The sequence below is a fragment of the Maylandia zebra genome, linkage group LG20 (genome assembly GCF_041146795.1).
Source record: "Maylandia zebra isolate NMK-2024a linkage group LG20, Mzebra_GT3a, whole genome shotgun sequence".
Lineage (NCBI taxonomy): Eukaryota > Metazoa > Chordata > Actinopteri > Cichliformes > Cichlidae > Maylandia > Maylandia zebra.
The window spans coordinates 31,126,680-31,198,768 of record NC_135186.1 but is presented as its reverse complement, the minus strand read 5'-3'; the positions used below and the strand labels follow the sequence as shown (position 1 = coordinate 31,198,768).

At 39.9% G+C, this 72,089-nt stretch overlaps 3 protein-coding genes across 3 annotated transcripts in view; 1 reads left to right on the top strand and 2 right to left on the bottom strand.

Annotated features, from left to right (window-relative positions):
- syt6a (synaptotagmin VIa) overlaps positions 1 to 1,551 on the top strand; it is an 88,499-nt gene extending 86,948 nt beyond the window's left edge. Inside the window, exon 7 of the mRNA XM_004560454.5 lies at positions 1 to 1,551. This exon is cut by the window's left edge and continues 4,988 nt beyond it. The gene's annotated coding sequence lies outside the window, so the exon portion shown is untranslated.
- A 2,404-nt stretch (positions 1,552 to 3,955) lies between these two features.
- On the bottom strand, positions 3,956 to 13,524 carry olfml3a (olfactomedin-like 3a). Its single transcript, XM_004560346.3, has 3 exons — positions 13,179 to 13,524; positions 7,440 to 7,752; positions 3,956 to 5,029 (listed from the first exon to the last, which is right to left on the bottom strand). The coding sequence occupies exons 1-3, from the start codon at positions 13,407 to 13,409 to the stop codon at positions 4,245 to 4,247; spliced, it is 1,329 nt and encodes a 442-aa protein (XP_004560403.2). The 5' UTR covers positions 13,410 to 13,524; the 3' UTR covers positions 3,956 to 4,244.
- A 36,380-nt stretch (positions 13,525 to 49,904) lies between these two features.
- Positions 49,905 to 71,445, bottom strand: c1qtnf12 (C1q and TNF related 12). Its single transcript, XM_004560347.3, has 8 exons — positions 70,412 to 71,445; positions 59,349 to 59,453; positions 59,109 to 59,220; positions 58,752 to 58,936; positions 56,636 to 56,744; positions 55,201 to 55,294; positions 53,130 to 53,208; positions 49,905 to 53,043 (listed from the first exon to the last, which is right to left on the bottom strand). Exons 1-8 carry the CDS (start codon positions 70,589 to 70,591, stop codon positions 52,945 to 52,947), a joined length of 963 nt encoding a protein of 320 aa, XP_004560404.3. The 5' UTR covers positions 70,592 to 71,445; the 3' UTR covers positions 49,905 to 52,944.
- Between the last annotated feature and the right edge of the window lie 644 nt (positions 71,446 to 72,089).

The window sequence follows — 72,089 nt, the reverse complement described above, 5'->3', positions numbered from 1 at the left end:
ACACAACTCTTTGTAAACAAAACAAAATTTAACTAAAGCTATGCTAATATTGTATAATTAGGGATTTTTTGTTTTCGCTTTGTAACCAGAATAAACATTTATTTCATAATTTTCTGGAGTTAAAATCAGGACATTTAGCCCAGACATGATAATATGCAGAGTAAATGTTAAGCAGCGAGGCTGACAGACAACATTTAAAGATTATATTTGGTAGGGCTTGTACAGATAAAAAAATTTTCTGACATGAGGACCATTTATTAAATAGTAATTTTGTGTTATAACATCAGCCTACAGCAAATTTAATCTAATATTTAACAATGTTCTTGGCAATGGCACTCAACCGTCTAGACATCTCTGGCAAAGGAATACTTAAACTGCAGGCTGCTGTACAATGAACATGCTGTTTATCACAGAGTCTGTGAAAATGTCATTGAAAAGTTGGGTCCAGATATCAAGACATGAGCAGATGGATTCAGCAGACCGAGTAGGGCCTGTTTTAGTAATTTCCTTCATGGGAAGTTTACCCAGAGAGAGCAGTTTAATACTGCTGTATTTCCGTAAGAGGCTGGGATGACAAAGCGGGGGCAGCTGATGGGTGGACAGGTCAGTATCTATAGAGCAGTGGCATTTCTCTAATTGGCACTTGTTACCATGAGAGTGAGTCAGTGCATTATTGTTTGTGCTTGGTGTAATCCATCATAGCATCAACACCCCTTTCACAGATGTTTGAAATTTGCTCTCATCCACGCAGTTTTCAATGGTGAAATTCCTCTGTAGACTAACACCAATATTCATCGATTTCTAATATCTTATTTAAATGTAAAATCTGAAACATGTGTTGAAATATTATAATGTAGTTTCTGTTCTTTTATAAAACGTACTTTATGATGGTCTAACAATGTGGTGTGTTTTCATAGTAGATAAAATCTGTTAAATCAATTGCCTCAGTTTATGGACTGTTTAAAGACCTTCCTTCTTTGCCTAATATTGTAATGTTTCTTGATATGATCTCATATCCCTTCCAACTGTTATGATAGCACTGAATTTCCAATTTTTTATCGGGCATTTTGTATATGTAATAATAGAAATGTTTGAGAAAATGTTAGTTCAGACAAATGTCTATTATGGGTTCCTTTTAGAATTTAGATCATTATGGAGATTCAAACGCTGAGTGAACCATTGTGTAAAAAACTGAAATGGCATAGAGTATTTCCACCGCCTTCTTTGTGTCTTAACAAGTCTGAAAATCCACATCAGAAAATTGCTTGTTGTTTTTTTCTCCCATGGGGCATGATGTGTTATCAGTTCTGTGACATGATTTTCTTTTCTTTGATTAAAAGACTTCTGCAAAATAGGCTCTGTGCTGAGAATTTTCTGGCAAACACACCATATAATGACAACACAGCCAGCGGCTTAACAAGCAGGACTGAGCACGGAGGAAATGGGATTCCGACTGAATCTAATGGTCGAATTAAATGAGGGGTGGACACACACACACAGCACACAGCAGTTAGGACTTGACAGGCTCTAATAAACTGAATGGCATTTTCATAGTTTTGTTTGTTTTGTGTCATTTTTTATTTAAGATACTAGCTAAGCTCTGTATATATTGTATTTCCTTTATGTGGATTTGGAAGACTGTTATCCATGTTGCATTGCAGGAATAATGAGCCTTCAGTTATTGATTCTACTGGATTCGTGTTCGTGAGAGTGTAAAAACTGAGTTATAAGGGGTCAATATGATCAGCTTTTCACCAAGTAGTGGGAAGGTGACCTCAAGAAAAGGCCTCCAATAATGCTCACTAGCATGTTTGGCTACTTCATTGATTTTTCTTTTGTTATAAAGGAAGTGTTCTGCTTATTAACACTCCACATTGCAACAGTTGAGCACGTATTATTCAAGAATCCACAATAGCATTTTTCTAAGAGCAGAAACAGAGCAGAGAAATAATAACCTCTTCACGCTACACTAACTGAATTTGTTATTGCGAGTTTGTTACGGGCCACTTCTTCAGATCACCCTCAGAGGTGTTCTCTAGCATTTTCGTGAGAACTGTTACTGATAGTTCTACTTAGCTGATGCCAGAAGTCTAAAAACATAAGCATATTAGTTTATCATTGTTACTTAAAGTGTGTTTCAGTAGTGGCTGCATGGTGCAGTGGTTTACACATTTACTTCAAAAGCAAAAGATCTTTGGTTTGATCCCAGGAGACCTTTGGGGAATGTGTCGTGTGTAATTTGACATCTGCCAAAACAAATAACCAGAATGACCTGCTTAAAAAATGGGACATACTAAAGGTAGCTTGATTTAAAACGCACTGATCTGGAGGACTGAAGATTCATGCATACATGTTGTTTCAGCACGTGACATCTGGGGTGCATCTTTGCTCACATGATCATCGTAGCAACAACTACCAAACACTCACAGCTCACCTAACTGAGCTTCCACTATCAGTTAGCATGAGCAAACCCTTTTTGAGTAAAATAGGGTGATTGCAAGATGCAATAATCAACTTCCCCTTTATTGAGATGTTAAACTGTATAAGCAATTATCCCACTCTCTGGATAATTACATAATGGGTTTTGATTGGCTGCTGGCAGCACTGGGGCGTTTAAAGAAAAACGATGTTTGATTAGCTGGCGCTTGAATTCGTCTTAACTAAGCACATAAAATGGTTCAGTTCGACATCAGCATTAGATTGTATTTCTGAACATCAGACAGATTATAACACTACTGCCTGTCTTAAACTTTTTATTTCTATTTTGGGTGTAAGTCAAAATTACCACCAGATATTAATTCACATATTAGCTGCTTTCCAGCCACCAGCAAACATCACAAACAGAAGAATGGGCTACCTAAGAACTTCTAATTTTATTAAAAAACTGGTGACAGAAAGGCGCACAGACAAAAAAAAAACAAATTTAAAAAATCCCTCAATGTTCTACTGTTTAATGCAAAATGACAAGATTAGAGTCTCACTGGTCTATTATTCTTTTATGTATGTTGACAGTCTCCTGCATCTTGCTGGACATCTTCATTTTTCTGGTGAGGACGAGTAATAAATTAATACAGTGATCATCATATTTACCACGAATTGGCAATGACCAGTGACAGAGGAATTTCTTTACAATCAAATAACAGTATTACCTCACTGCACATAAAACTATGTGTTAATGGCAAATTTGATTAAAATATTAAAATATAAAAATCAAAAGTAAAGCATTGAGCTCAGAAAAAAACAGGCATGCCAATAGAAGAATTTAAAGAAATCCAAGTTGAATTAAAAGTCTTCAGCACTGTATGACATCAATTGGGGATTAAATATATCGATGAAGATTAAGGTGTTTATTAGCAAAACAACTGATGAACTAGTTTCTCATTACCCTGACAAAGATTGTGAAGCCTGCGCTTGCTGAATCTGTATGTTTTATTAAACTGGAAATGGCAGCGGTAGATGATATTCTTCATGATATGAATCATCTCTGTGAAGCTGAGGCGGTTTTGGTATCTGACTGGGTGGGATGCCTCCTGGGCAACTCCTAAATAAGCTGTTCCAGGTATGAGCCCCCAGAATACAACCAGGACACACTGAAGGTATTACATGTCTCAGCTTAGATTTTATGCACACAGAAATATGATGAAAACTATTAAAAATGTCATTTGTGTGGATTCCTTAAAAATGTGTCAGCTTTGCCTGGTAGAGGTTACACTGGACCTCCTTTTATTTTGTTTTTGCAGAAGTTCACACAGTCATTTCCAACGCATCTTGAAGACAGTTAGAAATTCTAAGTTGTTGACTTGATAGTAAGACCAGACACCACACTTATAAGAGGAATAGGTTCTCTTGGTGGGGACAGAAGTTTTTGTTCCGTTTACTTCAAAGGTGCACTCTTTAATTGTTCAGATAACCTTCCTTTCAGTTAAAATGTGAAACCACAGCCAAAGGCCAGTAATTAGCATGTCATCTTATCATTTATTTTCTGTGAAAACATTCATATTTATTTAAAAACACACTTTAGAAATGAGACAAAAATCAAAATTTATGCAAATCTTAGCTTTCTAGTCAAAGTGTAAAAAGGCTATAATTTAAAAAGAACCCTTCTGAGAAGAAAGGGATGTTATGTGGTTTAACTATTGCAGAAACAAAGTATCACATGAATAGGGAAAAGGTGGATAGGCTATATAAATTCCCTGTTACTATTTTTTATATGTCTTTGAAAATATGACACCACTTCTCTGCTGTCAAGCCAGGAGTTTCCTCTTCATGGTCAGTCTATAAATAATTTGGTAGCCGTCATCCCAGCCGTAAAGCTGCTTCTCCTCAGGGTTGTATTTCAGACTAGCGTGGGCCCCGTACCTCCTGGGGAAGTAGATGAGTGGAGCCTCTTCACTGAGCACCATGTCGTTGACGTCAAAGACACACTGAACCCGCGAGCGACTGGCCAGACGGGTGTTGTAAACGACATAGACAGTCCCGCACACTACAAAAGCCGCCTCTGCATTTTCCTGCGGGCATCGAGTGTCCCAGATTTGCTCTATATCAAGAGTGGCAGCGTCCATCTTTGCAAGGCTGATGGTTGGTTCACTGTCACTGGGGGCATACAAGAGCCAGAGACCCCCATCATCTGCTGCAAGGTCTGCAACAGTCTCTGGATTGAGGTTGTACACAGTGGCACGGCCCTCCACAGGGAACATGGCAGTTTCTGTCACTGAGCCACTCAGAAGGTCATATTTAACCACCTGCATATCTGCTTCAGCCTCCTGCTTTATGTAATACAAATAGCCATTGTAAACAGCGCTACCAGGGCCGCTCCATTCAGAGGGAAGCCTGATGCTTCTGCTGCCTGTGACTCCCAGGGAGCGTGAAAAGTCAAGTACAGATTTGAATTGGTAGATGGTGTTTCCTGATGTGCCATTAAAAATGTAAACCTTGGAGGATCTCGGGTCTCTGGTCCACATGCCCTTGGGACTGCCCACTCGTTTCATGATTTTCACTGATCGGATGCCAGAAATTATTTCCACACAGTCTGCAGCGAGAGAAAAAACACACAGAAGAGGATATTGGTGAAGTGGAAAGAGCCACTGGTTATGTTCACTTATTTTAAATTAATGGACTATTCATATACTGCATATACTTTAAATTATGTACATATATTTTTAACTGACCAGTACATCCATCTAGTCAGCTGCTCCAGTTGCAGATCATATTTGCCAGTCAGTTAATAATACCAGACATTATTTTTGTTAGTGCTGCAGGTCATTTCCATTTCCAGTAAATATCCCAGACCTGCCCAACAAACCCCCAAAATTTCCTCTAGAAGGAAGGAAAAAGCAACAACAAACCTCCTGTTTGAAAATGCCAGAAACCTGAAATGTTTATATGATAAGCTGTAACTATCTCAGGTTATCTGAAATATCATTTCAGATAAAAAGTACCTAATACAAAATATAACATTTAATAACCTTTACTGCAGTGCCCATCATACTGTTCCTCTACAATTTTACTACCACAGAAAAAAATACCCTCTGATAGTTTCATTTAAAAAAACTAATAATAATAATAATAATAATAATAATAATAATAATAATAATAATAATAATAGCAAAAGCAATAACAAAATAACAAAAGCTGTAAACTAAAAATGTAGTGATAACACCTCCATAAATTACACCTGTGACAACAACATTATTGTCACTGTCACTCTGTTAACAGCATAGACTGATTATAAGATTACTTAGCCTTATACATGAATCTATGCAGAGCCTACAACATAGACTGTTTATACTTTTACATGGCATGTCTGCGTTGTCTGCCACCAGAACAACGCTTTTATTCAGTTGCTCCAAGAAACACTGAGACTGTAACATGAAAATCACAAGTTCGCTTAGTCCATTTGTTTCACAAGAGAGCTGCTGGATGTAAGTTTGAGCTATTTTTTTAATCGACCCTCATTAATGTGCCATTGTCGGTGTAGTGTAATTGCTTTTCTTACTGTAATCCATGTGACTGATTACCTGGTTAAAGGGAAATAAAACAGACCAAACTGGAAAACAGCTGGAAAGAGTTGCATCTATATTCTAAACCTCATGTCAAAACAGACATTATAGAATTGTATAAATATATAGAAATGTAAAAAAAAACAAAAAAAAACAGTGGAATTAATAAAAACATAATTTAAACATATTTTTCCTATTTAGTTTCATTAGCATGTTTCAGTAAAGTGCAACTCTTCAACTAAAATGTGTATTTGCAGCCTTTCACCCAGCAGCCTGTGGTCATTTCTATCTGGCTCTCTAAATTAAAGGCAAATTCAAACCAGTCGGGGAATTGGGCTCAGACTCATATGAGTGCAGCACAAGGGCAGAATGAAGAGAAAGAAGACTAATATCGTTCTTTTGCCAAAATATACACAAAACGGAAGCCCCAATGGCATGTATGCCAGCATTGTGCTTGCAGAAGCTGAACTGGGTCTCTACAATGCAGTAAAGTTCATTCTGGGTCACTTCACAGACGTTCACAATGGAGAACTGTGTGCAGAGATCATTCCGGCGAACATGAGAATAATGTCACTGACCTCAGGTCACTTTCTGTCCTTCCCTCCATGAATAGATTGCACACAAAAGCTAATATAGAAGGCTGTTGTTCAATCATAGACTTTATTTTGATTTTGAGAATACTGTGTATGACCATCATTATGAGCCTAAGCAATGGGTTTATGATATTACAGCCTAATCCTTGAATTAATGTGTTATTGATTGGCTTGTAAAGTCAGCCAGTAAAATAAAGAAATCAATACTTTTTTCATTTGCCTTGCAAGGAGAGTAAATGGCACCAAAGCAATTTAATGATCTATCATTGGGGGATTTTAGTTTTTGGAACCATTTAAGTTAAAAAATTATACATCTTCGGCTTAATGTGCCACATTCACTTAAATCTGCCAACGTGGAGTAGGAATTAAAAACTGATTTCACAACTTTTTACATCATATTTCAACCAAGCTAGTATTACCTGAGTTAATGACTCAGTGCAGCAGTTGTATTGCAGCACCGTTTGCAGCAGTTCGCCTTGGGACGTGATGATTATAATGACAAACGCTGCGCTCAAACAGTGCAAACAGGGGAGTAGCTCTGCGGAAATAAATGAGTTGCATAAAGCCAGAATTCTACTGGAAAACATGACTGCACAGTGACTCAAAGCACTCTGCTAAATGACTTGTAACAGTGCCGTGTTTGTTTCCCATTTTCCAGAGGCATGGCTCTTCCGAGACTCTCTCTGCATAAGGAATGGTGTGGAACCCGGTCCTGTAGATGTGTAGCTCTAAATATATACATCCCAAAGGATCTGACTGTGTCATTCCTTCACTGTGAATTAAAATAAAAGATCAAAGACCTGAAGAAGACATTTTTGCTGAGATGTATGTGTACCCCGCAGCTCACCAGAGACTCTAGACTGCAGCTCCTCCCACTCTTCTTCTTCCTCTTCCTCACCTCTGCTTTCCTCCATCTCCCAGGCCTCCTGCTCCACTACCTTATCTGCCCTGTTCGTGCAGGCCCGAGGGGACATCTGGGTTTCCACGTAATCCATCTCTTGTTCCACTCGGTCCACTCGAGCAGCTGCTCCTTCCAAGTCTTTGAAGAGCATGCTGTGGTGATTCTTTAGTCCATCCATGGCTTCGGCAGTCAGCTTTTTGAAATCCTTCATCTCTGTGTGGTACCGATGGGATTGCTCATGCCACAGCTGCATGCGGTCCTGTCAGACGTGCAGAAAGCAACACAAGTGTAAAAATGTACTGGAATATGTGTTTTTGTCTCTTTTTTATTCAAACCAGATGACAAGGAAAAAAACTGTGTTTACACTGTAGCAAACGCTGAGGTCATCAGTTTGATACAAAATAAAATTCCTGCCATGAAAACAGTATAAACAATGTATCCTGTCCATTTTCTGCTGCTGATGTAAAATTTTGAGTCTGTTTGATGACCAATCTCACTCTGTGTGGTTTCAGAGTAAATTTCTTTGATGCTTTGGTTTTAATTCCAGGAAGCTTTGATGTTGTCCATCTTTATAGTATCTTTGCAAACATTCATTTCATCTAGAAAATTAATCCCAGTTATTTTGAGTGCTACTGTTACTTATTTTACACCAACACAGTATCTGTGCCCAGGACTGTATTGTTAGAGCCAATTCTTCCTTGGTGCCCTTTGAAAACCAGTCTACATTTGGACAGGTTTGATAACAAACTCTCTGTGCTGTTATGGAGTGGAAGTTTAAGAAAATACCTTCAGAATAAAAGCATGGTGGAAGAGATCTGTGAGTTTCATTTGCAAATCACTCTATGCAGTTTTCTTCCAGTGTTTTGTAGGGCTGTGCAGTTAATTAAATTTAAATCGAATAATAAAATTCAATTAGAACTTAATCAGTGAAACATTTTTTTCTGGCCTATTGTTCTCTGAAGTACAGTGGGGCAAAAAAGTATTTAGTCAGCCACCGATTGTGCAAGTTCCCCCACCTAAAATGATGACAGAGGTCAGTAATTTGCACCAGAGGTACACTTCAACTGTGAGAGACAGAATGTGAAAAAAAAATCCATGAATCCACATGGTAGGATTTGTAAAGAATTTATTCGTAAATTAGGGTGGAAAATAAGTATTTGGTCACCTCAAACAAGGAAAATCTCTGGCTCTCACAGACCTGTAACGTCTTCTGTAAGAAGCTTTTCTGTCCCCCACTCGTTACCTGTATGAATGGCACCTGTTTGAACTCATCATCTGTATAAAAGACACCTGTCCACAGCCTCAAACAGTCAGACTCCAAACTCCGCCATGGCCAAGACCAAAGAGCTTTCGAAGGACACCAGGAAAAGTATTGTAGACCTGCACCAGACTGGGAAGAGTGAATCTACAATAGGCAAGCAGCTTGGTGTGAAAAAATCAACTGTGGGAGCAATCATCAGAAAATGGAAGACATACAAGACCACTGATAATCTCCCTCCATCTGGGGCTCCACGCAAGATCTCATCCCGTGGGGTCAAAATGATCATGAGAACGGTGAGCAAAGATCCCAGAACCACACGGGGGGACCTGGTGAATGACCTGCAGAGAGCTGGGACCAAAGTAACAAAGGTCACCATCAGTAACACACTACAACGGCAGGGAATCAAATCCCGCAGTGCCAGACGTGTTCCGCTGCTGAAGCCAGTGCATGTCCAGGCCCGTCTGAAGTTTGCCAGAGAGCACATGGATGATACAGCAGAGGATTGGGAGAATGTCATGTGGTCAGATGAAACCAAAGTAGAACTTTTTGGTATAAACTCGTCGTGTTTGGAGGAAGAAGAATACTGAGTTGCATCCCAAGAACACCATACCTACTGTGAAGCATGGGGGTGGAAACATCATGCTATGGGGCTGTTTTTCTGCCAAGGGGACAGGACGACTGATCCGTGTTAAGGACAGAATGAATGGGGCCATGTATCGTGAGATTTTGAGCCAAAACCTCCTTCCATCAGTGAGAACTTTGAAGATGGAACGAGGCTGGGTCTTCCAACATGACAATGATCCAAAACACACCGCCCGGGCAACAAAGGAGTGGCTCCGTAAGAAGCATTTGAAAGTCCTGGAGTGGCCTAGCCAGTCTCCAGACCTCAACCCCATAGAAAATCTGTGGCGGGAGTTGAAAGTCCGTGTTGCTCGGCGACAGCCCCAAAATATCACTGCTCTCGAGAAGATCTGCATGGAGGAATGGGCCAAAATACCAGCTACTGTGTGTGCAAACCTGGTAAAGACCTATAGTGAACGTTTGACCTCTGTTATTGCCAACAAAGGTTATGTTACAAAGTATTGAGTTGTATTTTTGTTATTGACCAAATACTTATTTTCCACCCTGATTTACGAATAAATTCTTTACAAATCCTACCATGTGGATTCATGGATTTTTCTTTCACATTCTGTCTCTCACAGTTGAAGTGTACCTCTGGTGCAAATTACTGACCTCTGTCATCATTTTAGGTGGGGGAACTTGCACAATCGGTGGCTGACTAAATACTTTTTTGCCCCACTGTATATAGCATTGTCATTTTGTGATTTATTTTGGTGGAGTTTTTTTATTGCATGTGGATGCAACCTGCTGCAGATTGAATGCAAATTGGACACACAACTGCATCTATAGAAGAGATGTAGGAGGAAGAGATTTTGGCTTTGAAAGTAAAATTTCTTGCGATTTGATTTGAAGTTGTGGAAGTGTTCCACAAGATAAATGATCTTTGAAGAGTAACTTGCAGGAAATAAATGCCAGGAAAAATAAGATTTCATTTTCGGAAAGAATACATTTATATGTCATGACATGAACAAGAAGGAAAAGTTAGCAGAAGTAATTTTTGCTCCCGATGTGGGTTTGACTGGCAAGATCTCTAAAATAATTTAGTCACTCACCTTAAACTCTTAAGGGTTTTTATTATTTTTCCCATTGAAGAAGTGGTAGGACTTTTTAAGGAAACGCAAGTAACCATGTTTTTGCTTTTTGGTGTATGGTTTTAAAATGCCATATTGTTTTGTAATTTTGGTTACATATTGAACACAAAGGGTTAAATCGGTGAAAGAATGCAAATAAAATGACCATTCAAACCACATTCAGCCTGCAGGCTCATGTCCTCTGTGCCACCTTTATCTTGATCTTCTAGCTGCTGCAGATCTGGCTCTATTTTTCTCCATTTGCCACGTTGCTTTGTAATGGCTAGTTACTTGAATAGAGTCTGTGTATATGTAATTTCAATTTTCAATCCCCCTAATCCCCCAATCCCCCAATATGTATCCTACCAGCATGACATTTCTCATTGTGGTTCACCAGTCAGAGACCAAAACTGGAAACACTCCACTGAGTTCAGGCAAGTCTCAGGTTTATAACCCAAATGTCCATCTTTGGACAGTTAGCATGTTGACTATTTTAAGCTTAAAATGGAACTAAATGGCACTGCCTCAATAAAAGGCACAATTAAACAGATAGTATTAAATTGCTACGCAGAATACTTATGAAAAGTTACAATCATAAACCTAAGGCTTGCTTACAGTGAGCTATCGAATTCATCACACTTGAGACTGTAAATATTGGAAGATACCAGTAAATGAATGGTTCCTTTATCGCAACATCTGTGCATTTCTACAGTTATAACTGACAGCAAGCTGACAGATGAATAATGAGTTGAGGTATATACCTGGTTCTAATGTTCATCTACAACAAACCCCAAGCAAGAAAGAAGTACGAGGACAGTCAGCTGCAACTGACACCAAAAATTGAATGGCAGCTTGAAAAAGTTTTGCCTTGTCAGATGAGTCTCAAGTTCTGCTGCAAATGTGGCATGAATAATGTGAAAGCATAGATAATGGTCTGGAGGATATCTTCTTGGCACACTTACACCCCTTAATACAAGTTCTTTAAATGCCACAGCCTACCTGAGTATTGTTGCTGACCACCCTATGCCTTTATGATCAGTGTATCCATCCTCTGATGACTCATTCCAGCAGGATAACACACCATGTCTCAAACTCGAATAATCTCAAACTGGTTTCTTGAACATGACAATAAGTACACTGTACTCAAATGGCCTCCATAGTCACCAGATCTCAATCCAACAGTACGCCTCAGGGATGTGCTGGACAGATGTCAGTAGCATGTCAATATGGACTAAATTCTCAGAGGAATGTTTCCAGCACTTTGTGTTCGTGCCACATTAAGAAGAAATGTGTTATTAATCACTTTGAGAATAAAGTGGAGAATGAGTGTAGATGAGTTAGTGAAATCGATCTTTAGAATTGGTTTCAGTAACAAGGAAATTGTTTCTTTCAGCTCATAAACACAGTGTGGTGTGTTTATGAGCTGGACGATGAAACGATGGTGCAGAAAGCTGCATCTGGTCAGAAGGAAAAGAAACAAAGAAACTTGAGTGGGAAATGGCTGGTAATGGACAGATGCAAGGATAGCGATGGTTACGCCCTTGTATAGAGGATGTATGAGGATAGATAAGAGGATAGATGGCTGATCAGTCTGCTTCACTGACTAATCTACACAAGGCATTTTGTAGAGGGTATAGCGGCCGTGGAGGACTAAAAAAGTGGCTGGTGAATGTAAGCAAGTAAACTTTAGAAACTAGTATATTAGTATTTTTCACATTGGTAAGGATAATGCATTTACAGCCGAAGACTCAGTCGTGTTTCTAACTATAAACACTGTGGGAGGGTAAGATTTCCCTGTTTCAATCAATCAATTATCGCCTAAACTAAATAGAAAGGAGCACTGTATTTCTCAGCACATGACTGACACAGTGAGAGTGACAGGTGAATTATTTAGACTGAGATGTAATAACTGATAGCTCCCCTGCCTCCTTCCTCCTTTACATTGCTGTGAGCCTGTGGACAAATGGAAAGGAAAGTTCAATGAAAGCTTGCTGATGAATTGCCGTGTTCATATCAATGCAAAGGTTGAGCCAGTATATTGGAATTGAGACCACAGGGGGGAAGTGAGTGGGATTTAATTTTAAATGTATTTATTTCACGCTTATAACAGTTTTAAGGATGACATCGTTGCAACGGAGCCACACAGTTTGACTCTGTAAATGTAAACCGAAAGAATAAAGGAATTATTTAAATTACTCCCTTAGGTGAGCAGATATTTAATCCTCAAGTCAACATAAGTGTTTGACTTGCACAAACTTTCATGACATTGATATAACATGTAGCCTCATGAGAGCCACTTTAAAGAAAAACAATACTGAACACTCGGTAATTCGATTCTTTCCTCGAGGCTCTTTGTTTACTGCAGCTTCATTCTACCTCTGAAGAACACATTTCTCGGTTAGGCTGTTGGGATGTTTGATGCCACAGCCACAAAGGTTGGGCTTGTACTCATTACTGGTGTGTCACTATCTTAAACCCTGAAGAAAATGTAATATTGTTGGACAGAGAAGGAGAGGGCTGCATGCATCAAATGATGTTCCCCCCGAAGGCTGCTGTAGAGCTGATGAGCTGGGCAGACATCGCATTAATTGCTTTGCATTAGGAAAGGCATTAAATTCAAATCAAAAAAAGAGGAGGAGGCAGTCAACTGTTGTTTATGATGTTTTTATGACTACACAGAGATCTGAGCTGCCATTTAAAGCATAAGTCACTTAAAGGACAGTCGATTCTTACCTCAATAGCCAACAATCTGTTCTCCAGATAATCCATCAGCCCCTGGTAGTAATACTGGGCACCAGTGAAAGTCCAGGCAGTGGAAATGAGGAGGGCAAACAGCAGCTTCATTGTAAGCCGATCAATGGAACAGCTGAGTTTCTTTCTTTCTCCAAGTTTTAGAGGATTCTTTGGGTTGATGTTTGCCTCTGCAGAGTTGTCCTTAGTGTCAAACAACCCATCAACGCTCATATGTGGCGTGCAGTAGAAGAATAAGTTTCAGCTGCACATGCAAAAAGGTGAGAGGCATAGAAAGAGTAAGAGGCCACTCGGAGAGTTTCCGATTATTTGACCGCTCTCACTTTGCTGGAATGTTTTCACAAACTCTCAGGGAGGAGCCTTGTGCCTCTTACCCCTCTCTATCCCAAAAAAAGTGAATGTGCTGCACTCACTTTGTACTTGTTGTACACACTCCCAGAGACATGTAAGGAATACAGAACAAACAGAACTCGATACAAGTGCCGCTCTACTCCGATTACTTTTTTACTCAAAGAAACTTTATCATACTTTGTAAGTTTAGCACTCAGTAAACAGCTTTTAGCTTCTTTTTCAGTTTCTGACACCTTTAAGGTTTCTGTCTCCTGCAACTACTTGACATGCAGCTGAATAATGGAATCAGCCAATCCAATCCCCTGTTGGGTGATATTAACTTTCTGTTGCTGCTAAGATGATCTTCTTAGCATTTTGAAGAAGCAACTGTGAGCTGTGTTGAGAGAGACAAAGATGCCAATGCTACAGCTCAGAAATGGCACAAAGCTAGATTTAAGCTCAAGCTGTGACTCTAACACACATTACTGGAGATGACTGTACCTGGAGAGACTCGGTATCAGGAAACTGTGTGGCAACAAAAGGTAAATAAACTCAGGAAGTAAATAGGACTAATGAAATATAACCAACAAATTTGTCACATACACAATCATACAGGGTACATGTAGTGAAATGCTCTATGTCCGAGCTGCGGACAGGCTGCAGACGTAGCCATGCCATTCCTGGGCTTGGTTTTAGCACTGGATACCGGGTGGGAATCACTTGCAACTTGCAACTCCCGCTCCAAAGGTGTGTAGTCTTACCACTACACTATCCAGCTGCTCCAGCTGCATATCCAACCAACATGTGCAAGAAGGTAAAAGCAGAGTGTTTGTTTCTTTGCAAACAAACTCTACCACATTATTTTTGTCCACTGGTAAAACTGTAATGCAATGGATTACTTTAGTGGTAGTAATCATCAGTCATCATCACTTATACGACATGATACTCATGCACAGCATTCCTCCCACCAATCATAAACTTGCCCATAAAATGAAAACTTTGACAGACATTCAAACATTCAATTCATACATTTTGTTGAAAAGGGGAAAGTTTAAAAAAAGAATCTTTCACATTACAGTGATTAAAATGTCAATATTCTAAAATAATAACAGTAATTTTGGTAACAATGGCTGCATTTGTCTTGGATGTCTAGATCACCTGTAGCTACACTGACTGCAAGTGAAATTTTGCCTTGAGAATAATAAAGCCTCCTTCAGAGTGAAGAGCACAGAGACTTGGAAACTAAAACAGGTTTTAAAAAGAGGAAAAAGACAGAAAAATTAATCATATTTTTTATGCTGATGAAAAAAACAAAAACTAATTCCAGCTACCCACAAGGAGCACAGACATGGCACACTAGTGACCAAGAATAAGGGGAAGACAGGACTATTTATACACAAAGGGTAGATTAGGCAAGACAGCTGGGGAGGAAATGAGAACAATCAAGACAGTCGCAGGGATGGGAACTGATTAACCCAAGTAAAACAGAAAATAAGACCAGCAGACGAAATACAAAGAGAAGAAAACTCAAACTGAACACAATACAAATTGACACTGGGGAGACTGGAATGATAAACTCAAGACAGAAATGAAAATGAAATAATATTACCAAACTGAAAGGAAGTACAAGAAGGATTAGTGCCAATATATGAAGTCAGAACTAGAAAACATGAGTATCAGTAATAACTAGTCAGAAATCAGTACTATTAGCAGGCCACAACACACCCAACTGATCTGATAATGGCTGTGTACCATTTAGGCATGTTTTGCACTAAACAGCAGAAATCATAAATTGGTATTTATCCATTTTCTGTTGCTTATCTAAGTCCAGGTATCAGAGGCAGCAGTCACTTCCTCCTCCTGCTGGGATACTGAGGTGTTCCCAAGCCTAGACATGTAATATCTGCAGCACATCCTTCCATCTATAACATATCCAAAACCTGACATTTTGGAGGCGTCAAATGCCCAAAGCGCCTCATTTGGTTTCTATTGTTGTACACTTAGCCCCTCCTGCATGATTAAGCTCTCCAACATTCAGCCTCTTCAAATGTTTGAGAGAAAATTAAAAAAGATATTTTATACCAGTCTGAAAACAAAAGACTTTTCTCACTCAGCCAGATTTAGCCCAGAAACATTGCCCATGGACATCTGTTGATTGTGATGCTGCATATGTGCTGTTACATTATGAAATACGCTGCACGTATATTTCTCCATCATTAATCATAATTACAGCATGTGCGAAAACATGACCACATCACCATATTTTAATTGAAGCCTTTTCAGTACATAGCAGACTTTTGGACTGTCATAGCAGGAACAGATTTGGTAGCGATGGCTCATTTCCAACAAACATCCCAGTAAGCCATGACAGTGAACCAGCATGAACAATACCACGACCCTGTAATTACCTCAACTACACAGCACAGTTGTTTTTCGGTGCAATCGGTTACACCTGTGCTTCCCCTGCTATGAAACATCTGCTGTGAAAAAAGCCAAAAAAATACAGCTTGGCTAACACCTGCACACCTGGATAATCATGTGATTATCCAGTCAGATTAGAATGCGGCGGTACTACAATGGATAAAATCTCGCACACACAGGTCAGGTGCTCCGGTTAATGCTCACATCAAACATCAGAACGGGAAAAAATGTGAGCTCGGTGACTGTGGCGTAATTGGCGGTGCCAGACAGGCTGGTTTAAACACTGCTGATCTGCTGGGATTTTCACAACAGTCTCTAGAGTTAAATGAGTGTTTGGAGCCAACAGAGAGACTATGGTAACTCGGTAACCACTCTGTGCAGCCCTGGTGAGCAGAAAAGCAACTCAGAGTGAAACAACACATTGAGGCAGATGGACTACAACAGCAGAAGGCTGTGTCAGCCAAGAACAGAAATCCAAGCCTGCAGTGGGCACAGGATCAGTAAAACTGGAGATTTGAAGACAGGAAAAAACGTCGGATGAATCTCAATTTATTTCACTGAGGCTGCAGATGATCAGAATTTGGCATGAGCAGCATGAGTCCACTGACCAGCCTGGCTTTGTTTCAACAGTCCAGGCTGAATATTGTTGGGAATGTTGTTTTGGCACATTTTGGTCCTCTTATTACTGACGGTCACAGTGTGAATGCCAGTGTTTTTTTTAGTATTGTTGCTGACTGTGTGGCCGGCTTACCATCTTCAAGCAAGGATAATGCACCAAGCCATAAAGCAAAAGTCAAACTGGTTTCATGAACATGGCTCACAACTCACCAGATCTGAAGTCAGTGGGACATCTTGGGGATGCGGTTGGAGTGGAGAGTCACAGCATGAGTTTGCAGCTGACAAATCTGCAGACATTATGTGATGCAATCATGTCAACATGGAGCAGAGTCTGACTCAGAAATGGAATGCTGTTTCTAAAAGAAGTGCGATATAAGTAGTTTATCTAAGAAACACAAAATGCTGCTCTGGTATGACCTATAGCGACAGGCTTAGTAACAAAATAAGTGGAATATGCAAAAGAACAGAACCACACAAAAGCATAAAAAGAGGAAAAAGCAGAGGACATTAAAACAGACTGTGCCGGCAGATGGAAAGTTAAGTTACAAAGAAAAAAAAGAAAGGGAAAAAGAAAAAAGTTTGTATTGGTGCATTTGCTCCATTAAGCAAGATTTAGACATTTATGGCTTCACTGGTCCCCTGGGATGATCTAACTTATTGGTTTGAGAGTGGAGCTCTGTTCCCAGCCTGACAGCTGTGATTAGTCAATAACGCTGCATTGCACCTTTGAACGAGATTGCATTTCTCTGATGTGGGCAAACAGATTATTTTCACTGCAGGAGCATCCACGCATGACTCTAACATACAACCTTTGACCCCAAAGCTGAGTTTAGAAATGTACGAATGCAGAGGTGGGGTCACATAAGGGGTTATGAGATCCCACAGTATATGAAAAAGACACATTTAAAACATCTTTTTGCAGTCCATTTATGTCTCGTTTTAGCTGTGTTGCATCTCTCTGCTCTTTGTAGTGTTAGGTGTTAGCTATGCTATCTAAATGGTTGCTTTACGATGTTCCCAGGTTGTCAGAGATGTGGGGAATCTGAATTTTCTTACTATGCATGGAATAACTCACAGAAAGACCCAAACATGCCTATATTTATTGTTAAATTTAAAAACTGTCATAGTTAACTGTCTGGAAGAATCTGGCAGATGGTTGGAGCAAGCCAGGGAATACAAAAATCAGAGGACACAGTGGAAATAGTGAGATAACACAGATCTTAGGCAGGCAACACCACAGTATATGAAACTAAGACATCCAGAAATCCAATCCAAAGAGAACCTAAAATGTAGGTCTCAAACAGACTTCTGGAAGATATAATAAAATACACCAAGCAAAATATAAATAAACAAGAAACAAAAACGCTGGGTTCATGACCAGGGAACCACAGTGACCTGTCAGTGTTTCATCTTAGAAGTCATTAATGTTTTATGTTAAGGCTATTTTTATATTATATATTATGATGTAGAGTCTGTATTTTATACTGTTTATGCCTTTATTAGATGCTTTGAGTTATATGGCTTCAAAGAGATTTGGTTTCAATGTTACTTCCTGATTAAATAAAGTTAGCAAATAAATGTTCTGCTTTATCTTAAGCCTGTCTCATTCCCCTCTCCAAGTTTAAATCAATTGTTATAATTGTATAAGCCTTAAAATAGATATATAATCCTGGCTAAAGGTACCTAAGCCTTGCTACTTGTTGACCTTATATAAAATTTGCAAGTCAGCCTACTTAATGGTTTGAATGACATTTTTATTTATTCTTTATATGCCCTCAGTCCAGCAGGGTTACATCTGACCTTAAACACCATATCTTCATCACAATGACACATCCATTTATAATTTAAGTCTAAATTATAAATGAAAATGGAGCTGCAGTCAGATCTTCTTGTGGTTAATGACACACTGTATCCTTTTTGTTTTTCGTACCAGCTTTTCTCTCTGGTTTTAAACTGATTTTATTTACAGAGCGCTGTTCCAGTCTTCCAGGCTACTCTGCCTGTCTCACATCGCTGCATTGGCTGCAGCAAATGTGCTGTTTTAAACCTGTTTTATGTGTTTTAACCTTTTCATATTGTTAGTATTACAGTCTTCTCTTCATTTGAAAGAGATTTTTTTTCTGCTGTCAGCAGACGTGTCCATGTTTGTGACTGGCAACAAACTGCAAAAATCTTATCTTTTTGAGTTTATAACCCCTTTCATGTGAGTGCTTAGCCTGATTACTGATGTTATGGTAAATTAAGCCAGATAAGCAAAAGATATACTGGGTATGCTGAACTTACTTTGTAATGCTGCCCAATGGTGACTAATGAGGACCATAATGTACAAAATAAACATGTCGTATTCAGTAAGACTTGAAAATCACGGCTGAGTCCATAAACCCATCAGGAAGGAGGATACTGAGTGCATGGATCAAGGGAGCACAAGGACATGTTCCCATAGTCTTCTACAACAGCCCTACTTTTGGTAAAAGATGGATGCATCTGAAAGGTAAAGAGGCTTAAAACTGCAGGAGGGCAAGAGACTGGAAATCTAAGAGAAAACAGCCCCCGGCTCCCTCGTTCTGTGACCTCAATAAACCCTATTCTGATTTTTTAATCACTAATCTATCATCCAATCACTAGTTTCAAGTCTCATTGAGTAGAATATGAAGTTCATTATGTAAACATGGTCATTATTAGAGTCAAAGGGAAGGATTATTTAGCATATGATCATCAGCTAACGACTTGTCAATCACAAGTAATTAGCCAATGAGTGTGCAGTGTCCTTGGTTTGTCAGTCAGACCCACTCTTAGACATCACGTCTGCTTTCAAAACATCAAGATGATGATAGCGATAACGCTCACACTAGGGTTTCATAATGGAACTACTCTGAACAGTGGGTACATCCATTGTTTTATAATGACTATGTTTGCAACCACAGCAGTCACCGCTTCCACACTGGCTTCATTTTTGAGATCCATCTTTTATATCCAGTTGAAGATGATCCTTTAGAGTTGGCCAGTACCACCGCTGCCCCCACCCCTCTGACTTTGCCCCTGGTTAACTCCTGCCACAGCAGATCAAGCTATGATTCATGAGTCTTGCGCACACTTCATAAAATAAACCACGAAGTTGCTGCAGCTTGTTGCCGCATCATCATCATCATCATCAAACTTTGATTAATGTGTTGGTGTGTCAAGTGCTGCAGCAGCCTGACGACGGTGGTCTAATCATACTCTGTTTCCCCCTCATTGTCTGTTGTCCGCGATCATCTCGGCAAGTCCTGAACTGAACCACAACCTCTTGTCTATTTTTATGCTGGCAGACAGCAGACCAGACTGGGAGTGTCGTCATGGTAACAAAGTGCCGAATGGCTGCTTTTAGAAACGAAATGGGCAACCTGGAGTTTGATCTAATCTGGAATACACTGCCTGTCTGGAGCTGGCAGGCGAGGGCACAAACAGGCCAGCGGCTGTAAAATTGTGTGTGTGTGTGTGTGTGTGTGTGTGTGTGTGTGTGTGTGTGTGTGTGTGTGTGTGTGTGTGTGTGTGTGTGTGTGTGTGTCTCTTTCTATGCCCCAGAGGTTTTGTTTAATCACACTTTTTGATTGATGTAATTACAGTTTTAGCCCCTTTTTTTCCCATTTTGCTAAATCAATTTGAGCGTGCTTCTTGTGCTGCCTGCCACTCAGTGTGGACTTATAATCTATTATTAATTACTGCCTTAATTGCGCCATTGAGGCCTGCGATGTGATCAAAGGGCAAAACATCATTCAGGATTCATTATGTTCTACTAAGCACTGGCATATTGCACTCTCATAACCTTTTAGCTCAAGGCTGTCCTATGATGAAAGCTTTTAACTGTTGCTCAAATGTTTGTTTAGGATGGCTCTTTCTGATTCAGTTTATTTAAAAAGAAAGTGGAGAGAAATTTCCTGTGGCAAGTGTATTTTTTTCTTTTTCAAAGAAACCCTTCTGTTGTGCACGGATCATTTACAAAGTCGCCCACAAGATGGCGCCATGTGGCTTTATGTGAAAAAGCTAGTCATGGAAGAAGAATTCAGATAAGCCTCTGCTAGCTCCCTAAAAAGTTAAAACTTATCATCACTAAAATACACTTTTAAGGAGAGTGTTTGTGCATTTATTAATAACAGCAGGTGGTTGAAGTTGGGAGGTTTCAAGCTACTAATAAAAACTGCAATACTCAGTGCTGGCATCCTCCAAAGGGGGACAACATAAAATGTGAGGGGCTGCAAGATGATTAATGGAAGGGGAAAAAATATGCAAATTTTTTTTAAAGCAACTCTACTTAGGTCTTGCATTGTTTATTTTATTGCAGTTATTTAAAGAAAAACATCTGAGGAGTTCAGAAAGTTCATAGTTAACCTGTGAGAATCTGATGCTTCCTTAGAATGTGTCATGTGTCAATGTGTTTAAAAGCCTTATTTCCTTTTTTTTAGTGTAGTGTAGCTTCTAAACTTAAAGTAGCTTTAAAATACAGCTGTCAAATTGAAAGTACTGCAGTACTTTGGCTCTTAAAATGCAATGGAGTAGAAGTGCGTGTAAAACAGGAAAAAGTGTAATAGTGAAACAATAAAGTCAATAAACTTTAAACTGTGCACAAATTCTCTCACCCCAACCAGTTGCAGGAGATGGCCCCGCCCCTCCCTGAGCCTGGGGCTGCTGGAAGTTTCTTCCTGTTAAAGGGGATTTTTTCCTTCCCACTGTCGCCAAAGTGTTTGCTCATAGTTGTGTTTTCTCTGTATGTATTATTGTAGGATCTACCTTACAATATAAAGTGCCATGAGATGACTGTTGTTGTAATTTGGTCCTGTATAAATAAAACTGAATTGAATTGAAGTTCAGTACTTGAGTAAATGTGCTTATACTTGTACCTCCTGAGATTTAGGCTTGAGCCTCGAATGGTATGAACAGTTAGTGAGTAAGTGCTCTGTAAAACAATTTAATGGGCACAAAGTGTTTTTCACAGCTATGTTGGTACTTCTCATTAGTAGGGATAACAGAACACAATAATGGGGAATGGTATGATATCAGCAATTTGGGTAGGTGTCAAATTCAGTAAGGTGCTGAAAAACCTCAGAGCTTTGTGATATGATGGGTTTTCCTGGCCTAAATAGCCGTCAGAAATCATGTAGGCTGTGGATACAAACAAACCACCACCACCTGGTTTGTGTCAGCCTGAACCGTTGACACAGCTCAGGATGGATCCATGTTTTCATGTTGTTTGTTCGAAATTCTGACCCTCCCGTCAGAATGTTGCAGGAAAAATAGAATCGTGGCGGGTTGGGGGAGGAAGTAGATGCCACCCAGCTGTCATATCGCTGTGTGATTGGTTGATTAGATATTTGCGAACAAACATTGAGCAGTTGATAATAAAGTGACTGGTGAGTGTATAAAATAATAAGTCTGATATCAAACTCTGATTTAATATAATTTAACTTGTTTCATTAGTTAAAGATCACTAGAAGTAAAAAATGTGTAAAAATCTTCATAAATGAAGAGGAATGGCACTGTTTTTTTGTACAGTACATTTTAATGGACATCAGCATTAAAATTGTATGACATTTTAGAAAAAAACTGCTAACTTGTGCCCACAGTCACTCAGTAGGTCTAATTAAATAATAACAACAAAATACCAATGATGAATGTGTTTTAGTGATTTTAATGAAAAAGTAGTGCATCACTTTCTGTATGTGGCCTGATTATTTTTTATTATTAAACAACTGGAGACAAGCATTAGTTATTAAAGCGATAAAGTTCAGTGTTCAGTATGGTTTTGATCTAAAGTCCCCAAAACTAAAATGATTGAAAAGCAATTTTAAATGTTTAATCTACTTGTCTGCAACCGGAAGGCACATTTATATCAAAGCAGGGATTTGTTTTTTGGAGTTCATGATTTGTATAAACACCACCTTCACTGCACCATTCACAGAGGTCTTGTGAACTCCAAATAATTGGGTTTAAATAAATGTTACCATAAAATTGAGTAGACTGCAAAACCTAAGAGTGGTAACTTTGCTTATAAACATGAATAAGTGCATACCTGGATGCATGTTTTTGTGCGTCTGCCTCGGTGTTTATGACAGAGTGCCGATGATCTTGTGTAATCTCACGTCTCTCCGTGTGCTCGCCTTCACACTGGGAATCAGGAGCTGGCCATAAAAACCTGTTTCCTCTGCAACAAAACAAAAAAGGCAAACACCCCCCTAAAGGCAGCGTTCTTTATTGCCCCTTCGTATTGATTGAGAGGGTCAGAGAAACACGGCAGTCCGGTGCCAGGTCGTATAACAGCACAGACCAAATGGGTGAGGCAACGTAAAGCCTTTAGTCCCTTGTAAATAGCTTTAATACACCGGAGGCGCCAAATCACTTGACCTGCGTTAGCCCTGCCGTTTGGGGGCTTTCTGGCTGACTGAGCAGTGTGGAGCCAGCCCTTCTCCTCCCATTCTCTGGCTGTCACTCCAGGTAATAGTCAAGGTCTTATTAGTGGCACACTCCCCCTGTCTGGCTTCAAACCTTCATCTGCTGCATTTCAGCTGCTAAGGCCACATTTCTCTGTAGCCTAAGATTTTCTATAACTGAGTTTCTCACTTTATTGGAAGAGGGAGTGATGTTACTTTCTTGGACACTGAAAGGAGATACTGAGAAATCTGTGGAGATTGCCTAGGTTCAGCTGGGGGGGGGGGGGCAATGTAAATCATTCTAAGACTTTCAGATTCTTAATTGGTAACCACAGTTTTGTAATCCATGCCCACAGGTTTGTAACTAGTGAGCACAAACTTGCAAAAATGTATTTCCTCAAAGAACAAGCTATGGAGCATTTGAAGAGCCAGGTTCAGTGATCCCCAAGAGAAGCAAGTCCAAGTGTGTCGTGGGGTTTTGTGACAACCTAAAGCATTCTCATTACACAATGTAATTTTGTCAGATGCTGCCTGTGTCTCCCTGTAACTCATAAGGTGCCCGTGCCTGGCCCAGAAAGCCGTAGCGAGATAACGAGAGGCTATATGCACACGGACCAACTGAACACAGGTGAAAGTGATTAAACACAGGTTAAAGTAATGATGGAGGGGAAAAGGAGAGTAAACAAAGGAAAAAATACTGGAGACGTACAGTGTACGCTGCTCTTTTCCAAATAAGTGAAATAATAAGTCACTGAAGAAAAGGAACAGAGAAAACCAGGGGAAAAACTTAGAAGGCTTTGTATTTTATGTTTACTGCTTAAAAGATTACATATTTATTGGGCTTTTTACACCAAAACCAAGCTTTCATCCTGAAGCTGCCAGGGAAGTCCTTGATGTTTGCAAACCCGCTGGCACGGATTGCTCAGATTGTGAACCTGAGAGCTCGGTTCAAAGAGAGTACAGATTTGCACATGGCTTTTCTTTTCTCAGCTGAAGCAGTGATCCAGAGATTTCAAAAAGTAAATCAGTGAAGATGATTTTCTGTATAAGTCGAGACATTCTTCCCTAGTGCGCAACATATAAAACAATTTGCTCAATTAACCAGACCAAGATCAGTATCAAATATGCAATTATTTCAAATCATTTTGCAGTGAATTAAATTCAGCTGAGTTTAAGACAACAGTCACCTTGAGGCGCTTCATTTTAATAGGAAAAGACCACAATGTTGGAGGAAAAACAATCAGATAATTCCCTGTGAAGAGCACTTGGCAATGGTGGGAAGGGAACTTTGATTGTTAATTAAATTTTAATTAGAAACATGAAACAAGTCAGACTTAAGAATAAGAAGTGCGAGAACCAGAGTGTAAAGTTTAATATAGATTCAATTTAAGGTTCACTGTAAAACAAACAATCAAATAAAAGTTACTCCATAGAGTTTTAAATCACTCCATGATTTTCTTTCTCCAATCAGCTGATTGTAGCGAGTAGCAAATGCACATTTGATGGTTCGATGATACGCCCATCAGATAACCGAAGAATCTTTGTAACTTCAATAAGGAACAACATAACAGTCACTACTGAATTCACTCACTACTCTGATTGTTGAATATGGTGCAGTAATGAGTCACAGAAAAATGTATGTAGGTGTATTTTCAATAACATTACACCCGATAATGGTTAGGTTTAAAAAAAATAACATGGCTTCAGTTAAAATACAGTGGTTGCCAGGGTAACATGCCCTACTTTGTCTGAAACGGGGATGTCAAACTCATTCAGCATCGTGGGCCACTTGAGAAATTACAAAGTTAGTATAAAAGAGTTGCACATTTATTCTCTGATATATCTCAATATGAGGGGGGGGGAGTGTAATTTCAACAGTGCGTCTCAGTTTTTCGACATGACAAAGAAATGCTGCTGTAGTGAATAAAAATTTTCCGTCACCACAAATCTATGCTAATTGACAGAAATGTCCTTTTTGCAAAAAAAACAGACGTTTCTATAGTAGGTGGTGAAAAAGCTGTAACTTTCTGTCATTTAATTACTTATCTTTTAATGAATTACTTTGTTGTAGCATGAACAGATGTGGGGAAGGTCTTTATCAGTAGGAAAGGCTGTAACAGTGTAAAAATACAGTTAAAAGTTCAAAATTTTTGACCTCGTTCACATTTTCCAAAGACATTAAGTGGGCCAGATTGGTGTCTTTGCCAGGCCAATACTCGCCCTCGGGCCTTATGTTTGACACTACTGGTGTAAAATATCATTCTTGCTAAAATACATTTTATTAATCCTTTATTTATCCAGGTGAAAAAATCTCATTGAGATTAAAAATCTCATTTCCAAGAGAGACCTGGCATCATAGCAACAAAAGTCACATACCACATAGGTATATAACATTTAAAACAAATACAATATCCCATACAAACATGTGTAAAATATACAATAACAGATCAAATTAAGAGTACATTAAAAACAATCACACTGAGTAAAAGAGCTGTTCTCTCGTTCCTTTAAGACAGACTTAAACTCTCCCAAGCCCACATTAACTTGCATTAAGTCTCTGACATTTCTTGTTCATGAACACAAGCACAGAGATTCCTTTTTTATCATCATTTCAAACTTTTCTGAGACTGAGTTGCAACTTCATCGTGTGTATAAATCAATTTTTGTAATTTAAGTATCTTCTGAACTTTTTAGAATTCTGCATTGTTTCCACGAGAAGTTACTAAAAATTGAGTATTAAGGTATTAAAGTCTTTAATACTCTTAAATATATGGACAATATGTGGACTTTGGGACACATTTCTTAAGCTTTGAGTTCAGGTGTTTTCAGATCCTCTGCCTTTACAAATACCTGTGAGAGAATGGGTAATTCTGAGGAGCTCACTGAATTTGAACGTGACACTGTAGGACACCACCACTCTGTCATTTTCATCCCTATTTATATATTCCACAATCAACTGTAAGTCATGTTACTGCAAAGGTGGAAGCGACTCAGCCACAATGTAAAACCACATAAAGTTACAGACACTGAGTCCCCGAGTGCTGAGGGGCACAGTGCATAAAAGTCACCAATGCTCTGCTGACTTAGTAACTGTAGAGCTCCAAAACTCCTCTGGCATTAACATCAGCACAAAAACTGTGCAAGGAGCTTCATGGCATGGTTTCCAAGGCTGACAAGCTCCTGTAGGTGTAATGTTGTAAGTCACCAACTACTTTTGTCCATAAATTGTATTAAAAAGGTTTATAAAGTCAGCTGAAAACACATTAATGACAGTCTTTTCTCTTTTTTTATTTATACTTTATGGTGGTATTTTCTTGAATTTCTGGAGTCAGGTAAATTCTGAAGTCTATCTTGATATCTATCATTGGTACCCCAGTTTGTTTTCAGTTTAACTCACACCACCACCATCTAAGACTAAATGTGATTTACATGTCAGTTGCAATACATCTAACATAGGTTAACCTCTGTGCCAACGCAGAGTTTTTCTGTACCTGTGTATGCTTGTGCCTACCATCTGCTCTTTGTCTTTTGCTATGAAAACAAATATTTTCCACAAAAATTCTGTCTGTAAAAGGCTGAAGCAGTGCCAGATCTAAGTGTTTGTGTTGTTGGCTTCATAATCTTGGAAAATTTACAACATATAGAGCGATTACAAACTAACTTTGGGAAGGTCCCATGAGCATCGGTGAGTCATGCAACTATCAGGAATTGTGAAACAGTTTGATGTGTGTGAAGTATGCAAAGCCAGATTTCGGTGAGGTATGCATTATGTACACATGTCAAACACAATCAGTACACAGGTGTGTCTAGTTTTAATTTGTTTTATACAGGGTCTTCTTTACAGTTTTTTTCCCCTCAGCATGATCTCTACAGTTGACTGTACGCTATAATGAAAACTGTCTCTCAACTTGAACGTTCATTTCTTGCCACCCTGACAGCCTTCGTGCACTTGCTTGGTTTGCTGCACAGACAAATACTCGAGGGGCTGCAGACAGCTGCTCCGAGGGGGAAAAAACTCTTCACAAAGCTGCATTTATCCATGGTGGGAGCTGCATGGGAGCTTGACCGCTGGAAATAAAGACACAGTATGTGAGCAAGTATCCAAGGAAATGCCGTCACAGGCAGTTGTCCCTGGACAGGAGCACACAGCTGTTAGCCATACTGCTCCTCACTCTGCTCTGCTCTGTGCAGCAGCATTATATTGGCTGAGCAACCGTGAACAGTATGAGCTTACCATCAGTGCCAAGCAAAAAGGCTCCAGCAGTGTGTTCTAAACTATATGTGCGAAAACAAGTTTGTTTTGCTGTAACAAATACCACAAGACTTGAAAGTTTTATCAGATCCTTGGTACAAAATGCTCTAATCCATGTTACTCCAGCAGAAATGTATCAGAGAGTAACCTTGAAGAGTTTGCTCATGCTGATGACGAATGTTTACAGTAATATGAGCTTTCTAGCAAGTTTCAACTCACTGCGTAAGCGTCTAGCCCATTAATTTACTGTAGTGGTATCGTTTTTTAGTAAAAATCTGTAAAGCAGCTGCCAAGCAGTAACCTCCAGGGCTTAAAAAATTAAGCTTGCTTCTTGAATTCCCACTTAAACAGCATAGCAAATTATATCGGTAACCTCTCCTCATGTTCAGCATCTTCAGCCCCTTAACCTGCACGCTTTAGTAGAGGCAGCAAGGCCAAGGTTAGCCTTCACCTGCAGGAGGATTTTACCTGAGAGCTCTCACCAACTTCTCTGTTGCCATGGCTCCACAAAGGCTTTGTTCAGTCATTTGGGCCCCGAGACGCTTTCAACTTCTATAGGAAATAAGGCTGTTTGCCATCCTCTGGCTAGATCTTGATTCTTGGTTTCCTTTAATTTATGTCCTCTCAGAGCACAAGATGTGGTTGTTTCTATCTCTTCTGGGAAGACAAGCTTCTTTCTGAGATCTGCTTGCATCTCCTACTCTCTTGGTGCAAAATAGAAGGTAGTTTTTTGATACTTCTTCTTGCCTTTGAACCCCTGTCTCTTTTCTTGTTGGAACTGAGTGATCGGCTCGATGCATATTAGTGTTGACCCTCTGAAAATCTGTCCATTTGACGATTACTGTGAGGATTTTACTTTGCCTCTCAAAGCCAGTTAAAATGTGGTTAACAATGCACAGGACTGCTCCACAGTGCATCCTCTTTTTTAAGGTTCCAATGTTTCCTCATAGTAAGCTGATCAAAAAGTTTACTTTTGAAAAGACTTCATAAAATTATGCCATAAATAAGTTGATCTTTTAATTGCCAGTTTGGACAGGATGTGTTAAATGTTGATATACTAAGCAGGTAAGTACAGTATTAAGACAGATCTGGAAACCTGTGAAGTTTTCCTTTAACACATGCAAGTAGGGACAAAGAGTTTCCCCGCCGTCAGCACTACTTGAGAGTTTTATTCATTGCAATCAGCCCGTCACAAATCGTGTGCCACGTAGAAAACAGATTATATTGCCTACCAACCCCGTCAACCCAAGCTTGTCTACATGACATGTTTCGGCATTGTTCCTGATGCCGTTTGCGCCTCTGGAGCTGAGTGAGGAAACATAGCAGGAGGTGGGCTCGTGCATACCATTATCTCACAAAGCTCTCATTATGGGAGTATTCCCATATCTTCTATACCAGCAAAACATGTCACCTCATGCTGTGTGCCTCATTCTGAACACCGCAGCGCTCAAACCCAACATCTTTTTGGCACGGGGCTCTGCTCTAACCATGACTCATTTGAGTGAAATGCCTCAAACGTTACTGATGCCAAATTATGAAGTGAACAGAAATGTATGCATGGTGCCAGGCCTCCTCTTCCTGTAAGTCAGGGAGGGGGAGCCACTTGCAACCCACCTGCAAGCCCCCTTGTTATCAAAACATTGTGTCATGTTTTGCTACCATACATCATTAGGACATATATTTAATTTACTGTAAACACCAGAGCAATAAAAATGAGGTAAGAGTCTGCGGACAAAAACATGAAATTACAGCGACTGTAATTGCCCAGGTTAATTACATAGGCTCTGTGCCCAATGCTTCAACACTAATTAGAGCATAAACACCAAATCCAAGCTTTCATCTTGCAGAAAATCTCCACATTATCTGTTTTTTCGTTTTCTTAAAAGCATGTAAACGGGGCATGCTTCTTTTATAAGGTAATTGCATGTTTAGTGGCTCCATGCCATAAAATTTATCTCTGGTTTCTCTACAGTTACCACGTGTTAGCTGTGGCATCCATTAAATCTTGTTAACTTTAAAAGCTACGATCACACTGATAAGCAGCTACAATTAGCTAAAAGTATGCTGCTGCGAGATGGAAACAATTTCCTAGACTACAGTAAAATTAAATCAAATGTAGAAGGAAGCACATTAGCTATTTTGTTTATCGAGCCCTCATCTTGAGAGCACCGTATCCGACAAAAGCAGAGTCGCAGACGGAGCATCGCGGCAGACTGGAGCGGGACTCAGGAGAGCTGGACTTGTCAGCAGCTGTTTCATTCTGTTGCACAGTGAGGAAAAGCTCTGTCATGGCCTACCTAATGGTAATTGTTTGGAGCGGTGAGAGCACAGCGTCTTGTCTGCATGCTGGTATCTCAGGAGTTTGCTGCAGAGAAGACAGCGCTTTTATAGCAGGGGAGTAAAAAGGGTGGGGGTGGAGGGTTCTGCTGTGGTAGTTGCTTTTATAGCTCTTTAAAAAAAATGTTTGTATCCATGTCAGTTATATGTAAAAGAAAGTAAAGACAGTGTAAAACTTACTAGCCAGAAGAATATAATTTTTCTTTGCTAAAGGAAAGCTTTGTTCCAGATATTAAGGGAACAAAACAGGCTATACTTAAATAATAACAATGTAGCTTAAAAGTGATTAGGAGAAAATTCTTGCCTCTTTTTATCAAACATGATCAGTTGGTGATATGGAGGGACCACATAATAATAATAATAACAGTAAAAGGACTTCATTTGTATAGACTATGAATAGACACACATTACATATTACATTCGGAGACTGTTTAACATGTGAGTGTTTCTTCCTGGTCTGAAAAATGAAGCAACACAGAGATCTGCATTCTTTCTAATGGTCAGCAGGGGGTGACTCCTCTGTTGCAAAGAGAAGTTTGTGGGGGAAATGGAGTTCTAAACATTTTCCTGGGCTCATTTCCTGTTTTGTGGTCATTTTGAGTAAAACCTGAAATTCCTTTTGCAAAATATCGTCATTAATTTGCAAAAAGAAGGATTTTTAGGATATGCTAACTCGTTAATGACTTCAATCACATGCTAGTACTTGCTTATCACATCCAGTTTCAAAACCTTACGTCATGGTTGTGCTTTGTGTCAGGCTTGGTTAAGACCCAAACGCCGGACTCAGAGACAGAATTATTAACTAAAGGCGGCAGTTTTATTGCTGGAAAATACATGCTAATACTAGGTACATGAACACTGAAAAGGAAACAAACAAAAGATGAACTTGAACTAAGAATCTTGCGCCAAACTACGAATGACTAGACGAGCCATAACATGACGTGGCTATAGAACACGGCGCTTACGCAGCAAATGCGCAGGACACAACAACAACCAAGACAAGACACAGGACTTAAGTACACAGAGGGATAACGAGGGAATGAGACACAGGAGGAGAGCACAGCTCGAAGTAATCAAACACGACGAGATCAAGGGGAAGCAAAACTGAAAACATTAATACAGGACACCGACTGTCAACATAAAGCATGACGTATGCACAGCGACACGGGCTTGACACTGAAACAAGACTGACTGGATATTAGACGTGGAACACAGGAAAGACAGTGACTGCAACTAGAAGCTAGAACAACAAATATAGCATCCAGAGAACTAAAACCATAAATAACAATAATCGAGAAATATAAATTAAAGACAAAATGGCGTGACACCTTAGGAGCCAAAGGTTAATGTCCATTTTTTGTACTGTCTCTGATAACACATTACTTGAACTTTTGTATTTCTATCCATCCATTTGCTTCCGCTTATCTTTTTCAGGGTTGCGGGGGGAGCTGGAGTGTTTCCAATAAACCTAACCCCACTAACTGCATGTCTTTGAACTGTGGGAGGAAGCTGGAGTACTCACACAAACATGGGGAGAACATATAATCTCCACACAGAAAGAGCCCAGCCTGATGGTGGAATTGAACTCAGGACCTTCTTGCTATGAGCCAACAGTACTAACCACCATGCCACCTTTTGCATTCAGATTAGATTAGATTAAATTAGATGAAACTTTATTAATCCCTGGGGTGGGTTTCCAGTAGCACAGCACCGACAGAAGTTGCATGTTACAGGTACAATAAAGGGGAATGAGAGTAAGGATATAAGCATAAATATACCATATATACACATATATGGTATATTTATGGTATATGATATATACATACATTTATCACCCTTAATTTAAAAATATAATTTGCAGAATAATCACATTTTCATTATATTTGGCAAATTTTGTCTAAACATACTGTATGAAAACATTAGTGTGAAGAATGGTTCAAAGGCGCAGTGGAGCTGTGCCTTTACAGTTTAATAATTAAATGATTTTCATTCTGTCTGCGGAGAAAAACAGAGTTCGGATCCCTTTTGTTATTTTTAGTTTTGCTGTGTGTCTTTGGTTGAGACAAGCTGGGATTTAATATTTATAAAGCTACCAAAAACATAGTTTTTCTAAAATACTATTTAGGATTCTAGTCTTACCTTCTCATAATTATTACGCTCTCAATCATTTTAACATCAACTTTTAATTAGTCCCTCAGTTAAATGCCAGGTTACAGTGTAAACAAGCGTCACATTGGTCTTAACTTTTTCAAAGATTGTGTTAAGAATTACAAATCATTAACATGTTGTTCTGTAATTATGTCCTTTATTAATGTAATAGAAATGTGTTTGACATGCAGACTGATATATTTCTTATTTCTGCTCATATGTTCCAGACAACCAAGTGTAATTTCTCACGAACACTTTCCAAACCCAAATTAGTCAGCAGATGATCAGTCATACGTGGATAATTACTGAGCGCTGTTGTGCCACTGTTTTGCAATGAGTGTAGATGGACAGATGACGAGTCTGCAGACTTCTTGCTGAGTCCTAAGAGTACTTTTTCTGTACAAACTTAAAAAAAACGTTCCTGTTCTTCAGGTGCTTCAGGTACATTTGCACCACCAGGGAGCTGTGCTTCATTTGTGGGAGTCTTGAAATGTTGTTTTTACGTGTGGTCTTGTACATGTACATTTTTATTCTTATTTGTTTATTTAATGTTTTTTTTTATTAACAGCTACTCAATTTCCTCAAGAAGCTCTGCCTTAATGCAGGCTGTCTGGAAATAAGAATTTAATCCTAACGATTTACCGAGTTCACTCGATGTACCATCTTCTGATACAAATTGGTATTACACAGAAGTACATTCCTCCCATAATTCAGCTTCAGCTGATAAGCTCCTTTTGTCTACTTAGCAGATCGATCCAGATACTCGATTTGGCAGATTTTTACAGTAGATGCCCTTCCCGATGCCACCCTCCCATAGATTTATATCTTCTCCCAGGCTTTAAGTGAGGATCTCTAGCACGCTAGATGAGCATGTTAACCACTATACTATGAAGCCAGTATGAAAATCAATAGGGATTATTTAAATTGATTTATTATTCCTTTGAATGACTGTTATCAACTGTTCTCCATCCTATGCTGGATTTAAGGTGACAGACGAGCAGTGGGCAGCCTGGAGAGAATAAATGAGCTGAGCAATATCTTTAACAGATCCTGAGTCTCAAACAGGAGAAAATACAAGTGTTATGGAAAACATCTTCCCTAGTTCCCATTCCAGAAAAAGTCTGTAACAACTATCAACCAATTTCTCTTACGTAACATATGATGAAGGTACAGGAGAGACTCATCTCGGCCCACCTGGACCAAATCTGAGTGAATAATGCAATCATCTAAAATGCTGCAGGGAGCAAACTGCAATCTAGATAGGGATGCCTGCATATTGAGTATCACTTTGTTTAATTACTCAAATGCACTTAACACCACCCAGCCACTGCTACTAAAAAAGAAGCTATTGGAAATACCACCAAACTCTTCGACCATCCCGTGGATTATTGCTGACCTGGCATGCACAGTCTCGCAGACTGAGCAGAGATCTGTCTGATTAGGTGATGTGCAGAATAGGAACTCGATGAGGGATCATGCTATCTCCACTCCTGTTTACCTCGTCCCCCCCCAGACTTTCAGCACAACTCTGGGTCATTCCACAAATACTCTGAAGATTCGTCAATTGTCAGACGTGTCAGTGATGGGCAAGAGGAAGACAACAGTGCAGTGAATGGTTTTGTGGGGGAAGAGTACAACTATAAGGGCGTCGACATCATCAATGTGTGCGCTTAAGAAAAAGAAGCTACTCTATTATTCAGGTGCATAGGCCTACCCTGTTAGGTAAGCTTCTTTAGTGGCCACATGGAGCTGCCTTCAAAAGTGAGTTGATCCCCAAAGACTCTGGTGTCAAAATGACAAGTTAGCAGAATTGAAAATAATTTTCAAGCATTTGATTGACTTAGATTTCATCACCTCTGTGATTCATCGGATTACCCACACAGGTAGCTGCAACCAACAGTTCCCTGCTGTGACTCACCTTTACTAAATTCAAGTACATAGAGAGCATAAAAAGAGAACATTCTTTGTAGTTGCCAACAGCGGGCGACTCCTCTGGTTGCAAAAACGCATACTTTAGCACAGAGGTTCCCAAAGTGTGGGGCCATTGCAGGGGGGGGGGGGGGGGGGGGGGGGGGGATGAAAAGAGAAAAAGAAGAAAGTTTGGACACTGCTAGCATAATGGACAGGTTTTTGTCAGGGCTCCCACACAAACGCAAAGCAGGAGATGAAGCATCGCCAAATATGTTTCCAAACCAATTTCCTTCCAAGCCAAAGACTAGAAAATATGGTAAAGCATATCTTCCCTTTGGCTTCACCTGCACAAGTGCCGAGGTAGGTCTCCTCTGCAGAATTGGTTTTCCCTGTTGGGAGCACATGCTGGGCTCTCCAAATCACGGACAAACAGTATCCCACACTCTTGATTTTTAGTTCACAAACACTTCTTATAATGACTAACTACTCCTGACATTGGAGATGTTACCTTATTATACAGTAAAGTTACAGTGGGATACAAATAATATCAGGCTGATCCTGCCACAATTTGTTCCCCCGGTTCAAATCATGGACAAACAGTATCCCTCAGTTGTTTATGTTTTTGAACACATTTTGCACAGAGAGGCATTTTTGGAAAAATGTATTAGCAATGTTGAATATTATTACACAGGAAAAAACAACTACACATAAAATAAACACACCGTGACGCCTCTGCCTTTCTAAATAGAGGGACAGTAACTGCGTGTGTATATGTAAGCGTGTAAAACCTGAAGATAGTCAGATTAACAGTATTTTGTCTCTATCTGCCATTCTGCAATTCATCTCATGTAAACAATAACGTGGCGCACAGCGTGACGTGAAAAAAGGCACATACCTTTGACATTGCGTGAAGAACTCTGTATTTCTCGTCCACACGTAAACGCAAAAATGGATTTTTTTTTAAAAATCCCCGTTTTCAGTGATTTACGCCGTTTACGTGCGGACGAAAGGCCCAAACACATAGAAACAGCTGCATTTTCAAAAATAGACTTTTATAAAAGACTTTTACTACTAACTATAATGTATTTTATTTGTTTTATATTTATTGTTTACTTTTATTTGTTTAATAAATAAGCCCTCGGGTCCCTCACTAAAACTGTTCTGGGAACTTAATCAATGAGCACTTCTATGTCATATTAAATAAAACAAAGTCAGAGTTAGAAAGTTATTATTAGAGTTAGAAAGAAGGATTATACAGAAAAATCATATCTGGTGTTAAAAACCCAAGAAAGGCTCAGCTTGAGACTTCACAGAGACACTGATACATCCATACTTTCCAGACTTTTCACTCGTGTTTTTATCTGACAGCAATGTGACCTGCCAAATATGGTCACTTCTGACTCCAAGAAGCCAAAATGGTGATGGCCAGAATGAGGTTTTGAGGTCTCAAATGCAGAGTTCAGCAACCAGTGAGGTTGTCTGTCAAGGTGGCTTATTTATTTGAACCAATCCAATATCGTTGTGGTTTTTTGCCATGGTGATGGTGTTGCAGTTTTCTCTTTTTTAAGTGCAACTTAAGGTTCAGTTTAACAAAATTCATATATTACCTAAGACAAAAAGAGTCATAAGGAAAAAAGTGGGAGCAAGGGAGAGGAAGTGTCAGGAACAGAGAGGGATGGCGTCTCAGACAGACTGTCTGGCTGCAGTGGGATCTCCAGCACTCAGCGTCATATGATTCTCAGGTCAGAGGTTATCCCCACTGATGAATATCGGGCCGAGCCTCGTCTTCCTCACAAAAGAAAGGGAGTTGTTTTCGCTCTCTGGGTCTGGAAAGTTTATTTCAGGAATCTATCCTGCCAACACGAGACTGTAAACCTGTCTCGAGGCAAAAGAGTTATGTCCACAAATATTACTACTACTTTCTTTCTAGGAAAGGGGGGGGGGGATTTTATTAGCCTGCCAAAACATCTCAAAATGCTCTTTTTTCATTCAAATACATATTTGGGTTTAATCACATAGCAGTGAGAGGAGGAAAGTAATGTAAAAGTGTGCGTATTTACTTGTGAAACATATATCCCTGTGATTTTGACAGGATTTGGAAGATTATAGTTTTCAGTCTGTGAACTGTGTGAAAATACGCTGGTGTTTTGTGTTTATCCTTTCATACCGAGCGTCTCATCCCACAAGCCATCTCATTATATCCCACTGCCTTAAGATGGTAATACACCAGATTCTTGCGCGACGTAGGCGCACAACAGTCGCAGCAAGTGAGAGAATATATCAGATTTTTCCCTTGAAAGGAGTTATTTTTGTCCTCAGTGTTATTCTGGGTATCTTCCTCTTTAAAGAGCTTCCCACACATGTGTAAACTCTATAATGAATAATCACAGGGCATTTCAAATAACACTATCAGCAGGATTTCTACTAAAAGCCTGTGGGAGATTATAACTGCCCAGGAGGGACAAGTGTGATATATGAGATCACACATGTGAACAAATGGACGGCAGACGCCTGGGTATTTATAAGGATCAGCCTCCGTTGAGATATTCACAGTCGTTTGACAGTCTTTATTTGAGTAATGAAAAATCACACTGGCTCTCCTGCAGAGGCAGAAATGCTGATCTGACACCGATTCAAGTGTTTTGGAGGGTCAAGCTGGCAGAGGGAATGAGGAGGAGGCAGAGGAGGAGGAGGGTTGTAGTGAAAAAGAAGAAGCCTCTTCCTTCAAGCATAAAGTGGAGGAAAATCACTGTGGTGGATGTTAACAAGCCAGGGTGGGGCCAGGTTTTAAGTTTACACTTCATTAATATGCTGTCAGCAAGAGTAATGAACGCTAAAGGGAGGAAGATGTGGAAGGGTTGTAAAGGGATTACATGTTCACATGCTGTATCCTGTCAATAGCGGGAATTAAATCAGTGGAAAAAATTAAAAGTGTTTCAGGGTTTCCCACGATCAGTGACCCAGACAGTCACTCCACCTTTTTTAATCCCGACTCAAATATCTTGACAACCACTGGATGGATTTACATGAAACTCGTCCATATTTTAAAGTTTATGTAACTTTAAAATAAATGTGTTCTGAGATTGTTTCACGGCAGAAAAATGTGTTCACCATCCAGCTAAATTTGAGTGATGAAAAAATTCCTCTGTATATAAAATGAGTTGAAAAGGGCACTGATTGAATGGCCCCTTACATCAGCTCAAGTGAACTGCACTGAGAAAGAACGGGGACTGTTCTACCGAGCAACAGAGATTTAGTAGTGTTGGACAAAGGTTTAAGCAACAAATATACTGAAAAAACCTAAATTGTTCATGCAAAATCACTGTAATACTGCATCGTTGTCATACGTTCATTAATGTGTGTATCACTTTAATGTAACAGGTGGAGATGATTGTAAGTACTTATATAAAGCTGGGTAGTTTTATCTAAATTAGTTTTAATACATCTTCACAATAAATGGTAAATAATTTAAAATAAATAGAGTACATACAGTTCTGCATCTGGAATATTGTAGACTAGAAGGAGTAAGCATTAGAGCATGGAAATACTCAAAGCACAAGTAGTATGTTTTTCAGTAGTTCACTCAAGTAAATGTCAGTTAGATTGCACCACTGGACTCGAGTCTATTCTGAACCTTTTCAAATGATAAAGCAGATGCAAGGCTTGGTAAGTATATGTTATGGAGCTGTGACTGCTAATCACATTAAACCACATGTGAATCTGAGCTTATTTTTAAAAAAGTTACTAAAACTTAGCTTGCCATTGCAGAGGTTGTAGTTTATGCTAATCTTCATAAGTGTTGCTCAATCAGTCAACTCGTCATTCTTTAAACACGGAGACTGAGCTGCTCATCCTATTCTGGAATCTTGGGAAAATCAGTAGGATGAAGCTAAATCGGGGAGGCCCATGACCCCTGTACATGATGTGGATGTTAATATTCCCAGGGTCCCAACTGGACTTTGATTTTGTTTTAGATCATCATTTCTAAGTCGGCGATAATTATTTTCTTTTGTTTTCCAGACAAATTCTTCAGTTTGGCCAAACGATCAGCACTGCAAATATGACACACCCGTCCTATAAAGAAGGGGGACTAAAAAGAGGATAGACTGTTGTTTCTGCCTCCGCTGCTCAGCCACCCCTCACGAGCTAGATAACTGTAGACTGTAAAAACAATGGTGTAACTCGAGATCCAGCAGCAGAACCGCTGAAGCCAATGCACTCTAGTATTTATATGGTTGTTTTGTTAGGTGAGGGGGAGGGAAACAACCACTCTTTATCACGGATTCAAAAATCCTGACCATGAAACTGATGGACACATGTTTTTTTGCACAATCTTGTAACATGTACAGTATAATTTATTTTTTTGTCCTTATAAAACAAAACCAAACACAGGCATAACCCCCCACCTGCAGACCATCTGCTTCATCATTCAGCTTCAGAGCTGTCCTGTCCTGTGTCCTCTCTTATCACTGCAAAACCAAATCTTTTCCACACCGTCAACCTCAGACTCACCACACCCTAAAACACGAGTCTCTGGTCCATAATCAGATCAACAAGTCTCCTGTTTTTTGTTTTTCTTCCCAGAGCCCCAAGCTGGAGTTGCTCCACCTGCCCCCCAACTCCATCCTCTGCTGTCACAGGGAAAAGATAATGAGGGATATTTGACCTTATTAGTGTCAGTAGAGCTATTTAAGGTTTAATCATCTGCTATATGAAGAAGCCTGACATGTTTTTCATAACAACTGAGCTTAGTATTGTTGTTGCATAACGAAGCCTGAGACCATTGTGCACACTTTGCTGCAGCTCGAGCAGCCACACATACATTTAAATATGATTTTCATGTAGACTTTTAGTCATAACCAAAAACCATTATCCATGATGTCTGGCTTCATAAATATTTAATGATAATTTAATATCTATAACTCATCTTAGTGATCGTGATCTATGAATTGATGGATCCAGTAACTGCAAATGAAGCATTTGGTGTACTTTTTATACTGTCAAAACATGTTTTGATCAGGAGGCCATCTGGAGGTGATACCTGTGGCTGCAGGAAGACCTTCCTATAGAAGTCTGTGGTACAGTTGTTCTTGGGTTTGACCCCTCTGAACACTAAGCTAATACGCTCCTACACATCCAGGTGACAAAAATCATACAGGACATAGCGTTTTATCTGCTTTAGCCATGCACTTGCTGCAAATCTGCAACCGCTTTAGCATTTCTTGTCATGCTGTATCTGCCTGACTGATACCTACTCTAATCTGCTGTCTTCTAAGATCTCAAAAGAGAGTTATGTTCAATAATCGTCTTTTATCATAGTGGTCCAGATTATCAAATTTAAAAGAGGGAACATTGCAGACATTTTTCTTAAGTCTTGTGGTCTCTGCATCTAACATATTGCTGCAGCCGCAGCGTCTAGGCACCAACTTAAAGGGACAACTTGTGCTTATCTCTGTGACGCCAGAGACAAAAGCACAACCATGAGAGCTGTATCAAAACTCTCATTTACCCATTGTCAGCAAAATACAAATAAACACATTTTGCAAGAGTCATTTTAACTCTCACACACAGACACAAGCAGAGTACTAAAGCATGAGAAAAGTCAGACCAGACAGCTTCCAAATGAGCACAATAGCTCCTGGGTCTGCGTGTGCAATTGTCCCTAATTATGACAATGATTCAAAGGAGCTCCACATTCCAGTGCCTCTTATGGTTTTGCTGTTATGTATCTTGGAGCCTACTGAGCCATTAATACGATACCAATCTCACCAATGGCTCCAGTTTGGGCCTCCCGTGGGCTCCTGAATACAACCTGTCCAGCTCAGGGGAATCCAAAAATCCACACCCTCCCTACGCTCGCGCACTTTTCTCCCGAAGAAGGTGGGCATCAGGACAAACAATCAGTACTAATGACAGATCCATGTCAGACAGAGGATAATTATGGGAACGGCGTTCTGAAAGATACGGTGTCATTAAAACCCATCGTCTCCACTCCAACGACAACAGACTCCTTTCCTGCTGCCTGTTCATGCTGTGAGGTGTGTGTGTGTGTGTGCCGTGTGAATATCAAGCAGGACCAGTGTTTCTAAACGTGTCCTGTGTCCTTGTATAACTCCCTGTAATTGCGCCAGAGGTTGCTGAGTGAACCTGAAAAGATGCCGGGATCGAGACAGGATAGAGACATGGGACAGAATTTGAGGGGCCACGCATGACTGAGGGAAGCCTCAAAATGCTCTTGACAGCTGCAATTTGAGATCTAAATTGCTGAAAATACTTACATAGCTGCTGTCACATTTCAAAACCATCCTCGCCCAGATGCCATTACTGCAAGATTACTCAGAGGAGGCGATGTGACATATTCAGTTTGCATGGGTTTGCAGAGAAGTGGTCGTGGCACTTGTTTGTGCAGGCAAATTATGATATTGTTCTGCAGGCGCTGTATGAAGACATGATCCATGTTTGTGCTTCTCTTCTTCTTCAAGGCAATAATTAAGTTACAGAGACAAGCAATAAATCACATAGTGGAAAAACAACATGCAGGAACAAATACACAAGAATTAAAATCAGCCTCTTTCTGTATCTGAGTGATGAGCTCTAGTCGTGAACTTTGCCTTCTGCAGTGTAGTTAAAGTGAAATTCAACACAAGTTATAAGGTTTTGCTTAACCTAACAAAGTAGCTTTGGCACTGAAACCTAAACAAACATCCCCTGGAAAAGAAAGATAGTTAAAAATAGTTCAGGTATATTGGTCAAAATTTCCACCACTACACAACCCACCTGTGGATATGAATGAAACTTATCCCATTTAGGGGTCACGGTGGGGCTGGAGGCAATCCCAGCTGTCATGGGGAGATCCAGTGTTCATCCTAGACTAGTTGTCAGTCTGTCGCCACAACTAGACCATTTGCATGACGAGAACACACCTCATTTATACGCTCTGGTGCTTTATTCCACAGTAGCACTAGAGAAAACAGTGGTTTGAGACCACAGCATGACCAAAATGTGACCGTGTGCAATGAACTTGTGGTCTTGTTACCTTTGAAATGGTAGCTTCAAAGATGAGGACCAGGTCTGTAACCACTTGTAGTAAGTTGCTGTCCTCAAAGCTACTATGCTACTCAAAGCTATGATCAGTTTGGTATAGAAGCTCATCTTGTAACTGGAAGTTTGCCGGTTCGATCCCCAGCTCTGTCTGTCTTGGTCGTTGTGTCCTTGGGCAAGACACTTCACCTACCGCCTACTGGCGTTGGCCAGAGGTGCCAATGGTGCGATATGGTAGCTTCGCTTCTATCAGTCTGCCCCAGGGCAGCTGTGGCTACAGCTGTAGCTTGCCTCCACCAGTGTGTGAATGAATAGTGGAATTGTAAAGCGCTTTGAGGGTCTTGAAAAGCGCTATATAAATGCAATCCATTATTATTATTACATTTTTTCAAAGGGATATTTCCCTTTGTATCTCCTTATTTCGGTTACTTCACCCGTTGCCTACTGGTGGTGCCTACTGTCCGGCAGCCTCGCCTCTGTCAGTGCGCCCCAGGGTGGCTGTGGCTACAATGTAGCTGCCATCACCAGTGTGTGAATGGGTGGATGACTGGTTGTGTAAAGTGCTTTGTGGTCCTTAAGGACTAGTAAAGCGCTATACAAATACAGGAAATTTTAGGCGCTCTTATACTGAATATTTTTTCCTGAATTTTTCTAATAGAAAAGAAAATATTAGTAATAATAGTAATAATATACTATCAAGAAAATACATTTTCTTAATAGATACTTTTCAGAACCTGATATTTGCTAGAATTTTAAAATTTCCTCTACCACTGCCAGGCAGAAAACCAAACTACTAGATGGAAAAGAAAGAAGTCATGCAGCCTACTATCAAATATTACTTACAGCTGGCATGAAGAAAGAACGTGTTATGCTAGAGGATTTTCTGCACCCTGGCATTCTCAGAGTTTAAATTCTTTGATTAAGAAATGTCACATATCGATCCCCAGGAATAAAAAAGTGTTTGTCTAACAAAATTGTCACATTAGAGTTCCAACTGAATGCTCCAGGTGCTGCTAAGCAAAGCTCAGGTTAATTATGTAAGCATTTATATATCAGTTTAAAATGAACTAATTTAATAAAATCATTAAAAATAGCATTAAACTAATCTTGCTGGCTTCCTCTCAAAAATGTATTACCGTTACAGTATCCTATCCATCCATCCATCCATCCATCTTCTTCCAGTTATCCAATTCTGGGTTGCAGGGGTGTTGGAGCCTATCCCAGCCATGTAACAGCTGTAATTGTGGTAGATACCAATGTGAACAAGAGGTTACAAGAGGCAATAATTTTAATTTGCAGAAATTCGTAGTGTGCATGAAATCATTTCCAGCATGAAATGACAGTCTGCACAAACATGAGTGAAATGTAGCCCAAGGCCAGAAGTGAACCACAGACCATTTCTGTCCAACCTGAAAAATCCCAAAAGTATAACCTCAAGAACTCTCAGAGCAAAATAACAGCTGGTCATATTTAAATTTTTACATATTTGTTTGAATTTTTTTCATTAGTAATAGTAGTATTAGTAGTATACTATTATATATTATATATTGTACATATATTTATTAGTTTCAGATGTAGCCATTCTTGTATTTTGCTTGTTTACATTATTGTATTTGCACAACTCTGTTGCTTGTGAAGCTCGCACACAAGAATTTCACTCACATGTGCTGTACCAATGTACCTGCACATGTGATGTGACAATAAAAGTGATTTGATTTGATTTGATTTGATTTAGTTTGTTGTGTTATCTTTAACTGTGTTTCTACTCAGTTATCGTTTGTTTGGTTCTCTGCTTTTACTTTATATAAATCAGTATTGCCTTTTGGAAAAGAAATGCTGACAACCCCAACCTCACTGGACTGTGTGTAAGCTAGGTTTTTCAACCTTAGTCACTTTTTAATAATTCTCAAAACAGCATGAACCTGATAAAAAGCTGACCTGTTTTACATGGGAATTTTTTTCAGAGACTGATCTTTAGAATTCACAAAATTTAAAGGGGAATCTAATGTGATTCTCAAACTTCTCTGAACACTTGGTTTTAGAAAAAAAAAACTTGTCTTTTTCTACTCTTACCTCTATGTGTCTGAAACACAAAAGGCGGAGGAGATGAAAGGCCTTGGCATTAAAGTGCTATGCAGTAATGTGTCAGTTTGTGTCTACACATTCAGACTCGAGATATGTACTTCGGCCAGACTCAAACCTGTGTGGTACTGTAAATACAGGTTTCTGCTGAGCTCATCTGTGCTGTCAGAAAAAAGTGTTGGCTGGTGATTTATGTCAGAGAAACACATAGGTTCATGTCTAGCTAGAGGGCTCTTGATATTCTGTTTATTTAAAATTTATCAAAGATTTTTAATTGGGGTTATCTTAAGTTAATATCAGCACCTATGCATTTGCATGGACTACAAAGCAACCTAAGAAACTTGATTCTGTTTATCTAGACGTAGGGTTTTTCTAAAAATGCTAAATCCAGATAAATAGAATCAACATTCTGGTATTTTCTTTACCTGGATGATTAAGCATGATCAAGGAGATAACAACCTTTTTTTTCTACGAGGTAGATAATCCGGTCATATCATATGATATACTTGCAGAAATTGACAAATCTGCAGCATCTGGAACAGACTGAGTGAAATATCTAAACAAATGTAACCAGTTATTGTCAAAACCATCTAATGTGGAATACTGGCTAAACAACAACAGCTAGTTAGCTAAAATTATGCCAGCTAATGTCAGGCTAAAAATCACACTTTCCCTCTGATAAACCGTTTGATTACATTCTCACATTGTATAAGAATTTATTCAGAATGTCTCAGAGTCCAACAAAGTTAAATAGACTTCAAAGACTGTTTCACTAACAGTAGCTAAGAGCTGCTAACAGTGGCTAACAAAGGCTAACAGCGGCAAAAAAAAAACAGCAGTCTTACTGACAGTCCAGCATATCCAGCAATAAAGTATTCTGATTCTGATTCTGATTCTGATCTAAATCCACTTACCTCAGTATCACTGTTATCAGTAAGAAGTGAGCTTCTCTGACTCACTGACCCATATCAGATTCTTTTCACAAGGTTTTACAGCCTCTTCCTGAGTAAATAGTCATGGAAACCTCTCACCCAGCTTAGCTAAACAGTGGACTCACAGCAAAACATGTTTGGCTTCAAAACTAGAGCTCAGTTGACTGCAATCTGCAATCTACTCTCATCTAGCAGTGAAAATTACTTTTAATTGATTTTAGACACTGTGACTTTAAATAGTGATCAAATTTAACTAAATTCAATTTTATTTATATAGTTCCAAATCACAATAAGGTGCTTTATATTATAAGGTAAAGACCCTACAATAATATAGAGCAAACCTCAGCAAAACCTCACCCCTTGCGACCAACCACTTGGTGAAAGTGGGAAGGAAAAACTCTCCATTAACAGGAAGAAACCTCCAGTAGAACCAGGCTCAGGGAGGGGTAGCCATTTTCTGTGACCAGTTAGAGGTCACAAGTGGAAGAGCTCCAGAGTTTAATAGTACGGATTAAATATAAAGTAATATTTTAACATATAGAGAGAAAACAGGTTAGCGAAGAAGAAACACTCCCAAGCATCATGGGAACCCCCAAGCAGTCTAGGCCTATTGCAGTGTAACCACAGGAGGGTTCAGGTTCAGCCAAACGAGGATCAAGGATCACGTCCTAACTGTAAGCTTCATCAAAAAGGAAAGTTTAAAGTCTATTGAAAACTACTTGTTTCAGCAAGTGGATGAAGGACTACAGCAAGGTTCAGTATAGCAAAAACAAGGATTATTTTTAACGCTTAATTATGCAAAGCCACTCTGGTAAAGTTTTAGAAGTCACAAAAAAATACCTTAATAGAAAGCAAGCTGCTGTTAATGTGGAAAACCAGCACATAATAAGCATCATTGCACTGCATTTATCTTTCATCACTGCCTCTACTCAGAGGACGGTATCACGGCAACAGGTTTGTTTGGAGCAACTCCGGTATCAGCAGGACTTGGACTGCTCGGCTCTGTTTGGAGTTACTTAGGCTGCTGTGAAAAAATCTGAGGCATGCTAAAAACATAATATACAGGAGCCTGGCATCCCTAAGAGAGTCTCACTGTCTGTTTCTCTCCGCAGGTAGCCATGTTTGGAAGTGCTGACAAATAGAGAAGAAAGACAGAAAGCATGGGGTTCAGGACGGTGGCTGGCCCCTCGCCAAAAATGTCACATCCTCTTCATATTTGGACTCCAACTATGGTCACCTTTCATAACTCGGCTTGATTGCATGCTTCATTGTAACTAGAAGTGATGAAAGAATTATTTCCCTGCTTTATAAGAAATGTTGGCATTTGTAGACAAAACATGAGATAATAAAAACGTGTGTTGCCAATATAGGGTCAAACTAAAGTGAGAGACAAAACAAGCTCCAAATCATTACATTACTAAATACTTTTACTACAGTTTACTTTAGTTGGCTGAGAGTGGATCCTTAATGACTTCAGAGCAGAGTTTTTTGGGAGATTTTGCCTGAAGAAGCAGTGTTATGAAAAGAAAGAATCATTTTATCTCTCTTCGGGCATTTATCAAGAATATCAAGATTAAAATTGGCATTGAAAGTCAGGAACTAAATTCTTTTCACACCTCGTCTCACAGCAGAATATTTTTCTCTTTTGTTGACACTCAGCCAATGCAGTCACAAAGTATTTAGACATTCCCTTTTGCACACTTCACTGTGTTGCAGATATGTTTTCAAACTGATAAGAACCAATAACTTTCCTGTCAATCTACACTCAATAAAACATAAATTTAAATATAAAAAAGGAAAAACTGAAAACTTTGGAAGATGTGTGGTCAGGTTTATCCAGTTTGCTTAAGTTATTATTTGTATATGTCTTGAGCTTCCACCCATGGCAAACAGAACTGACAGCACATAGCTTAGAAAGGATACAGCCTACGTAACAACCCAGAATTCATGCTGCATGCCAGGACAACAACCATCTCTTTAGCCCTTCATGATAAAATTACTGGAACAAATCAGACCAACAATATAAAAGCATTTCTGAAGCTCTGAATGTCCCCGACATCAATCATTGTGAAGTGGAAGTTTGAAACTAACACAACTATTCAAAGTTGTTGGCCACTGGTACAAATTGCATAAGAGGCAACAGAGACTTTTGTCAAAGCTTCCAATATCTGTCTCTGTCCTTTTTTTATTACTATTATTATTATTATAATTTCCTACTGTCACACCACCAGATCTTTTGGTTGGTAGCAGCTTCATAACCTGCTATCTTGCTATTCTTGATCTGCCACTTTTCAAACAATTCCTGTTTCCAAGTCACAAAAACGTAAAAGCTGGCATTGTTTTCGTTTCAATACTGTGTGTGTTGAAGAAAACTTTATTATAAAGCACTGTGTGAATGAATATGTACATACATGAATGTGACTTGTAGTAAAAAGTTGCCTTGAAGAGCTCAGCTAGAGTTGAAAAGCACTGCATATAGTTAATCTGCCACTGAAATTAAGACCCAGTTATGTGGTCTGAGTAAAGAGCCCATCATTTGATGGGATCAAACCAGCTGGAACGCACCATGACCCCACCCATAGGCTGCTTTATATAAACGAAGGGCATGTCCACGATGGTATATTGTGAAGAACTGAGCTGAATTTTTTTTGGTATGTTGCTGTTTTAAAAACTGGATGAGGTGGGTGAATGTGACTGGGAATCTGGTAGACCTACCCTGGTTTAGTCACTTTTTTTACCTTGATGGGGGTGATTGTTTAAAAAACAGATTTCATGTTGTACTTAATAACACCTGAAACTAACAACTGAGACCATAAACTTATCAGGAAAGTGTTTGCAGAAGTTGCAGATCAGGGGAGGTGAATTCCATTTTCCCACTGACTCACATACAAATGAACTTATTGCAACCAGAGGCATTGTCCCCCTGGTGGCCATTAGAATGCATTTTAAGACATTTTCACTTTTCAGACCTACAGCAATGATCACCATTCACATAGTCAAATTAACTTTGCTTTTTAATAATCTACCTCAGCTGTTTCCGCCCAGATCTTGTGAAGGGAACTTGAAGAAAAAGGCATCTAAGAAGGACATCAGTTTCACCAGAGCAAATCAAACAAACTTTATGTTAGATGAAAATCACAAGTAAGAACCAAACAGCGTTTTGCAGCCCGTTTTTCTGTTTTTTGATTTGTGTGTGTGTGTGTGTGTGTGTGTGTCTCCTCGGTGCCAGCCCATTTCTCCTGTGGAGCCAGTGCAGCTGACTTCACTCAGCAATCAGCACAGTGTTTGAAAGCTGTAGAGAAGAGCTAGCCAGCCCCAGTGGGCCTGTTTCAGTAGTGCAGTGAATGTCTCCAGCTAGACAAGCAATATGCCTTTCACTGAGTGATCCTTTTTTCCAGCATTTAGCATTTGGTGTTGCCTTTCTTTTGTTCATATTTTATATGACACACATACACTATATGCAAAGAAGTATTATGCCTCTTGATCTTTGAATTCAACTGTTTTTTGGTCCCATAACTGCTGTTGCATAAAATCAGTCACCTACTCATGTAATCTGCCTTTACAAACATTTGTGAGCGAATGGGTCGTTCTAAAGAGCTTACTGACACTTTTATTGTTATTCTCTTCATCTGGTAGCCCTTTCCAGGAACATAACACTTGGGTAGAACTCCAAGTACCACGTCTGGACACTGGTCATCTAATATTATCCTGACTGTCAAGGTGGTGGTGGAAGCATCATTTTATGAGGGTACTGCTCAGCAACAGGGAGAGGGAGACTTGCCAGATCTCAGCAGCCAAATACAGAGGTTACTACATAAAACCTGCTTAAAATCTACTTTAAAGTATTGCTGTAAGCAGCAGTGAAGGTTAGGTGTGGTCTCCCTGAACTAGAAATAACAGACTAACTACTGATAATCCAATGGATTTAGTTGAGGGTTGAATCTGATTGAGAAATTAAGGGATGGTGCACACTCCCAGGAAAGCAACTGGACACTTCATAAAATATACCTTAGATTGTCAACCATAATTTTAACAATAAACATCATGCTGAGTCCAATAAAACATTAAACTTGGGAATAAGAACATAAACTCATCAGTAAAGCGTTTACTGAGGGTACAGACTGAGCGAGCCGAACCCTGCTTACCCATTCACCTACATGTAACTGGACTTCCTTTGTGATCAAAGGTGTCGCTTCCCTGGTGGTCATTAGATAAAAAGTGCATGTTAAGAAGAGAGTGCTTTGGAACAATTAGAGCAGCCACATACTGAATCCACTGAATATAATCTCCCTCAAAGCATCTTTTACACATTTCTTTAAACTGCAGCAAAGACCAGGCCTATATCATAGGCCACAAACACCTTAAATAATGAGATTTGTTCATACTTGGTTAAAAAGGCTTAAAAAGTGGGGAACAAACTGCGGGATGGGCCTGACTTTACTTTAACTCATAGTGCATTGCATTGTTCACATGAAAATTTCCACAAATAGCCAAGTAACGAATGGAAAAAGAGAGCTTAGACATTTAGTGCCTCCTCTCTCACCTCCTCATAGCTGACCAATCACTGAAAGAGGCTGGTTATAAAGAAATATTCAATCAGTGGCTTTAGAAACACATAGACATTTTTTTAACAGTGTAGAGGTTTCAGAAGTAATCCAATGTGCAGTTTGAACACTACATAAATCCAGCTAATGTCATTTTATAAAGTTCTTACACTCCAGAAAGACTTCAGAGCTTTCAGTTGTCTGGATTAAAATCTGATAAACATATCCTTTAGTTGTTTTAAAGAAGCTGTACTAAGAGGGATTTGCGTAAAGCCATCACCCAATGAGTCATTGACTAAGGTAGAGGAATCTCATAATTAAGGCCTCATTAAAGCTACACAGCCCAACTATGTTGGTTTACAGGGCAGACAGGAACCTCAGAGATTCACAATGGGGCCTTTCATAATACCTCACTTAGGGGAAAAGAGAAAAAGCAGTTGCTCTTAGCATTTGGGCAGATGTAATTGCAATCACTCAGCTTGTCTGATGCTGATAATGGGGCGATGGGAAATTCCTGTCAGAGTCGTGGCGCAGGCTGGTTTCGCAACCACTTTGGCAGGCTCCGTGTTCCACTGCGGGGCAGCGAATGCGTTATGGCATGCTCGCATAGCTGTCATTAAACACATTTTGGAAAAAAAAAAAACATAAGACAATCAAAACTCACAAGTGTGTGCCACTCTCCTGCTTCTTGAGCAATGAAAAGGCAAATATTATATCGTCTGTCATCCCTGCACAGTTAAACCTGTTGACAGACTACAGCTTATGAAAAAATGGAAAGTGAGTATGCTGCAGCAATCCCACTCACCTAATACACTCAATAAATCCTGGCTGTGTTATTTTCAGCGTCTTTATTCCTCTTGACTGGTAGAAAATTAAATTGTGGGGGAATAAGAACAAATATTACGTGGTACCTAAAAATGTTGGTCAGCTCATTTCTAAATAAAAATGTAATGTTTGTTTTCCAAATTTTGGGTGTGCTTCTTCAGCAAGCAGCTTATTCCTGTCTGAAATGTGTGCTACAGTAGGTGGCTGGAATAGCACATGGGTGCGACGTTCTTGTGGTCGGTCCTTGGGTACAGTATGTGACAGTTGGCATGTCAGCAATGCTTCTTTGAGAAGCCTCTGTTGTAAGATGTTCATGCAGTGATGCTAACAACCTCATTTCACTGGCTGGACGTGCATTTGTGGCTCGTGAGACCACCCAAGAAACAATATGCTCGTATCAAAGCTTTTTAATAAGCACGGCAAGAGTAGCAATAAAGACCTGATTTATCAGGATGTTGTGAGGGACAGCAGCTATCTAGTTTCAATTAAACTGGACACTCGAGGAAAACAAAACACGTGAAAAGTAGCCTGGACAAAACAGCCATTATATTTAGCTCTCAGGGGGGCATTAACCTGAATGTTGTGTAGTGTCTTTGGCAGTTTTAGCAGGTAGGTAAATGCAGCCGTTTACTTGGCAGGCTGCCATATTGCTTGCAGAGGTATTTGAAATATTTCGAGTATTTTACAATTCAAATAAAGGCACAGAGGCATGAAAAGCTTTGTTGTATTGCAGAGAAATAAAATACAAATTCTGATAATGAATATCTGAAATGAAGATATTGATAATTTTCCTCACATCTTAAGCAATCAATGACCATAATCTTGTAAGGAGATGTTTAAATTATGTGCAGACACCACGTGGCAACATTTTAAAGAGTTTTATTTCAATTTACAGAATATTTTAATTAAAAAATAGTAAAGTTATCTTTTAATTCTGTGGTATAGATTATGGCATTAACTGTGGATCTCAAACATAAATATCAAATTTCAATGCTTCCCAAACTTACTAATATATCAGTTATGATAAATTACAAACATGTATTTGTCAAGAAAAACATAAAATACAATAAAAATATTTAAGGTTTGTAAAAGATAAAACATAGGGGACTGTATAAAAAAATCTTAGTTCATCCAAACATTGTTCTACGTAATCTTTAAAAAGCTGTAAAAACACAATATTTTACAGGGAAACTGGAGTATATTAATTTCCTTATACACTAACTGACCTATAAATGTATTGCATTGACCATTCCAGGTGTAAACATGAAGCAGAAGAATGGCTGCTTGAGAGTGAGATAAAAAATGGCAAAAAGAGTGAGCCTTTGACTGACAATGGTGGTACTAAGGTGCTCGTGACATGACATTAAAAACTAATAATTTATTGGCATTTGTCGCAAACAATATGGACACATATCCAGGTGGTGGAAAAGGAGTATCCACACAAGGTGGATGAGATCACAAACTTTTAACTTCTTCCCTCTCAGATGAGTTGAAGATAAAAATGCTCAGCAGTATTTGCAAAACTCTTCTTTCTATAGTCTAAAAGGCTAGGTGTCAACCACAGACTGTATATGAAATATGGATGTAGTCAGGCACTGGTTTCGAAAGACTCATTTTGACAGTCAAGTTTTTACCATCACCAATAGAAACTGACTATGCTGCACATGAATCTGTTGTTCTTAAGCAACTGGCATTGTTGTGTACTGGTCACCACACAGAGCATTGCAGACCATTGTCTACATGTTTTAGCTATTTGCTGTCACCAGAGGGCAGCTTGTGTTGTTGTTGTTGGACCTTCCGCCAACCACAGAGAAGACCAAAGTTACAACATACAAAGTGTTGAAGTGAAACTGTTACAAATGTTACAAACAATAAAAAGTGTCCACTGCAGCCAATGTTTGATCTTTAGTGGGGGGGTTGCTATTCCTACTCTTTCTTCACTCCCTTTCCTTTTTTCAGCCAATCAGCATTCTGCTTATCTGTTACATGCTGATGGCTTTTCTCAAGGACTCCAGTCAAGCATACACAAAATCCTTCACTCAGTGTAGCAATATACCTGCACTACGGAGCCCCCCAGGGGACATGGGAGAAAAAAAAATTAGGGAGGAAAAAAAAAAATTAGGGAGAAAAAAAAAATTAAGACGGACTTTTGCGAGATCTCGCAAAAGTATTGCGAGATCTCGCAATAAGTATTGCGAGCGCTCGCAAAAGTATTGCGAGATCTCGCAAAACTCCAACAATGGCGGCAGCTACTTAGTTGTAATATTACTCTTTCTGGGTCACAAAATACACTTTTAAGATATTTTGAGGCGTGAATGCAGTTGTGTAAACGTCAGATACCTGCTCGGTTTACAAGACATCACATATTTGCAAAAGAGCTCCGACGTTTTTGGAGATCTGACACCCACTAGCTCGAAGCTAACGGGAGGTCGAGACCTACTACAGCCGGGAGGAACACCGCTTTCCCGGCACATCGTGCCTCGACCTCCCGGTCGGCTTCGAGCTGGCGGCCTCCGAAGAATGCGGCTAAAACTTTTGCGAGATCTCGCAATACTTTTGCGAGCGCTCGCAATACTTATTGCGAGATCTCGCAATACTTTTGCGAGCGCTCGCAATACTTTTGCGAGCGCTCGCAAAAGTCCGTCTTAATTTTTTTTTTCCTCCCTAATTTTTTTTTTTTCCTCCCTAATTATTTTTTTTTTCCTCCGTAATTTTTTTTTCTCCCATGTCCCCTGGGGGGCTCCGTACTGCACAAATGGACATGAACTAGGAATTGGTAGTATGAATTCCCGTTTCAGCAAATAAGAATACGCTGCATAATCCTCCTTACTTTTTCAACAAACAAAAAAAAGTTGCCCCCCTGCTGGCCATCGATAGAATGCAGTTTAAGGTACGTTGTAGTACTTTCATTTCTTAAACATCCATTTTTTATATACAGTCCATGGTATTAAATTGGTGACGTTTAGCCACGGGAATGTTAGCATTTGATAACTGGCACTAAAATGATGCCATAAACAAAACTGTGGGACAAGTCAAATTACCATCTGAAAAGATCAGGAATCACAGATGAAATTAGCTTACATTTTATTCTGGAGCAAACAGTTAATTTCATTGCATTATTGTTCAAATATTTAACTCAAAAATGATAAATGTAAGCATCACGTATTGGCTGTAGAGGAAAAGTCAGAGGATCAGCAAAATTTGTGGGATTGTGGGTCTGTGGGACTCTATACAACTAATCCATCCTCTCACCGTTGAATATTTCAGTCTTAACTGATGCTAAAATGGCTAAAAATGCAGCAACAGTTATGATACAATACCACATGAGGCCTGTCTACTGAGCATATTTTAACTGTCCAGTGTACTCAAGGAGTCTATGTACCATATAATATAATAAAACTGGATTTTAATCCAACAAAATTATAGTTCATGAGTGTTTAGACAATAGATAGAAAAGACAAAAACATGAATGTCAATATACATTAAATGCACAAATTTACTATTTTGTGTTCCCTAGCTCTTTCAACCACTACAGAGAACATTAAAAAAATCTTGGTTTACTGCAAAGGTCTTCAACAACCATGAAAAATATACTGTAACAAACATATTCTCCATTTTATTTTCAGGTTATTCTATCTGTGAAGCAACATGCGTCCAAGTTCCTGGGGGGGAGGTGGAAGTGCACTGTGAGAAACAAACTCAGTCCATGAGTGCTTCACACTGTCCTTTCACTGACTTTCATCTGACAAGCAGTCAAGTCAATGTCAGCCTTACATCCTTCCTTCAAGCCTCCCCTGTGGTTTGGTCCTGTGTGGCGGTGCTCATAAGCAGTCCATTGAAAGAAAATAAAAAAATAAAAGGCAGCAGTGGACAGCTTGGAGGATGCCCTGCTCGTGTTTGAGGCTATACACCAAGCAGCATGCCCATGAAATCTGAACCGTTCTGTATTGTAATGGAAGCACCGGCTGCGTTATCCACAAATATGGAGGTGTACTGCCCAGCCTGCAGAGCAGAAACAAATAAAAATAAATGTAGAAAGAGTGTAGAAGAGTACTTTATGTCTTACTCTTGTGTGTCCCTGAGATCACCTGCAGCTCCAGCAGTCCCTGCACGCTGACAGTGAATATCTTGCTGTTACTTTCCAAGCCAACGATCATCTCCAGTGAACTGCAATCAGATTAAAAAATAACATTTCTGAGTAATTTTCAAACATGTCAAAGCTGCATTCTTTAAAACCCCATGAACTTCATCCAAGTGTAAAAGGCCTTATATTAAAAAGATAGTTAGTCATTGGCCAAATATGCATGCTCACTTTACTGCCAAGTTTTAGATGAGAGGAATTATTCCTTTGACATAGTTTAACGGTAAACAGGGAAACTATGTGTTGATTGTTTATGCCTATTACACATTGGCTTGCGGGGTCTATTGGTAAAATGTCAGGAAAATCAACTGCTCCAAACTAAAAAAAAAACAAAAAAAAAAAACCTTGGAAAACAATCAAAATGTATTCTCCATACAAATCCTGGATCTGTATTTTTGAGCCATTTGATTCCACTGATCACATAATACTCTTTAATAGTATTCAAAATGCTGCCATGTGCCACACGTTCCATGGCAAACCAGTAGCTGATGCAAACTGAGAACTTCACCATCAAAGTAAAAGTTGTGTCAATATTGCAAAGAGTGAAACTTTTACTTTGAAGGGGAACAGTCCTTGTTTCTGGACTGCAGGCACTCTTCATAGTTTCACGACCTCTTGGCGAGTAAATGGCAATTATTTGCAGATAAGTCGGCATCTTCATGCAAAACACTGGTGACCATAGCAACCTGCTAGGAAACAAAGCAACCGCAAACAGGTTTTTGGTGCCACACCATGTACCTCTTTGTGACCATTTTTCCCCAGGGGTTGCCACCAACCTCCAGCATCTTCTCGCCAACTGGTTGGGAAATATGTATTTTTCATTCGTGAATTGCGCATGCCATATGGCTGCTGTCCAGCCTTTAGGCCTGTATTATTCAAGTCTTAGCTAGCTTCTTGTGGCAGCTTCAGAATCCATGATACAGTTGTTTGAATAATCTCAATCTTCTTGTTTGACTCTCAGAAAGAAAAGAGCATAAAGACGAGTTTGACCCAAAGGTCAAACTTTTCCTTGAGCAACTGAGCACTCTCAGAGGCTGCACAGATGGCTGTAACATAGCTGCAGCCTTTAACCACACAGTGAGAGCACTGGCTCCTGTTTAGTGGAAAATGATAAATTTTTATGGCAAATCAATCATATTGGCCTTCCCTCCAACTGCCATCACAATGAGCCTCATTTCACATTCTCTGCATTTTCATGAGTGGGAGGGCGAGACTGGCTGGGGCTTTGGCTCAAAAAAGCAAAAGCCAAGCACTCTTTTGGGTTAAGTAACCCATCATAATAATATTATTTATGCATTCCCCTCATTGTACCACACTGAAAGGGAGGCTGTGGAGCTCTGCACAGTCCAGGGGAGACTTCAGGGAACAATTCATTTCAACAGCTTTCACTGACTTTATGTAAATAGAAATTTTGAAATACTGGAAAGAATTTGGATTTGGTATGGTTTTGTAAAAACATAAAATAAAATAAATGCCCTTCAGGCCCACCCTATCTGATGCTTCGTTATTTGCCTCGCACATCCCAAACTAGAGCAGTTCTCTGCTGTGCTGTTGTATGTAACAGGCTGCCTGCAGTGTCAAAGGTGAGTCTATAAAGATTAGTTAGGCGACAAGGACAAGGCCTCTAAATGAGAGGACATTTCCTTTTAGAGACCTGCTCTGTTTTTATACAGGAAATGCCAAACTGGTTCCACACAAAGTGTAACAGACAACCCCTTTTACAGCTCGTAACTTCTGGTGAAAGTTAAGGAAGCATTAAACACCACTAAAATATGACTGTGAGAGGAGAAAAGCCAAACGTAAATTGACAAAACAAGAATCTCAAGAATGCAAAGGATGACTGTAGTAATATTGAAACCTACTCAAGATTGATTTTATTTGTGATTGGTGGCGATATTATTCACTAACGTGCCAAAACTACATTGTTTCAAAGATTAGGTGCATAATTGAGGGGATTTGGGGGTGAGTCTGTAGGAGACTGAGCTTCAGGATATTTAACAACCTTACAGGATACATACGTGTATCTGTGGCAGAGGGATTCGATGCAGATCAACACCCGAATATTGTCCCTGGCCTTAAGCTGGCTCTTGCTCCTCTTCACCTCATTGTGATCTGTAAAATGGTCAGTGATCAATTAAGATAGGACAGCAAGAGTTACAAAAGTAGCTAAAACATCAAAAAGAGTCTATAAGGTTAGAACAGGCTAAAATACAAGACAAAGACGAAACAGCATAGGTCAATAAGGCTAAAACTACACTAGAAACAAGAAAAAACTCTTAACATTTCAAGATTGAAGTGCAAAGGTTATGAAAAAAAGGAAACTTTACAAGAAAAAAATTGTAAATTTGTGGGGATGTGATTTTTGCTTCTGAACGTGTTACTTTAATCTTTTCCTTTGACATTTTACCCCCATTTCTTTTTCTTTTAACAGATGCAATATGTCATTTCAATAAAAAAAAAGGATCATTGCATAAAGGATTACCAAGATTTAAGTTATCCTTTATATGTAGGAGTCTTAAAGGTATAAATCTTAAACTGAATTTCGATAGCCTTCAGTGTTAGTGATAGAGTGACATGCACCCCGCCTTTCAACCTATGACAGCTGGGAAAGGCTCCCGTGCTCTGCAACCCTAAGTTGGATAAATGGTTAAGAAAATGGGCCTCACAGTATGTATATCTATATACTATAATCACCTTCTTAATTATAAACAGGCAATTAAATGACTGGATTTCCACACGTAAGGGTTCAAATCAACTTTTATAAATGAACTTTTTAGGGATTTATAGTTGCAATGATACATCAGTTTAGTCTAGTGTTATGGTTTCAGCCACACTATTTACTGTAGCTCAAACATTTCCCACTACTCCTAATTTAGACATTAAACAAACGGTGGATTAATGGTGAAGTGGTGACGCATTTATTACAAGCTAACACCAATTCTTAAAAACCCATCTATAATACAAAGCCAAGGATCGTTTTTTTCATGTCCGACAATGGGCCAGATTTCAAACATTCAAGGATCAGAAGATGATAAGATGACAATGAAGTGGTCAGACGAATGAGACGCTACTTTTTATTTGCACTGGACGAAAAATCATATCGCAGCTTCTTATGGCACGAGAAGTGGTTCGTCAAACAAACAGAGCTTGTTTGGGTGTTCTGTAAACAGTTGCTTCTCTGCTAAGCTGCTCAGAGAGTCTCTGCTTCAGCGAGGTTTCAATAATGTGTGTATGTATGAACTTGATTAGAATCAAGGCTTCTTTTCTTATCACAAAACTGTGATAAGTTTAACTGTTTTAACAAAGCCAACAAAAGCATGAAGAGGAGAATGGAAGCATGCCCTCACTCCTTAGTGGAGGTCTAATCATCTGGGTGGTCTATTAGTGAGCAGGGGCTTTAAGGCTTTGCTATATTACAGTAATAAGCTTTATAGGAAAGTTACTGTGATTTACCAATATGGACATTAGCAGAGAACTGGTAGATCCCTGTGATGGGAGCTGTGAACCTCCCAGTCGACTGGTCCATTCCCGACCCTCTGAGGAAAGCTCCTTTAGCAGGCGGCTGGAAGCACAGGAAAAAAAAGATTGATAGTGGATATGTTTTATGGCAACAGTATACAGGACCACAAAATAAAGGCCCAGCTACAGAGCACTAAGTACGGTATGTCTTCTGTGTGTGCTTCCAGGGCACTTTAGCAGAAACAATCCTACAGCCACTGCCCTTTCTCATCACTGTGGCACAGTTATGACAGAACTGCTTCCATGGCTCATTTATGCACAAGGTGTTGCATGGATTATGGCATTAATGAGACAAGGCTGTTCCATTTTTCACATGGAGGTTTACTGATGTGAAGGAGCATAAGCTATTTTCGCCTGTTCCCTTATCCATATTGGGTCGCCACGATGGGTAGCAACACATGTTAGATTTGGCAGATTTTTTTCTTTACTCTTCCTGATGCAACCCCAAAGGAATTTGTGCGTCCTCCCCAGGTCAAACCAGGGATTTTTCACTCGTTACACAAACATGCAGCTACTAAACCTAAATGCTGATGTAGCATGGGAACGCTGAGGACCAGGCAGGAGGAGAATAGCAAATCAAAGTGATAAATAGGAGATTGCTGGTAGGAGTGGGGACTGCTCCCGGCCATCTTGATAGACTGTGAACTGTGTTCCCCATATGGGCTGGATTGATCCATCCACTTTTTTGGCAGGAATTTAAAACATGCCTAACTGGCAGTGACTATTGGTTATTTTACCCGCCCTTTATATACCACTGTTTAGTAATTATTAATATTTACATTCTAATGCAACAGTTCCATATTTTATTTTTGGATTACTGCATAATTCCCAGTTCAAAATAATTTATCTTACACTGGACCTTAGTGCAGCAGCCCCCCAGTTCATTGTTTGAAACAAGCTTTTGTAGCACTTTCAATTCAATTCAATTTTACTTATATAGCGCCAAATCACGACAACAGTCACCTCAAAGTTCTTTATATTTTACGGTAGACCCTACAATAATACATAGAGAGAAAAACCCAACCATCATATGAACTTCTATGAGCAAGCACTTTGGTGACAGTGGGAAGGAAAAACTCCCTTTTAACAGGAAGAAACATCCAACAGCACCAGGCTCAGGGAGGGGCGGCCATGTGCCACAATCGGTTGGAGAGAGAAAAGGAAGACAGGACACTTCTACTTTAAGACCACCGTCCCTTTAAACCAAAGTTCTTCTGATTGACTGCTGCTCATAAACAGGTTTGATCGGCGGCTGTTTGTGGCTTCTATAGATTTTTTGTTTTGTTTTATGTGTGTACAAATATTTGCATTAAAAAATGTTAGAAATTTTTAAAAGAGCACACATTGTGTCAAAATTCACAAAATGTGTTATCCCTGAGCACATGCAGCACATGAGTTAAAGTATATCACATTTAACACATGGAGTCTAAACCATGAATCTCTAATAAATAGGGCCCCTGGACTCAGACCTTATTTTTATCCTTTGTCTCATTGTGTGCCTCTATAGTTCTGACTCTGCAAAAATATTAAAACTTTCCAAAGCCATAGTAACACGTCTTCACTAACATAGCTCTGTGTTTGCATGTTTAATAGTGTGCAGAGCCCAATGCACCCTCCTCCAGCCTTGTCAGCTAGTCCTAACTGGGCATAGTTCTTCCACTACAGCATGCTGTTTCAAACAGTGTCTATTTCTGTCCTCTCCCCACTTTATTCCAAGTCTGAGACAGAGTGCCTTTTGTAAGCTGCCCAGAGAGTGATGTGTAGAATAGAAAAAGCTGATATTTTTGACCAAAGAGGCAGTCTGAGTCTTGGAGTGGCACTGCATGCTTTGCCAGTGCCAGTTACCAGTGAGGGGATGATCCCCTCATAATTCTCCCACATGCAAAGTAAGCAGTGATTAGCAAACACTTACTCTTTCAGGGTTACGACAGAGAAACAAAATGTGAAACCCTGCAGAGGATGGTTAGCCAAAACTTTAGTTTTTCAGCCGCAAGCAGGGAACAAAGCTGGACCGATTCATAAACATTTACTCGGCTTCAAACAAACTTACTGTCTGAAAGTTCTGGAGCTCCACCAGAGTCTTCTTGTCGACCACTACGGGTCCCTTGAGCTTGCAGTGGAAAGCTTCTTCTATTCTGCGGTACGAGGTCATCCCCTCCAGGGTGAGGATGGTTGTAGGTAGCTGGCTGGGGCTGATTTGTCTGTCCAAGGCTGCTGTTCGCCTCTCTGTAGCCTCTGACAGAACATGCCCAGCACACAGTGACTCAATTGGATTTTTTTAACTATTCTCTCAGGATTATATTGTAATTTTAAAAAAGGTGTATAACTGTAAGATGAAGAAAAGAACAACCTTGTATCCAATAAAGGAGAATAAATGAATTGGGACAAAAAATCAACAGGCTTCTACCTTTAATCATCTCTTTGAACTCCTGCAGGAGAACTTCCTGAGTTACTTGAGCCCCAGGAGAGCCAGGAGGACCCTGGGGACCTGGAGGACCTGGAGGACCGGGTGGGCCTGGCTAATGGAAGACAGAGACACAAAAAATAATCATGTATCCAACTTAGCATAAAAAGTTTGTACATAAAATGGCTTAAAGTGAACATTTTTGAATAACTGTGGGACAAATAGCCTATCTTCTGGGTTTACCAGTGGTCGTTTGCGTTTGCGACATTTTCCAGGAAAGTTTCCAACGGGTCGTTTCACAAAGTCCATCCATGATCCCAGTGGATCCACCCTCTGGTGATCAGAACCCTGCACCAGAACAGAAGTCTGTATAAATTATTAGCGCAACATGAGTGTCGACTCATAACGTCATGATTGCAATCCACGCACGCCCTCCGTCAAGATTTCAAGTCAGACAAACCTTTAAAAAGTTTATTCAATTTATATAATAATCATATATTTTATAGTAATTTTGGTCAAACAGGGAAATGTCTTTCTTTCTGTCTCTCTTGCTCAGTCAACTGCAACGCTTCTCAACTGCCCATCAGTCACCATCGTCCTCCGAAAGCTTTACCTTGTGCTTATTTTTTCATTCCAGATAATTCACTCGTGTGCCACGTCACTTCTTATTTTGCCCAACAGGCTGGAATGAATGTAAACAAACTTTGTTAAGAGTAGTTGGTTTTTTTTTTCTTTTCAGCACATGAAAATTTCCATGAGCACCCTGGTGAAAAATGAGTCTGCCTGTCTATGTGTAATGTCGATTCTGTGGACCGCAAGCCTCAATTACTGTAGTTTATAACAACATGTCAAAGTGGCCAACACTTTCCCCCTCACTAAAAGACAAACCAGTATTTTTTTATTAATACTGCTCATTAGATCTAATGATGGAAAATTTAATAAGTAAGATGGCATGAATATAGTATATAAACAAAGGGTTGTGTGTTTTCCAATCAGGGTGTATGTTCTCAGATAACTAATTAGTAAGAAACTGCTGTTTAGGTGAGTGAGATCTCACGGGGGGAAGTCCTCTGGATGAAACGTTTTTATACGTAGTGCTACAACTTGCTTGTTTTCATTTTGCTATAAAATGTGAGGCTGAATGACTTCCAATCACAGCAAGCTCACAAACTTACCCTAACCCTTCCCCAAATGTCAAGAGTCTTCAGCTGAGATGGAAGAGGAGATAAAGACGAGCCATGAAGGTGAGCTGTCTGAAATGGAATTTGTTTAGGTTTGGCAGCGGGACACGGATCACTTATCTGCTAAACCAACATGCCCCTTTCTTCACCGTTAAAGACTTGCATCTTGTTCCACCGCAACAGAGTAAATCCTTGTGTGTCTTTTTGTTAGGCTGGAATAAAAAACTGTTTCATGTTTGGGGATTTGCAGCACACACACACACCGCTTTTCACTCTCTGATTTTCTCTTTTCTCTGACATCAGGCAAAATAAACCACTTAACAGGCGCTGCATGTCAAACTGATCTTTGTTTTTGTTGCGATTTTGAGGCTTGGAAGACAGATAAAAGGGATTGATTTGGGCAAGAATACCTTTACACTACTCACTCAGTACGGTTTCCAAAAAACTGGAGGCCAAGTTATTTTATGATATTCGTTAACATAACAATACTATAAGCTTTTAAGCAAATGTTTAACAAAGTGTGCTTTTTTTGCTAAAATATAGATGACGAGATTGATACTACTTTTATTTCCATCTCCTAAATATGAAGCAAACACCACTGGCTTGTTAGTTTCTTTTAGCACGAAGACTGAAAACAGAGGGAAACAGTTAATCCAACACTTCAAAAGTAAGAAAATCCAGCAGCTCTCAAGCTCACTGATTCAATGCCAGCTCATAAATAAATAAATACATTTTTATTTATATAGCACCTTTCAAGACAGAATCACAAAGTGCTGCACATAAGATTACAAGTCATGAAAATATTTAAAAAGAGAAAATAAAACAGGCAAAAAATTAACCAAAAGCAGTTTTAAAAAGGTGAGTTTTGAGTTGTTTTTTAAAAACAGCTACTGAGTCCACAGTTCTTAATGTTTGGGGGAGAGAGTTCCACAGTCTCGGGGCCACAGTGGCAAAAGCTCTGTCACCCTTAGTCCTCCTCTTAGTATTTTTTAAAGCAAGTAAGCCCTGATCAGATGACCTCAAAGACCTGCTAGGGACATAGGGCTGTAGCAGATCAAAGATGTAGGCTGGTGCCAATCTGTGCACAGCTCTGTAGGTCAAGACCAGGATCTTAAAATTGACTCTAAATTTAACAGGAAGCCAGTGTAACTGAGATAACAATGGTGTCACATGTGAGTACTTGGAGGATTTTGTCAAAAGCCTAGCTGCAGCGTTTTGCACAACCTGCAGACGATCCAGAGAACCTTTGCTTAGACACATAAACAGCGAATTGCAATAATCCAAGCGTGACGAAATAAATGCATGTATAGCAATCTCCAGTTCAGAGCAAGATAAAATCGGGCTTAGCTTAGCCACATTTCTTAAATGATAAAAACAAGCCCGAACCAGAGATTTCACATGCCCATCCAATGTGAGACTCGAGTCAAAGGTGACACCTAAATTCCTGATAGAGGATTTAACATAGAGTGAGAGAGGACCGAGAGCTTTCACTATCTGCGATAGAAACCTATCAGGGGCGCATACGAGGACTTCAGTTTTCCCCTCGTTGAGTTGGAGGAAATTTGCAGCCATCCAACGTTTGATTAAATCTAAGCAATCATTCAGACGCTGAAGCTTAGATAAATCCTCGGGCATAAAAGAACAACTGAATATCATCAGCATAACAGTGATAAGAAATGTCCTCAAAAGAGCCTATTATATGCTGGAGGGGGAGAAGATATATTAAAAACAATAAAGGCCCCAAAACTGACCCTTGAGGGACACCATAAGTGAGGGAGGTAGAGGATGACCTAAAATCGGAGACTGCCACAGAAAAGGATTGGTGATGGAGATAAGAGGAGAACCACTCTAATGCAGTTCCAGATACACCAACCCAATTTTTCAGCCTTTCAATGAGGATGTGATGGTCCAACATGAGTAGAACAGAGCATTTTCCTGCATCATTATTCATCAAGACCTATGAACGTGTCACATTATTTTCAATGTGCATGGTTCAGGCAGTTTTAGTATCTGAGCCCAGTATTGGAACCAATCAGCTAGTCTCAAATATTTTGGGGCTCTGAATGAATAGAGATGTAAAAACAAATGAAAACCTAAATTGTTTACAGACAATAGGCAACGGCCTTCCGTGCTCTGTATCCAGATTTTACCTTCACTCAACTACAGGCTGCTCAAATGTGACTGGTGGCTATTACTCGAACCTAATACAGACTAACAAACATGCTCATATTTGGATGTCTGTTTATAGAGATTATTCTGCACCTAAACAAATGGTTTTATTCCTAGACTGAAAAGTGAAAACAAACCTTACGTTGACCTTAGAGGGATAAAAAAGAATCCAAAAATAGGACGCAAGTCTCGGTTCAATTCTGCTTCATCTATATAAAATATGAAGCAAATCACAAACAATCCTCCCAAGGAACTTTATATTGTCAGGTGAAGATCCTACTATAATGGAGAGACGCGCAAGAGAGAAAGACAGCATGCCCCTGGCAACAGTGGGAAGGAAAAACTCCCTTTTAACAGGAAGCAACCTCTAGCAAGAACACACTCAGGTTGGAGGGGGCAGCCGTCAGTCGCACTGACAGTGACAGATTTATGCCATCATCTCCTAACATCCATCCAGTCCCCACAGTATTTTCTTTTAATTTAACAAAAAGCAAACAAACAAAAAACATGATTTCTATAAATTATTTCATCGCTGCCCTCCAGTAGACTGGTAACCAGTCTAGGGTGTACCCCACTTGTCACCTTATGACAGCTGGAGAGGCTCCGGTGCTTAAAAAAACAAATATAACTGAGCTTAACAGGTCCTGGACTTTCTGATAGAGCCAGATTATATCTTTCCAGTCTATATACTATGCTATGTTAGCCACCTGCTGGCTGTAAGTTTGATTTATAAATCTGTCAAACTCTCAACAACAAAACAATATTAATGTAACATACCAGCTCTGTGAGCTTGAATAAATACTATAAATCAACATGCTGATGCTGGAACTGTAGACAACTCAGTACAATCTGAAACAGACCCACAATGAGATGATGAGGCGGACCGGCAGGCTCTCAACTGAGAAAAAGTAAACACTTAACATTTGTTCTTGGTCAGTGTCAAAGATATAAAACTGTTAATTTGGCCCACACATGTGCCCGGTAATTACACCTCTTATCATTGCCAGGAAATCAGCCATGCTCTGAGCTTGGCATCCTCTTTAATACACACCATTGCAATTAAACCATTAAACCCTTGCCCTGAAGGATTTTCTGTGCTCAAAGAAGAAAGGCTTTGACCACGGTAATTATAACCTTCATTTCTAAGCTAAAATATAACTGCAAATCACTGTATAAATAATTTAATCATCAACTTTAGAAACTTTTTTCTATAAAATATACTGTGCTCTCTTTGTGTCTGTTTCTACTGTCAGTAAAGTGCATCACTTGCCAAAAATTGTCTGATTCATTGCATGCAGCTGGGTGTATGTCTCAACCGAGAACTTCAAAGACTCCACACATGCAGACATGAAAACCATATTGCTGTATGACAAAGAAGAACCTGTCGAAAGGCCTTCAATCCCTCACTCGCTGCTATGCTGTAAAGTAAACTATAGATTCCTTTGCATAGCTCAGTATCAGCACGTATAGGTGACGAACAAACAGGGAGTGGATCCAGGTATACGTCGTAGAGTTGATGAAGAACACCGGGGCTCTGGCTTTGATCACCGCTGATGTGTGAGTGCCTCAAAGTGGCCTCGTCTCTCAGCGGGTATGAGCACACGCCTTTCCAACGCAGACCATGAGAATGTGTCAGGTATTCTGTCTGAAGGTGGGAAACGTTAAATCTTTTAGACAGTGTTTACCCTGGTCGATGATGGGGCTCTAAATCACGTCTCATTACTCAGACTCTCATCTTAAGAATGTAAAGTCTAATATCTATGGATGGATGTTAATTTAATCCATTAAATTATGATTTTAATTGTTTCTGGCAGAGAAAATATCAAATCCATCTCAGCGATTTTAAAGTTCACAAACGACTTATGACTATATCTTATTTGTTATGCAAAAAAACAATACAATTCACTCTTCTGAGTTTTCTGCACAGATTAAACAAGTTACCTTGTTTCCCCCTGCTACTATCTCTGGAGCTTAATTTCAATTTGTAGTTGTACAAGCATGAATGCATGGTCATTTGGGGATTTTAATTTGAGCAGTTCTTGGCCAGCACGGTGATGCAGTCGTTAGCAGTGTTCGCTCTGTTGCCTCACAGCAAGAAGGTCCTGACTTCAACTCCAGTATCTGTCCAGGGCCTCAACCTGATGTTCTCCCTGCAGGTTTGGGTTCGGTTAATCTGTGATTCTAAAGGTGTAAATGTGAGTGCAAATCGTTGTATGTCTCTCTGGCCAGCGTAAGATTGTACCCTCCCTTTCGCTCGATGGCAGCTGGGATAGGCTACAGCCCCTCTGCGACTCTGATAAGTATAAGTGGAAGAGGCTGGATGGGGCTCCTCTTCTTCTAGAGTGGAATGATTATAGAGCATTCATCTTTAATGACTTTTAAATAGAGGAATTGTTGCACAATTTTGACTTTGTGGTGTTCCCTAATCTAATATTCATACACTCACTTAGTGGTAATGAAGGTTCTATAAAGTCTTTTAATACGACAAGGCAAGGCCTATAACCTTTTTCATTATTGACCATGATTGACTACAACTGGTACTTTTTCTTCACCGGCATAAAAAAGATGTGTTTGACAGCACTCGTTGGACTGACCAATAGTTTATTTTTTCGCAGTGTAGGAACAAAAACCACTTGACTATGTTTAGTCTAATTTCTCTAAACAGACATCTGAATGTGCAGAAAAACAAACTGGTACTAAAAGCTGTTCTGTTTTGTTTGTTCTTAGAATAATAGGAAAGTCTAAGCAACTTCAAATCCTAGGTGAGTACAAGTTATTCTAATGTGCCACCACTTTGCCAAGGACTGGAAGAAAACCCAAACTGTCACCCTCAGATAAGAGGAAATTGGTCAGGATATTCAGGAACAATCCAGGAACCACCAAGGCCTCAAGCCTGCCATGAATTGGAAAACACCGGAACACCAGCGTCATGATCAACAGTGAAGCCAGTTTTTTATCATCGTGGAATGAGAAGATGCCGACTAAATAAGCAGGCCCTGCTCCAAAATGAACACCTTCAGGTTTGACCTGAAATTTGGTCACCCACACAGAAACTGACCGATTTGGCCACAATCACAAGAGGTTTGATGGGAGGAGTTAAGGGGAAGTTTTTAAACCTAAGAATACTACAGCAGCAGGCACTTAGGGTGGAGGTAGTGTCATGCTATGGTTCTGTTTTGCTGCCTGTGGTACTGGTACATTGCACAAAAGTAACAATACAAAAGTTTACATCTTATAAGTAAAATGCTTGCATTCAATATTTTGCCTAAAAAGAGAACTTTTAGTTCATTTGTTTATAGGTTATTTATTTATCGAAATTTGGTAGCTATAGTTTGGCTTAGCATAAAACTGGGAAACAGAGAAACAGCTAACATTGCTGTGTCTTAAGATACAAAAGTTTATCTGCAAGCAACTCTAAAGCTCATTCATTAATGCATAATTTGATCTTGTATTATAAAACAAGACAAAATCAAAAGCCTGGCTAGCTGTGCTTCCTGTCTGTGGTCATCAGCTTGAGCTAAGCGACCCAGCTCTAAATGGCAGAGAGAAAGAAATCCTGTAATTTATTTTATTTATTTCATAATATTGTTAAGTAAAGCTTGTCAGTGTTTTAGGATTAAGAATAAAAATACATGTTTTCAGTGTGTGTGTTACCATTATGTAAGTGTTAAAGCTGATGCATTAGTTATTTATAGAGAAATGAGAAAGAGGCAACTTTTCTGATTTCATCAAAAAGTAAGTGTTCATTTTGCATGAGAGCAATTTTTAAAATATCTTTATTCTTTTCTATTCCTTTTTCAAATTGGTAGTTTTTACTGCTTCATGTTCAAAATCTTTAACAGAGTGAAGTAAAAAGCACAATAGTTGCTTCTTAAACCAAATAAAGTTGAGTACGAAGCAAACAAACTTCAAATACTGAAGTGAAAGTGCTTAAATATTGTGCAGTACTTATTATTTGAGCAAATACACCAAATCATTTTCCACTGCTTGTGCCTGGCATCCATGTCTTACCATAAGAGTGAAGATAGATGGTTTTATTAACCCGCAGCATGGTGAGTTTAGAGCTTTTGGATCAATTAGTGGATCAGTTGTGATGATTGTTGATCATTCGCAGAAGCCTATAAGATTTTATTATCCACAGAAGACCGACCTGGGCCTGCACAAATAAATCTTTTCGTACGACGCTTTAAATGTGTTTGTCATGTAGTTTGGGGAAAATTAAGTAGAATTTATTTGAAGCAATAAAATGGGAAATATTTCCCTGGGGCAGCGTGCCACCAAAAACACAAACACAACTGTTAAAACATGTCTCTGGGGCTGCAACCAGATACTGAAACTCTACTCTTCTGCAGGCAGCTCCTGAATTCTTCCGTGTGCGTACAAAAAAACTTATCTTATTTTCACTTCTGCCTTATCTGTTTTTCTACCTGCTCGTACACACTCGACAACATGAAACATTTTGCTGATGATAAAAGTGTTCCGCATGCAGGTTTAAGGTTGGACAGGATGATTAAGAGTCATCTCTAATCCCTTGTTTTTACATCCCTGCACTGCTCCCTGTGCAGTCATCCATGCATGGATGGAAGGGCCTTACGCTGGGCCAACACCGCCCCAGAAGGCAGGGATCCCCAGGCTGTGTGGGACGAGGGGATCCTGCTAACCTGCGTGCATCTCAGTTGTCATGCATCCGCCCACGTGTTCCCCACCGCTGCGCTTCACAGACACAGATTGATTCGAAGATTTATCACTGAAGAGGTAAATACAGTTAAGCATGCAATGTTGACTCGGCTCTCTGCACACTGTGTTATTACTCAATTGGCAAACACAGTGTGCAAAACATAATTACTCTATCACACAGGGGCATATTTGGAAGTGTAAATTAAATGTAGTTATTATTTAATGATAAGGTCAAACATTCTTCTCATAATATGTCCTGAGCTTTTTTCTAACTGCCTCTTTGTTGTCCCAACAAAGTTGCACTTCTAGCATACGAGAGAAAGTGAATAAATTTGTGTTTATGCTCAAGACAATCTCAGCTTCCTCTTCATATAAAAAGCAATCTAAGCTGAAAGACACTTTGATCGTTGTGTCACATCTGTTTTGTGTACAAATTATAGCTTTGAAATTGGAAGTGAGTGCTCATTTTCCCTGTGGTAGGTAAAATGAGCTGTTGAAAAGCATTACCTATGCTGTGCCATCACAGATCACAGTTTGCCACTTCACAGTAAAAACTCATGAGATCTTCCTCTTTTTACATGATTCCAATACTGTTCTGGACTATGTTATATAACCACATACTAGGAACGCTCCTGGTGACTAATTTACAAGTCACTTGAATGCAAGAAAAGAGTCCAAATTTAGCAAAACTGAATCTGTCCAAGGAGCAATCCGGCAATGTTCTGCCCTTTATCCAGTTTTCGGTCGTTGGGGCAGTAGTCTAGGTAGACAAGCCCAGACCTCCCTTTCCCCAGCCACTTCTCCCAGCTCATCCGAGGGAACATCAAGACATTCCCAAGCCCGCTGAGAGATATAATCCCTCCAGTGTGTCCTCGGTTTCTAGCTAGCATTAACACAAGCTAACATTGACCCGGGTAGTCATTATATTCAAGGTACAATAAAAAATAAGTAGAGTGGTTGCTCCTCCACATCGAAAAGAGCCAATTGAGGGTGTTTGGACATCTGACTAGGATGCCCCCTGGAAATTTGAGGCAGACTCAGGACCCGCTTGGGAATGTCTCGGTGTCCCCCTGAATGAGCTGGAGAAGGTGGCTGGGGTGAGGGAAGTTTGAGCTTCTCTGCTGAGAGTGCTGTCCCCACAAATCAAACCCAGATAGGTTAAATAAGCATAACCTTTTTGACTGTCTGACAGGCTGAAACTAGAGTTTACTGTGGACTCTTCACACCAACGGTGGGAGGTGTGTGCTCTCACAGTGGCCTTGTTTCCTGAGGGACTCAGTTTTGTCTCAATGTGTGGGTTGATCCAAAAGGTCCCACACGCCGCTGTATTAATCATCACTATAGATGAGAGAGAGGAAACAAAAACCCTCACCTCAGGCTAAACCCAGCCATTACTCAACACGCCAGGCGTGATGTTTGACTTGACTCCCTCCATTACAGTCATCACAGATCCTTCACTGCGCTTGGCAATGACAGATTCCTCTCATCTTTAGAGCAGGGTGCACAATAAGCCTTGTACTTTTAACGCACTGTACTAAACCTCTGAGACGTGACGGCTCGCAGAGATCACGGTTGTTTGAAATGTTCATCATCTCATTAAAAAAATTCCTCTCACAGCGTAGCTCCACACCTCACTGTTGTGATCACTTTCAAATGGAAAATCTCCAGAGGAATGCAGGGTTTGACTGCCCACTGCCAGCAGCCCACACACAGGATTGGTCAGATAGAAAACGAATGCCATCATAAGAACTGTTTCCACTGGGCACAAGGGGGAAAAAATGTAAATTTGGAGTGTAAATGTTTGGCTTGTTTGAGAATACAAATTGCTTGCCAAGACAGCTCCAATGGACGTGCTGTTTTCTCTGAGCCCTAACAGATGTGTAATAGGATAAACTAACAAACTACCCAAGACAAGCAAGTTTACCACTTTTCATGATGTGTGGCATGCTTTTTTTTTTTTTTCTCTATACCCGCCAAAAGAAACCCAGAAAGAGTGGCACTGACAAATGCAACCTTCAATGCAACCTCTTCCACAGATGTCACGCTTAAATCTCAGGTTCTATCAGAGGTGACAGTGTTTGGCAAAGACACTGTCGGGCATAACACTGCGTCTTAAGAGTGATTATGCCATTACCCTGTGATTGTGGGAGATGAGATGAAAAGAATGTTAGAGAGGGAGGCAAAGGGGGATAATCCTCACAGAGGTGTTCCCTTTCAGGGCCCTTTCTATGGGGCTTTGTGAGGGGCTTACACGGCATGCTGCCCCAGTTTTCAGGGCCACACCGCCCCTATCGGATGTCCCAGACACAGCGGAGTCGGGGTAGGCCTGTGAATGACAGCGTCAATGGGCTGGGAAAAACATCACCACAGGTACTATAATACCTCTCCAGCTAACTTTCCCAGGAGTCACATCACTGCCTACAAGGCAATCCAAGAGCAGCAGTGTTTGTGAGGACACCCTGCTCCCTGTGGGACGAGGCAGACCAGCGAGATCCCGATGGGGTGCAATCTTCAGCAAGATTCAGGGCTGACACAAGGTCATCCTTCATAGCTGTTGTTTTTACTGGGCGAACCAAGTCAAATAAACAGCGCCAGGCCACAACCACCTACAAAGTGTTCTTAGAGACACAAAGAAGACCTCACTGTGTGGTTTCTAGAAGAGGGGGGAAAGGAGTGGAGGTTACCGCGAGACTGGCTGGTATATAGGGCAGTGAGAGTTACATGAGAATGCCAACATAATGGGTGGGCTGAAAGCAAAACAAATAGCCTGTTGGAAAGTTTCACAAATATGCAACACCAGCAATAAACCAATAAATAACAGAGTCAAGGGCCGACTGTTGCTCCTGAAAATGGAAGTGTACCGCAGCAATGTTGTTATGTAAGCGGGATTCATTTCTAATAAAAACACTGTTCTTGTGTTGAGAGGTTTGTAAATACCTCATCTCGCTTTACTGCACCCTGAATTGTTCACATAAGCTGAAACACTGGAGGCAGGCACCCGCAGCGCACACTAATTGACGCATTGATCACCCTTTAGATGTCCACATTCCTGGCATGCCTTGGGAAGTCATCTATTTAGAGCTTCACACATTTTGGTCCGTCAAACTGTATGAGGCCTGACCTGGCAGGGCACACCTGCCCCGACCTTTGCCACACTTTATTTATCTATTTCTATACAGCCTGTGCTGACAGGTATATGTCACATATCTGCAAGGCAACCTTAAACTAATCTGAAGTCCTAAATATATATTAAAAAGAAATTGCATTGGAATTTAATACCTTGATGGTCCCACCAACTTCTTCACTGTTGGATAGAGTTGTGTTGTACGTCTCTGTGTGCTGTGGAGTGGGCTCCTTTGGCCTCTTCCTCTCCTTCTTGGCATCCACTCCATCTAGAAGGACACACTGGGTCCAGAACACCACAGCCACTACGGCCAGAGGCATAGCCCCACACCACATCTTCACAGTCTTTCAATCAGCACCTGAATCCCTGCAGAAACAACCCGAATCTTCTGGAAAAGGACCAGTCGTGTGGTTGGACGCAAGCTGAAGATGCCCACGAGGCTTACAAATACAAGAGACTGGAGGAATGCAGCTTCAGGGACTCCCTGTCCAAGAGACTGTCAGACTGACTGCTGCTCCCCTCTTGATGAGCTCTGAGCCAGCCCAGCGTTTGCAGGGGCACTGCTAAGTCTAGCCAGACTTCCAGGAGGCTTACTCAACTATGAAATGTGTCAAGCAGAATGGTCCAAGGGAATGACAGATCTGTGGAGATCTGACAGCAAATAAACCCATTAGTGAGATTTTTCACGCTTTCTGCTCTGTTGGGGGGTTGGAGGTGCTGAAGGGGGTTGGGTTGGGGTGTTGTGGAGGGCACAGGGGGTCAAAAGAAGAGGCTGAGAGGAGGGGCGTCCAAAGCTGAGGGTGGGCTGTAGGGACTTAGAGATGGATGGCAATATTCTCTTTTCCCTCGCTCTCCCCCGCTGCTTCTTAAACTCAACAATAGAGTCCAGGCTCCAGCAGACTGGTGTGGTAGCTGGAAAAAGCTGCAATATCCACAGAAGTTGGGCTCAGATCAAAAGATGCAGATCAGCATTCAGATCAATCTGCGTGCATCCATGGGGATGCCAAAGAGAAGACAGTTGAAGTCCTGTATTGATCTTAGCCGGCCTTATTTTCTCCTTAAAGTGGTCACTCAGGTGCTGCCTACTGACTGTCCCAACAAGTCCATGTGCAGAGATTTGGTGCCCGGTGGGTCTCTTTTTTTCTTGCTCCACTGCACTCCCTACCTCTCTGGTCCCAGCTGCTCCTTTGCTTTCTGACTGAGCTTACAGGAGGGCTCACAGTGGAGTTTTATCATCACCCATTCTCCCTCCCCCTGTCCTTCTCTCTCTCTCTCTCTCTCTCTCTCTCTCTCTCTCTCTCTCTCTCTCTCTCCACGTCTCTTTTGACTCTCTCTATTGGCAGCCTCAGCTGATTCAGCTCTGTTTTATCTCACTTCTGAAGAGCTTCTTGGCAGACAAGTTATGGGATGTGTACAAAGTTGTCTATGCCTCAATACAGGCCTGATTTACCAAAGCTCCAAGCTAGAAGTAAAAACTAATTCATGCACCTTTTTGTGACCTTAAGACATTATCTTGTGTAATCTGTTGTTTGAAAGTATGCCAGGGACAGAAATCTAGACTGCAGTACATACCTGTTTGTTTTACTCAGTGTTGGTGTTCAATTCTTTGAATACTCCCAGAGGAAAGGAGTAGAAATTGCATGTTTCACTAAATAATCATGGCTGATGTGAATAAATTACTGGTCTGGGTATTTCTACAATCATTCATCAAAAAGGAATTCAACCCTGCCAGATTGTTTCTAATAAATAACATGTTAGCTCATGAGTGCATACCACATACTTTATTTATTTTTTTAACTTAAAATTTTAGACTGCCGTTTCATTTGTTTGCCA

Bases quoted from the DNA above. Each gene is read 5' to 3' on its own strand.
- c1qtnf12 (XM_004560347.3), bottom strand. From the start codon at position 70,591: ATGTGGTGTGGGGCTATGCCTCTGGCCGTAGTGGCTGTGGTGTTCTGG. The intron at 59,221-59,348 runs GTAAACCCAGAA...GTCTTCCATTAG, and splicing joins GCAAACGCAAACGACCACTG to CCAGGCCCACCCGGTCCTCC. The intron at 56,745-58,751 runs GTAAGTTTGTTT...CTGTGCTTCCAG, and splicing joins AGCTCCAGAACTTTCAGACA to CCGCCTGCTAAAGGAGCTTT.
- olfml3a (XM_004560346.3), bottom strand. From the start codon at position 13,409: ATGAGCGTTGATGGGTTGTTTGACACTAAGGACAACTCTGCAGAGGCA. The intron at 7,753-13,178 runs GTAAGAATCGAC...CACGTCTGACAG, and splicing joins ACAGATTGTTGGCTATTGAG to GACCGCATGCAGCTGTGGCA. The intron at 5,030-7,439 runs GTGAGCTGCGGG...CTCTCGCTGCAG, and splicing joins GCTGCAGTCTAGAGTCTCTG to ACTGTGTGGAAATAATTTCT.